The sequence below is a fragment of the Brachycentrus maculatus genome, unplaced genomic scaffold (genome assembly GCF_059751285.1).
Source record: "Brachycentrus maculatus isolate JH-2025_06_01 unplaced genomic scaffold, ASM5975128v1 h1tg001056l, whole genome shotgun sequence".
Taxonomy (NCBI): domain Eukaryota; kingdom Metazoa; phylum Arthropoda; class Insecta; order Trichoptera; family Brachycentridae; genus Brachycentrus; species Brachycentrus maculatus.
Window position 1 is genome coordinate 113,175 of NW_028281764.1, and position 56,826 is coordinate 170,000.

Here is a 56,826-nt window from a genome sequence, read left to right on the forward strand (position 1 = left end):
GAGTGAATTTAAGTATTGTATGATATTTAAATATTTTAAATATCATACAATACTTAAATTCACTCAAATTAAATTAATTTCTCATAAAATTATATCAAATCATGGTTATCAACTCCTGCCTTCTTTTATATATAACATAACAATTTGTATAGCCTCTCACCAGTCTGATGATGTCGGTAACGACGAAACCCGGTCGCTGGTCAAATAAAAAAGTGGAAAAGCTAAAAATATTGGTTTTAATCTAATAATAAATTATTCCAATACTACCGAGTTTTTTTGTGTTTGGGTGTGTGTGTGTGTGTGTGTGTGTGTGTGTGTGTGTGTGTGTGTGTTTGTGTGTGTGTGTGTGTGTTTGTGTGTGTGTGTGTGTGTGTGTATGTGTGTGAATTAATAAATTCTGAACAGCGTGAAATAGTCAAGTACGTACCTAGATAAAACGCAGTTATGTATGATGATAATGCCCAAATGGGTATATATACCATGTGTGGTTCTTCTCACTCGTAGTACGTAGTTCGAGGCACGATTAATGGCATTGACCCTAAACGCCTTTCAAAAATGCAATCGCCTACATACATAATAATTGAAGTATTATGTAAAATAATGCGGTTACTTATTGTGGGTTAGAGAAACATATCGTATTTAGGCACAGTAATTCATAAAACAGCCGCGCGAAAGGCCAGACGTGTCTCCACGCACATTTTTTTTAAATTACCTAAAGTCCCAGTGACTCTGAAATCTAGCTACGGCTTATGCAACACCGCTTATCATGACCCTACTCAGGCTTCAACTTTTTAAGTTTCATAGCCCATGCCTACTCGTGAGTGGATTTACTCTTTATGTTTAAAGTTACTAAAATTTCATGTAATTCATAAGTTGTTTTATTTTATACAGTTTTTAAAATGTACCACAAAGTACTGTATCTGCGAAAAAGATTTAAGATAATAATGTTGCGTTAAATTAGTTATATACAGTTATATTCAGCTATATGCACCATCAGCGGTAAATAAAAATTCTTCATCTTCTTCTTTTTATTATTTTTCTTGCCTTATTTGCACCCAATGGTACATAGGACACTGCTTCCCATGGACGTAGTGTTATCTTGATATTAACTTGCATGAAGGCAAGGTGATCAGTTCTGCTCTTCTTGTATTGTATTGTGTGTGTATATGTGTCTGTGTGTGGGTGTGTGTGTGTGTGTATGTATGTATGTTTGTGTGTGTGTATTATTTCAAGTATGGGTCTCACAAGTTTCTTTTCAGCGTTATTTCGCGTGGATCCTGGGATATTTGTTTATTTTCAATATGCTTCTTACCTTATGTTTTTCTCGTTTATTTCTTTTAAATATGCTTCTTGTGCCTATTTATTATACCTGTTTACTGTTTTTATATTTTGCCATGTATTAGTATTAGTTTTGGTTATTAAAAAAAAATCTTTTTTGTTCTTTATTATTTGTGTTCCAGTCTTGTTAACCTTAATCCCATGTCCCAAAATGAGAAATAGAAATTACTCGTCGGGAATACTATAAGTATATATGACTTATGTATGTAATATGTTTTGAAATAAATAAAATATTAAGGAATCCCGATTTACAATATACCATAATCCCAGAACAATTTTTTTGGATATTCTCAAATTTCGTTAAAGGTTGAAATAAAATCCATTTTACACAGTTAAATTTATTTTATTACAAACATCTTAAATTTGTATGTAGTTTCTAGTTGAAATATTTATAGTATGTACAATGGTTTAACCTATGACTAAAAAATAATCAACATTAAAATTATAATTAAATGGCCGGTACATGAACGAGTGACGTCACGAATGCATATGGCTGATCAACCAATATTTTCGAATTGCAACTTGGCGACCATAGATATAGTAAGAATTGCCATTAGAGGGATCTTACAAAGGTGCTTTATATTTAGCCGCTATGAAAACGAGTAATAATAACAATAACATCTTATGGCATAAAAAAATTATTGATTTATGTGCGACCGAAAACCGACGATGAACGGATCGTGCTATAGAGACAGATTCTCTGCCATATACATTCGTAAAAACATTTACCCGTTTATTTGAGCGAAAAAAGCTTATTCTGAAACATCTGTATAATAATAAATCCCTTACCGTACCCCAATGGTGCATAGGGCACTGTTTCATATAAACGCAGTGTTATCTCGATCGTTTACACATGAAGGAAAGGTGATCATCCCTCCACTTCAGGGACCAGTCCAGTGTAATATTGAATAAATATTAGAGTGAAAAAATCACTTATATTTATTAAACCCCCCTGGGAATCGAACCCGGGACCTCCAGGACGGTAGCCGAGCATGCTGACCATTACACTACGGAGGCGGACAAAAACATCTGTATAATTCAAATAATAATAGCACCAAATGATAGTAATATAATGATAGTATTATTTTTAATTCCCAACATTTTGAGTGTGTCCAAATACGAGTTCACAAAAGTGTTTGGACATACTCAAACTGTTGTGAGCAAAATAATAACTGGTCAAATTATAAACTGCAAAAAAAAATTCTTGTGTCCAGGCGTTTCCCAGTATGTAAAAATAATCCGGGTTCGGATCTTGCATACATTCTAATAAAAGGTCTCTGCTGAATAAAGGCTTTCTCAATCCAACATAGAAATATTTTAGCGGAGGGTGCGAGACAACAATAGTTTGAGAACCTGTGAGAAGTGATTTGACGATTTCGCACACTTTAAGACTTTTATGTATTAATTGTTAAATCAAACACAGATTTTTTGAGTCTATTAAGTTGTATTTTACTGTCGAAAAACCACATAGAAATTAACCGTTAGCACTCGAATGCCGCCATAGAAGCGGCATGCCTGATTTTGCCGTATTACTCGAGTGCCGTTGCTATGGCGCCAAGAAAATAAAGTCATAATACTCAATATTTTTCACAAGATTTTGAGTGTGTCCAAATACTTCTTCACATAATCTGGATTATCTCCAATTACAAGAGCTATTTTCATATTATTTTTTGACATCTCATCAAAGGTGAAGAAGAATATGGAAGTCTGGGCATTTACGGGGCTGACTACCGTCATAGGGTGGTAAAGTGATCACTACTTTACACACTTGTAACATTCACCAATTCTACCCATATTTGACAACCACGCTACTCAAATTCTTGAAAGTTCTATATATATGAACCAATTTTGAAACATTGTTCTTTGATCTCAATATTTTTAATGTATGGTATTTTTCTTTTCAATATAATTGAACCAGAATCATATAAGTTCAATGAAATACTAATAAGTCTCGGAATCCAATTGAGTTGGCGTTTGCACATATCAAATAACTTTCGAGTGCAAAGGGTTAATATTGTGAATTTCGTTTCGGATAGTTATGGCATTTTCAAACGAATGTCAATGTCATATTATATATATTTACATCGCATCAAAGATGAAGAAGAATATGGAATACTGGGCATTTACGGGGCTGACGACCGTCATAGGCTGGTTTAAGTGATCACTTTACACACGTGTAACATTCACAAATTCTACCCATTATTGACAACCACACTACTCAAATTCTTGGAAGTTCTATATATATGAACCAATTTTGAAACATTATTCTTGAATCACTAGAACTTTACTAGAGACATCTATTGGTAATATCGCTCACTCCTTTTAAGAACGTCATAAATCAAAAAACTTGATTTTTCAGGAGAACGTTTTTTAAGTTTAAAAATATAATACAATGTATTAAAAATAAATATCAAGCCACTCATTGAACTTTTTACTATGCAACACATGTTTTAAGGTTAAACCTGAAGGTTTTTACTCCATTTGAAAAATATTTAGTATGTTTAAAAAAATAATTAAACAATACCTTTTCTTCAAAATGCAAAAACAACACTTTCTGCCCTGTAGCGGGTAAATATTATTTTAAAAATATGCCACTTTTGCTGGGATATAGTATATTTTCTGGGCATTCCAAAAACGTGCACAACTGAAAATTGACGAATTTTGATTTATGACGTTCTTGAAAGGAGTGAGCGATATGTCAAAAAATAACATGAAAATGACTCCTGTAATTGGAGATAATCCAGATTTCGTGAACAAGTATTTGGACACACTCAAAATGTTGTAAAAGAATGTCAATGTGTTTGATGTAACAATTCATACATAAATAAAATGGACTTCTACAAATTAAACGTCAAATCAAGAAATAAATACACTTTATAGACTTTAAACTTTTTGGCTTGGCCGTACATATTTAAATTTCACTCAATCTTGAATTGCAAAATTTTTCAATCAACTTTCAGTGGTTTTACACCAGGTATATGAGTTACATCTGAAATATTCCCGTTCGTATATATGCCATTAACAGACAAGCCATTTGTAACTTTCCCGTTTGCGACTTTGTTGCTGGGAATTTTCTCTTCTACTGTTTTATTTCTTTTCGAAATGGCACTAAAAAGGTTGTTTATTGGATATTCTACGAATATTGCCAAGAAGAAGGCACCGATGAACGACATGAAAACCAATCCAAGTCCACTGAGTAGCTGAAAAAAATACAAAAATTAGAATGAAAATGAAATTGATTAGACAAATCTAACGTCATGGTTTTTGGAAAAGATTAATGCTGATATACAATAGGTGTAAAAACGGCGCCAGCTCGGTAATCCGAACGTAAAATGTGCAGTGGGCATTCGGATTACTAAATGTTTTGAGAAAAATGAGGCAGAAAAACGATATTTTGTAATATTTTAATTGAATTGTAATATTTTAAGTAAACATTTTATTTTTGAACATTGCATATCGCTGGAGTGAGAGAAAAAGGAGTGCCTTTCAACAACATCATATATCAAAAAACTTGATTTTTCAGGAGATCGTTTTTAAAGTTTCACACTTAATTAAACTTTTTACTGTGTAACAGATCTTTAAAGGTAAAACCTGAATGTTTTTTCTCCATTTGAAAGATATGTAGTATATTTCAAAAAATAATAAAACAATACCGTTTTTTCAAAATGCAAAAACAACACTTTCTGACCTGTAGCGGGTAAATATTAAGTTTTAAATATGCCGCTTTTGCTGGGATATACTACATTTTCTGCACAACTGAAAATTGTCGATTTTTGATTTATGACATTATTGAAAGGAGTGAGCGATATATGCATCATAAATTTTGTTGCACTTACCACTCCTTTCTCGTCGTAATACATATTCTTGTCTCGCATAGAGGTGAAGACAATCACCAGCAATGGGTTAACGAGATACACGCAGTATGTCAGGCGAGCCAGTGGTATCCATACGTCTTTGGACAATACTCTGCCCAAATTGCCTGGAAAAAAGACAAAGTATCACTCTGGCACACTTGAGGATAATAAGAGACAAAAGGCAGTCGATAATGAGCAGCACGTTGAGACAAAGGATTCAGAATTTGGACTGTGGATTTAGTTCGGAAGCTGCTTCTCGTATTGTGATTCTGAAAGCGACCGTATTTCAATGGCAAGCAATTTGTCTAGTTAATGTTTTTTTGCATACGATTTATTTTATATCATCACTCATACGTGAGTCCACATTCCAAAAAATTCAGGATGCTTTATTTCCTTCGACGATTAAGGTTTATGTATGGTATTTTTTTAATGAAGGAATATTTTATTTTAGGGCTATTTCAAGACACAGTACATAAATACGCGCACACACACTCCGCACATATGCGCACATACACACACATACATACAAGCATAAACACAACACATACGGACACACATTCACGCATAGACGCACACACCCATACACACACACACACACACACACACACACACACACACACACACATACACACTCTCACACATACACACTCACACACATACACACTCACACACATACACACTCACACACATACACACTCACACACATACACACTCACACACATACACACTCACACACATACACACTCACACACATACACACACACACACATACACACTCACGCGAGAAACACAAATGATCACTTAAACCAGCCAATGATAAGTCGTTAGCCCATATGCTCATCTAAATACACTTTTTCATCTATGATGAGGTATTTAAAAAAATCTTGATCAAGGAGTATGCAGTTTGTGAGTATGTGCGTGTATGTGTGAATATGTGTATATGTGTTGGTGTGTGTGCGTGTGCGTGCGTGCATGTGTATGTGTGTGTGTGTGTGCGTGCCTGCGCATGTGTGTCGTGTGTGTGTGTGTGCGCCTGCGCATCTGTGTCGTGTGTGTGTGTGTGTGCGCGCGCGCGCGCTCACACTTCAATGCGAAAAAAAAATCACCATGAATTGCAACAAAATTCAAACGTTTGAGGACACTCATTCTCTTGGGTCATATATTCACCGACATTCCGAGATAGGAAGACTGCGAGATCGATACGCGATAAGGTACACAAACAAACGTCCTTCATTCGATTCAGCGCTCTCTGACTATGCCTAAGCACAGATTGTGTGCGTATTGCATATTGTGTGCATATTGCATAAGTGCACATTTACCGGCGTTGTCGGTCAGGCAGGACACCATGAGCCAGACGGAGCCGAAGGACCACAGCACCCTGGAGGTGGAGAGGTAGAGCATGCTGAACTCCAGGCTGACGTTCCTGGTCGGCAGCGCGTACAGCGGCCAGCCCGTGCAGGCCAGATACAGCGACCAACCGCACCAAGCAAATAGCTGAAAAACAAAGCTAGGCTGTAATTCAAATATCACAAATTAAAACATGCAACCATCTGAAAGACTTAAAACAATAAAAATTATAAAAACAACTTATATAAATATATATATATATATATATATATATATATATATATATATATATATATATATATATATATATATATATATATATATATATATATATATGTATGTATAAATATATATATATATATATATATATATATATATATATATATATATATATATATATATATATATATATATATACATATATATATATATATATATATATATATATATATATATATATATATATATATATATATATATATATATATATATATATATATATATATATATGCAACACTGCGTTATATAACACTGCGTTTATATGATGCAGCGCCCTATGCACCATCGGGTGCGGATAAGGGTTTTTTTTATTTCATTTTAATTATTTTTTTACTTAGGAAATACCACTATTTCTTCAAATCTACTGCGAAACGTGTTTCGATGCATTCCGCATCCTTTGAATGATGCGGAATGCATCGCAGTAGATTTTAATAAATAGTGGTATTTACTAAGTAAAACATTAATTAAAAGTTGATAGATTTTACCACAAAGTGAGTGCCGAATCAATTAATGAAAAAAAATAAAAGTTGCGGGTAACAAATATCCCGCTTAAACGGAAGCTAGATATGGCAACGGATATTATTAGATTATGAGTGAGCGTTAGTAAAAAGGTCACCTTGTTTTTGGGTAATTTGTCCTTGTGGTGATAGTACAAGTAGGCGCTAAATATCCCTATAAGGTAAGGAGAAATTCTCATCCAAGGCGGACTGTAAAAAGTGTCCGACGTTTCGAAGACTGTGTGGTAACTGAAAAAATAAAAATTAGATATCATTTATTTCCTTTTTAATGTACATTACAACAGTTTTATATTATTTATTGATTCAGCATTAACTTTGTGGAATGACATGTTGATTTTTTTTTTAATGAAACACTTGAATATACCACTTTAATGATTTTTATTTATATATACGACTAGTTTCGAAAACAAACAGCTGTTTTCATTTATGTATTAATTTTAAATCAAACACAGATTTTTTGAGTCTACTAAGTTGTATTTTATTTACAAAAAACACATAAAAAATTATACTGTGACAATTGTTTCGCCTTGTTAGGGCATTATCAAACGAATGTGAAGATCAAATGGACTACGGTCCTTATGTAGCTATACAATTCTATGTGACAGTTTTAACATGTGCAGTAATAATTTATGGGAGACAACAGTCGCTAATGGGGGATGTAGGTATGTACCCTTATATTTGTTTTCTGGGAAGGGAAGAATTTATTGGCCATATTTTAGAGATTTTAATACAATTGTTGGTAATATTATTTTTAAGAATTTTTATATGTAGATGTAATTATTAGATTATCAATAACGCATCATGCAAGCGTTTACATAGAGAGAGATGATGTACAGTAATAGTCTATTTAAATACATTTAGCAATAGTGAAGACCTAAGGTTAGTTTGTTCATTAAGTAGTGGGGGATGTAGGTATGTACCCTTATATTATATAAATCTGTGTTTGATTTAAAATTAATACATAAATTAAAATGGAGTTCTACAAATTAAACGCCAAGTCAATAAATAAGCTGTTTTCATCTTCTGATAAAAAATAGAATTGACGATTTTTGATATATGACGTTGTTAAAAGGAGTGAGCGATATGTCAATGTTTTTACGAAGTTTAAAATAAAGTGAATATCACATTTATAATTAGTTCAAATTATGAGTCACTCACTATGGTTTGTAATCCAAGACTTGTACTATATAGGCTGTATACAATCCTGACGCTATACACAATCCGAGTGCAATAATTGCTGATGTTTTGAAGTAACTGAAAAAGAAAAATATTAAAACAAAAATCAAACTTGAAAGTCCACGATCCAACTCCGTATAAAAAGTTTCATTTTTTAATTCGGCAGTCACTTTGTGGTAAAATCTATCCATGTTTAATTCATGTTTTACCTAGTAAATACCACTATTTCTTAAAATCTACTGTGAGACGTGTGTCGCTGCATTCCGCATCATTTCCAAACACCAATTCTACCCATTATTGACAACCAAACTACTCAAACTCAAGTTCTATATTTATGAACCAATTCTGAAACATTGTTCTTGAATCACTAGAACTTCACTAGAGACATCTATTGGTGAGATGTAAAGAAGCTTTTTACTAAGCAGAAACTCTTATATTAGACTTATCCAGACTTCCATATTCTTCTTCATCTTTGATGAGATGTCAAAAAATAATATGAAAATAACTCCTGTAATTGGAGATAATCCAGATTTTGTGAACAAGTATTTGGACACACTCAAAATGTTGTAAGACGTGATTTGAGTGAAACTTAGAAGTCTGAAATCTGGATTACGAGGTTATATTATAACGTCTTGAATTCTCATAATGTCTTAAATTTCCGGTTCCTTGAAAATTTTTAAGTGTCATTAATATACTTTGTTCATTGGTAGACGTAGATTCTCTTTTTTTACAATCCAGATTCGGACCTCACATACTAATAATCACTCAAACCAACCTATGACGGTCGTCAGCCCCGTAAATTCCCGGACTTCCATATTCTTCTTCATCTTTGATGACATGTCAAAAAATTAGTAGTAGTAGTCAACTTAAAATGGGCCTACTATTTGGACATGTAGAGCAGACAGCTGGCCACGACGAAGAACTGCATGTCGTTGGACAGGTAGTAGCCCCAGGACATGCAGGTGATGGAGACGCCCGGGATGATGTTGTTGATGTACAGCACGTTGGTCCACCAGTACTTGGCGCAGAACTGGTCCAGCCTCTCCCGGTTCCAGAGCGCCGAGGACCTGTACACCCACTCTCCCGCCGTGTGGGATACGATGAGCATGTATACGTAGACCGGGGTCAACCTGCGAAATGTCGATAATCAAGTTTTCATTATTGTTTCGGCATTCACTTTGTGGTAAGACATTATGAAATTGTAAAATAAAATCACTTTTTTTACCACTTGAGTTTATTTTATTATAACGAGCAATATAAGTTGGCGAAAGAAGGATGAAAGTAGACTGAATGCAGTCGAAATGCGATCTCTCAGAAGAATGTGCGACAAAACGATGTATGATAGATGTGCGAATAGTGAAATAAGGAAGGAATGCAAAGCTGAGATAAGCATTATCGATAAAATTAAGAAAGGTGTGTTGAGATGGTCTGGACATGTAGAACGAATGAGTGAGGAAAGAACGGTAAAACAAATTTATGAGGCGAATGTCAGTGGGAAAAGAAGCAGAGGAAGACCGAGAAAAATATGGCACGATCAGGTATGCCAAATACTTGAAAGTGGTCAGGTTAGGAGTCGTAACAATCGGCGGGTATGTATGAGGAGATGCATGAACGTGGAAGAGGCGAAGAATGTTTGCAAGGACAGAGTGGTGTGGCGCTCTATTCTCTCTGCCTACCCCTGCGGAGAAGCGGCGTGATGGTTAGTTAGTCAGTTAGTTTTATTATAACGACTAGTTTCTACAATAGTTTACAATTTTATCAAATTTTCAGTGTTTTGATGGTTTGTCCCACTTTCATAGTTTTAAGTGTTTGCATTACTTGGGAATTATTTTTATATATTGGTATCTTTCAATAGTATAGATGAAAAAGAATATAGAAGTCTGTTTATTTACAAAGCTTACTAAAAACTAGTCGTTATAATAAAATATACTCAAGTGGTAAAAAACAAGCGTTATTCATTTACAATCTCAGCATGTGTGATTGCCGAAACAATAAAAAAACTTGGCTATTTATTACAACAAAAGTTTTCAGTGTTTTAAGGGTGTTTAAAGGAGGTTTTGTTTCCACTTGGGAGTTATTTATGATGTTATCTTATCGTCCGCCTTCGTAGTGTAATGGTCAGCACGTTCGGCTACCGTTCTGGAGGTTCCGGGTTCGATTCCCAAGGGGGTAAAATAAATATAAGTAACATTTTGACTGTGTCCAAATACTTGTTCACAAAATCTGGATTATCTCCAATTACAGGAGTTATCTTCATATTATTTTTGACATCTCATCAAAGATGAAGAAGAATATGGAAGTCTGGGCATTTCCGGGGCTGACGATCGTCATAGGCTGGTTTAAGTGATCACTTTACACACGCGTAACATTCACCAATTCTACCCATTATTGACAACCACACTACTTAAATACGTAAATGCCCAGACTTCCATTTTCTTCTTCATCTTTGATGACAAAAATAATATAAATATAAGTAATTTTTTCACTGTAATATTGATTCAATATTACCATGGACTGGTACCTGAAGCGGAGGGCTGATCACCTTTCCTTCATGTGTAAAACGATCATGATAACACTGCGTTTATAAGACACAGTGCCCTATGCACCATCGGGTGCAGATAAGGGTTTTAATATTATAATAATATCTGAAATTATCTTTGATGAAGAAGAATATGGAAATCCAAGTATTTACAGGGCTTACGATCTGTCAAAGTGTAATTTCTATATTAAGATGTCAATCTACGAGCTTAAAGATATTTTGAGAAATTTTAATTAATGCATATTAATAGCCATTATATCTCGATGTCCAGAAAGGTGAATGTTACACGTGTTTAAAGTGATTACTTTAACCAGCAAATACCAGGTCGTAAGTCCTGTAAATTTCAGGATTCCATATTCTCATTTTAATACACTTACTCGTCTTTTCTGTTCATTATCAATTCCATCTAGATTAAAATTATATATATTTTTTTTTAAATACCTTTTTATCCTTTTGTATACTCCATTCATGAAATCTTTTATCGTCTCTTGCAAAGGTGGTCTGCTTCTTTGGTTCTTGGGATTCTTAAAAAATGTGTAGCCTAATAGAAAACCACTGAAATCATTTTTAAAAAAATATTTTTAAAAATCTTTATAAAATTGTAAAACACGAATTGAAATGATTTTATAACATTTAATAAATTCACTGCGAATATATATTTATTGTTCACTTTTTGTAATCCCATTTTAAAACACATTGAGTATTTGAATTTACGTAATGTCTTATCTATATAAACACTTAACAATCTTCATAAGACAGTTTACAGATTCCCGATTTATACAAAATATCATCTTTTTCTTAAGATTTTTTATTTATTTTAGTACCTGATGGATTGGAGAAAATTACCTAAAATAAAAGTACTGAAGACGGGATAATCAATTAGCCCGTAACTAATAAATTGCTTTTTTTATTAAAACACCGTTTTTGTATTTTTTTTTTCTTTGACAGAAGTATATAATTTTGAAACGAAAAGACTTATTGAAATGTATGGTTAAAAAAATATATATTTGCCGAATTCCATTAAAAATTTTAGAAATTATTAAGAAAGATGAAATTAATAAAACTGAAACTTTGTTTTTAACCAATTTTCTAGTATTTTTTTCAGGGATGGATATGTACATGACGATGATGATGATAAGGTCAAAATCGGTCGGAGAAAAAAGTACTTAAATAAAATTTAAGTTTATTTTACAAAATGTTTATAAAATGTGCCACAAAGTATCTGTAAAAAACATTTGAGAAAAAATAATAAATAAAGTAGTTGGAAATACTAACCTCATGCAATAAAATGTGTCCACTACAAATGGTGCATTCTGGAAGGTCTGAGACGCTAAGTCATCATCCGTATAGTGAATTTTATGTCTTCCTTCATATTTATCCATACCATATATTGTCATGTGCCCATATACTATACATCCCATTAAAATTGTTCTAAAAAAAAAGAGATTTTAGTTTTGTAGGTAGGTACCAACAATAATTAGTGTGATTGCATTTTATATAATAAAATAACAACTCCGGGATTCGGATCTCACATTCAAATGAAAGACACAACATTTGGAGTGTGTCCAAATACTTGTTCACTAAATCTGGATTATCTCCAATTACAGGAGTTATTTTCATATTACTTTTTGACATGTCAAAAAATAATATGAAAACAACTCCTGTAATTGGAGATAATCCATATTTTGTGAACAAGTATTTGGACACACTCCAAAAGTTGTGAATAAATTATCTGGTCAAATTTTAAGCTTTAATAATAAAAATGAATATAGGTTCATATACATAGAACTTCCAAGAATTTGAGAAGTGTGGTTGTCAATAATGGGTAGAGTTTGGTGAATGTTACACGTGTGTAAAGTGATCACAAATACCAGCCTATGACGGTCTTCAGCCCTGTAAATGCCCAGACTTCCATATTCTTCTTCATCTTTGATGAGATGTCAAAAAATAATATAAAGATATTTAAGTTTTGTAGGTGCTAATATTTCTTAGTGTAATTGCATTTTATATAATATAATAAAATAGCAACTCGAGGATTCGGACCTCACATACAAATGAAAGAGTTTCTGCTCAACAAAAACCTTCTTTCATCTCACCATAGATGTCTCTATCAGATCGATCAGAACCTAAAATCTGTAAGTGCCAAAAGTCTACGTTATCAAAGGGTATGTACGACTAGATGTATGGATGGGAAGGAACCTAGGAGTGTATGTCAGGACAGAAGATTGTGGCGCTACATCCTGTCTGACTACCCCTGCGGGGAAATGGCTTGATGGTAGAAGTAGAAGTAGTATTTTCTATTACCTTATTCCATTCAGGGGAAGCAACATATCGTCATCATGTTTTACATCAAAAACCTTCCTCGCGTTTTTCCCCACACTGAACCCAAGTAGAATCTCTTTAGTAGTGTCGAAATTTGATTTTCCAATGTCGCTTTGAAGGAAGCCATTATTTTTATCGTAATATTGGCCTGAAAAGAAATAAAGAATAAAAATTGATTATATTTAAACCAGTTACGCCGCTTCCCCGCAAGGGTAGGCAGATAAAATGAATTGAAGTGTGATGTGTTGTGATGGTTTGGGCATTGTGAATCTAATGAGTGAAGAAAGGATGGTTAAACAAATTTATGAGTCAAATGTAGTTCGTAATATAAGCAGAGGAAAATCGGCTACCCTCAGTGGTAGGCAGAGAGAGCAGAACACCACACCAAGCTGTATTCGCTAACCATTTTTGGCTCTTCCACATTCATGCATCTCCTCATACATAACCGCCGATAATTCCGAACCTGACCACACCCAAAATACTTAATCATGGCAAGTTTCCTACTCTTGCTCCTACTACTAACTACATTCGCCTCATAAATTAGTTATACTGTTTCTTCACTCATTCGGTCCACATGCCCAAACCATCCATCTCAAAACACCTTTTTTAGTTTTATTGATAAAATTCATCTCATTCTTGCATTCATTCCTTATTCACCATCCGAGCATATATCATACAACGTTTTACCACACATTTGTCTGAAAGAACGCATTTTGACTAAACTTTTACCATTCTTTCTGCACTCATTCTATATACGTAGTTTTATCGACACTGTTTATCTCAACCTTTCATTCTTTCCTTATATAATTCGAGCATGTATTATACATCTTTTTACCGCACTGAGAGATCGCATTCCGACTGAATTCATCCTAATTTTGTCAACTCCATGCTTCACACATATCGTAATCGTACAGGAGAAAGTGACTTACTAACAAAACTTTAAAAGTTCAGAAGGGCCATTTAAGTCACTTTTGCTTGGCATGAAAATAAACATCAATGCAGTTAGTCATTTTTAACAAGTGAATATATTATACTTCCGAAAATCCATTGGGATTTTTTTCAAGGCAATATTATAAATTTACCGCAACCCAATGGTGCATAGGGCACTGCTTCATATAAACGCAGTGTTATCTCGATCGATTACACATGAAGGAAAGGTGATCAGCCCTCCACTTCAGGTACCAGTCCAGTGTAATATTGAATAAATATTAGAGTGCAAAAATCACTTGTATTTATTAAACCCCCTGGGAATCGAACCCGGGACCTCCAGAACGGTAGCCGAGCATGCTGACCATTACACTACGGAGGCGGACAATATTAAGCTAGTAATATATCAAAAATTCACTGATCACGTTTCTGTAAAAAAATGCACTTGGTCACTTTCTCCTGTATGACTACGATATATTGAGTTTGGTACCAAGACTCCGTTGTGTACCGCCAGTTTAGCTTTTGCTGTCAGGCTTATATTCTCTGTATCCAATTTCATCGAAATGATAGAGAGAAAATAAATTGCAAAATAATGATGGGAATGTAGTGTGAAATAAATTAATTTTAAATTCAATAACCGATTCGCGCAGACAATTTTAATATACTAATTTATGACCAAACCGCATTCCCACTTTGGAAAATATAGTAATCAAAATATAAATTAATATTCCATATTCTTCTTCATCTTTGATGAGATGTCAAAAAATAATATGGAAATAACTCCTGTAATTGGAGATAATCCAGATTTTGTGAACAAGTATGTGGACACACTCAAAATGTTGTAAATAAATTATCTGGTCAAATTATAAGCTTAATAATACAAATGAAAATGGTAGTTTCTGGCGTTTCTCATGTGTGTGATTATAATCCAGGATTCGGATCTCACATACTAATATAAGAGTTTCTGCTTAGTAAAAAGCTTCTTTACATCTCACCAATAGATGTCTCTAGTGAAGTTCTAGTGATTCATGAACAAGGGTTCTAAATTGGTTCACATATATAGAACTTCCAAGAATTTGAGTAGGGTGGTTGTTAATAATGGGTAGAATTGGTGAATGTTACACGTGTGTAAAGTGATCACTTAAACCAGCCGATGACGGTCGTTAGCCCCGTAAATGCTCAGAATTCTTCTTCTTCCATATTCTTCTTCATCTTTGATGAGATGTTAAAAAAAAATATATAAAAAATTGTGAGATAAATGCAGTTGGAAATAGAAATTCTAGGGGTAGGCAGAGAGAATAGAACCCCATACCAATCAGTCTTCACAAACAATCTACGTCTCTTCCACATTTATGCATATCCTCATACATACTATCAATTATTCAGACTCCTGACCTGACCAGTTCAAAAATCACTTATATTTATTTGACCCCCCCCACCCCTGGCAATCGAACCCGGGACCTCCAAAACGTTAGCCGAGCGTACTGACAATAACACTACGGAGGCGGACAATTTTTAAAGACAGTCTGAAACCCAAATGACTATATCCTCGTAATTCCACCATCAAGGCTTACAAAGAATCTAAGTCAACTATAGGATCAGCTGTGTTATTTTAAACATTTGAAAACCGGTTTTAGTGACAATCATTAAAGTTCTAGAAATCCATAGAAAACGTCATAATTACCATTTTGATTAGACACGTCTCCATTGGTGCTACCTTTGCCAATATTCGATTTCATCGTCTCTGGAGAATCTTCACTAATATTGGCGCTGTATACTGAGCCAATCAAAATCATCACGAACAAAGAAGCAGTCGTCATCCTAAAACAAAACGAAGACATTAGACATCAAACAATAATATATTGAAACTAATATAATTGATAGCATATATATATATATATATATATATATATATATATATATATATATATATATATATATATATATATATATATATATATATATATATATATATATATATATATATAAACAATCATATGTTACCGAGGAACATAAAACATGCTAAAGAAATATTAATGAAATGAAACATTTGAAGCGGAAAGCATTTGGGTTGGGAGAGAGGATATTTTGTTTTTTTTTCATTTCATTTATTTTTTATATGGTTAATGGATGTAGGTATGTATATGTGTTTATATTTATATGTTTGTTTTTGTTTATATATATATATATATATATATATATATATATATATATATATATATATATATATATATATATATATATATATATATATATATATATATATATATATATATATATATATATATATATATATATAAACTCGTTGATATTTTTCTTTTTATTGTCAGTTTTCATTTAGCTGGGACGCTTTCAAATGAATATAAGAATCTTACGAATTATTTAAAACTACCCTTAAAATTTTACCTGTTATTTTATTCACAACGTTTTGCATGTGTCCAAATGCTTATTCAAAAATTTAGGTTTCTTCACTGTGATATGTAAAAATAACTCAATAAAAAATCAACTGAAAATAATGTGTAGAAACTTTGTTCACAAATCTGAACAGAAACTGTTCAGATTTGTGAACAAAGTTTTGTACACACCCAAAATGTTGTGATCATATTGTCAAGTACTTTAATAAATATTTTGACAAATGTTTAATAACATCTTAACCAAATTAATACCATTACATAGAGAATTTAGAGAAGACCAGCAACCGAGTTTAATCTTAATCGACGTCACCAGTCTGATGATGTTGGTTACGATAAAACCCAGTTGCAGGTCAAATAAAATTCATGTGGAAAAAGTTACAGAGTTGATATGTTATCCTATAAAATGCAGCTCTACCAAGAAATGTCAGTACAAAACTAAAATCCAATAGATATTTTTTTGTGATAATTTTGGATCTTGACAATTTTCTTTGAACTCACCAAGGCCCAACCGTTTTTGTCATAAATAAAAAAAAGCAAAGACAAGGAGCACATTTTGGGAGCAAATGGGTTGGAACATTGAAGGGACACTTTATAGGTCTAAGGAACAAGATATTACACAAAGTAAATTATGAATGATAAGGATAGTGTTAAATTACAATACTACAAAGTTATCAATGCTTTTAATATCCTAAGGAACAAATACGCCAAAAATCAAAGGTATTAATTAATTTTATTCTGATTTCCATGTCTTACTTGCCTAGACTATGGGTAATAAAAATAAATATGTGGATTTAAATTAATCAAGGCCAACGGCACATTGAAATCCATATTTTCCTTATTTCATCATTATTGTGGGTTTTTTTGAAAGAATAAACTGCGAAGCCCATATTAAGATACAAACTTTATCCTTAACAAAAAAATATGTTTTAAATTTATGATATATTTAACTAATATTCTTCGTATCATTCATGGTTCACTTTTTGTAATACCACTTAAAATGTGAATGATAAATGATAAGGATAGTTTTATATTACCATATCACAAAGTTAACAATGCTTTTTATATAAAAAAAATAATAAACACCAAACTACTGGATTCATTTACAATCAATAGAAAGGGTACAACATAAGTTTCTGAAGTTTGTTAAGTTTAAAATAAATTCACCTGAGGATTATTTGTATTATAATCAATTGCTTTGTTTACTAAATTAAATAAAGTTGAGTGATAGGAGAAAACTATTTGATCTGATTAATGTATCCAAAATTTTAAATAATATTTCTATTTAATAATAAGTATAAGTCTGTCCCTTGTTATTGCAAATGATAAATATTTACGCCCCAACCAGAAACACGAGAAATCATCAGATATGTTATTGTTATAACAGACGGACAGTGTCTGGATTTAATACTTCTATACTCCGAATGCAAAACCTCGGCGATGATTTCGCGGACCATATCGATATCTGGAATACATCACTTCCTAAATATAAAGCGATAATAATTACAATATTTCAGGCTAATGCATAATTCCTTGATTTATGTCGCTCACTCCCTTCAAGAACGTCATAAATCAAAAATCGTCAATTTCCGGTTGTGCATGTTTTCGGAATGCCCAGAAAATGTACTGTATCCCAGTAAAACAAGCATATTTTTAACTAAATATTTACCCGCTACAGGGCAGAAAATGTTGTTTTTGCATTTTGAAGAAATGTTATTTTTGAATTATTTTTAAAAAAATACTAAACATTTTTCAAATGGAGAAAAAACCTTCAGGTTTTCCCTAAAAAGATCTGTTGCACAGTAAAAGGTTTAATAAGTGGCTTGATATTTATTTGAAATATATTGTGTTTTATTTTTAAACTTTAAAAACGTTCTCCTAAAAATCAAGCTTTTTGATTTATGACGTTCTTGAAAGAAGTGAGCGATATGTTAATCCTCTTTTAGATTAATATACTTTAAAAGAAAAACATATTATTTTATCATCAAGTATACAGCATGTAATGTATTATGTGCAAATTGGATACGGTCGTTAATAAAGGGAAAAAAATGTACAAGGCTGATTTAAATATTACATTCCCTTTCGTCGAATTTTCTTTTCGGGTTTAGTGCTTGCCCGTGCGTGTAGCAATATAACACCCCAACATAGTATTACAACATGTAATATAACATGTACAAATTGGCTACGGCCGTTATTAAAGGGAAAAAAATGTACAAGGCTGATATAAAATATTACATTCCCTTTCGTCGAATTTTCTTTTCGGGTTTAGTGCTTGCCCGTGCGTGTAGCAATATAACACCCAACATAGTATTACAACATGTTATATATCATGTACAAATTGGCTACGGCCGTTATTAAAGGGAAAAAATGTACATGGCTGATATACAATATTACATTCCCTTTCGTCGAATTTTATTTTCGGGTTTAGTGCTTGCCCATGCGTGTAGCAATATAACACCCAACATTTAAAGTATGTATTACAACATGTAATATATTTTGTAAAAATTGGCTACGGCTGTTAATAAAGGGAAAAAATTATTTTAACAACTGTCCGCCTCCGCAGTGTAATGGTTAGCACGCTCGGCTACAGTTCTGGAGGTCCCGGGTTCGATACCCAGGGGGGTCAAATAAATAATAGTGATTTTTTCACTCTAATATTTATTCAATATTACCATGGACTGGTACCTGAAGTGGAGGGCTGATCACCTTTCCTACATGTGTTAACGATCAATTTAATACTACGTTTATATTATGCAGTGCGCTATGCACCATTGGGGTGCGGATAAGGGTTTGAAGAAGAACTGTACCCAGCTACCTATTACTACGGCTCATTCTGGTTAAATGGAAAATAAAGATTTTTTTAAATGTTTTTCGCAGATTTGTAGCACATTTTATAAACTTTCTAAAATGAAAAAAAAATGTTTTAACCACGTTTTTATTGGTACACTTTATCCAACCGATTTCGACAAGAACCTTGTCATCATCAGGGTTTATGTACTAAATTATAAAACATTCAAATACTCATAATTAATTACCCTTCCCTTACCAAAAACTTCCACGCACTCCGTACACCATATGAAAATATGATTTAAAAATATGATATTTTTATATGGTGTACGGAGTGCGTGGAAGTTTTTGGTAAGGGAAGGGTAATTACATAACTATAAGTATTTAAATGTTTTAGAATTTGGTACATAAACCCTGATGATGACACGGTTCTTGTTGAAACCTGTTGGATAAAGTGTACCAATAAAAACGTGGTTAAAACAAAGTTTTTTTTTTTTTTTTAATTTTATAAAGAAAAAGAAAGAAGTAGCAAAGAAATTAAACTAAATAAAAACATGATACTCACAAAAAGATGGAGTGCTTCATTGACCATATCCAAGAAGTGTCATCGCTCGTCTTCTTCACAGCTTCCATCTTCAGGGTCATGTTGTATACGCGCTGATGAAGCAGTATCCCAGAGTCGAAGTATTCCTGCAGCAGACCAGATACTTCTGTCTCTTTGCACGATGATGGAAGGCATAGTCCCAAGGTCACGAGATCCTGAAGAACAGAAATCAGGACTATTCAATGACAATTATTTTTGTTTTATTTGGAAAAAACGAACACTTTCCATTCCTCACCATAACACATCATTCTTCAGAAATTCCTTCTCTGTCCAAGCAGCCAGACTATGGAATGAATGACATCTCCTTGTAAACAAATGCACCTTCTCTAATAACTTTTACGAAACTTCCAAAACATTACTTTTTATCTTTGGAATCCTAACTGTCCATCAAACTTCCTCCCTTAGTTTTTCCCTTTACCTCCTTCCCTAAACTCCCTTTTTCCTTTGCCTCCTTGTTATCATATTTTGTAATTTGTTTTTTTTTTAATGTCAATTTGTAATTTGTGTTTTTTCAAATGTTTAAGTACTATCTACCCTCTGATTGCAAACAGCTATATATGGTATCAAACGTTTTGATCAATATCACTAGTCTGTTTTTGGTTGGTTGGAAGATACTGCTTTTTAGCAATAAGCCCGCCAATGTACTTATTTCTTTTCCGTACATAAAGTTTAAATAAATAAATACCTTCAGAACAGAGCAGGAACAGCAAGTTATACTCATATAAAAGTTCTCAGCATTTCTTCTCCATGTTATAATGGATAAATTTCAACGTTACGTTTCACTCTCTCGCTGCTCGCTGATAGTGATGATTTTTATTAGTATATTCTTTATTGTTATTGTACATTTAAAAAAATATTTTTAACCCTTTCCGGTCCTATGTCAAATGTCATTCGACATCGACTTTATTCCGGTGAGTCCTTTATCGAATGTCATTCGACATTTTTACTTCATCAGCAAACATATTTTTTTTCATCTATAGATGTCTATAAAATGTAATAATAGGAGACAAGATTGTATACATTCAGAATATTTTTTTTTACCACATGTGTTGTTTTATTAAAAAAATGGATGTATTGTTTTACCCTGTAATGCTTTAAATCTATTGTGGACCTAGTGGAATTTTTAAAATATTTTTTATGGACCGGAAAAGGTTAAAGGTATAACCTTTTTAGTATAGCCGTAGGATACAATATTATAAAAAATAAATAAAATATGAGTATTACAAAACAAGCACATACTTATACTGATCCATTACCAAAATTCTACTACTACTACTACCATCACGCCGTTTCCCGCAGGGCTAGGCAGAGAGGATGGAACGTCACACTCTTCTGTCCTGACGTACACTCCAAGCTTCCTGAACATCCATATATTTTGTCATGCATGCCCTTCTACGACGTAGACTTTTGACACCACTAGATTTTAAATTCTGATTGATCTGATCCTGCCAAGTCTTTTTCGGCCGTCCTTGTCCTGTTCTCCCGCTCACATTGGCCAAATTTTCTCCTTCTTCTTACCCTTATCCGCACCCAATGGTGCATAGGGCACTGCATCGTATAGAAACAGTGTTATCTTAATCGTTAAATGTACGAAGGAAAGATGATCAGCCTTCCGCTTCAGGTACCAGTCCAGGGTCATATTAAATAAATATTAGACTGAAAAATCATCAATATTTACTTTGACTCTCTTGGGCATCGAACCCGGGACCTCCAGCATGGTAGCCTAAGCGGGCTGAACATTACACTACAGAGGCGGACCAAATATCTCTTCTTTCTTCTTTCCATTTGTAAAAATAACTGTAAGGGAAAAGGGTCACATTTGTGACAGTCGCACTTGAGGTGCCAAAGACCCGCATTCAGCTCGCGAGCCACAGTTTGACGACCACTGGTGTTACCAATTACAAAATTAGTTCCACCTCTCACCCCAATCTAATTTTTCAAATCCGTATTACACCACATATCGCTCACTCCTTTCAATAACGCCATATATAAAAAAACTTGATTTTTCAGGAGATCGTTTTTTTAAGTTTAAGAATGTAATGAAATATATTAAAAATAAATGTCAAGCCACTTTTTGAACTTTTTACTGTGCAACGGATCTTATAAGGTAAAACCTGGAGGCTTTTTCTTCATTTGAAAAATATTTAGTATATTTAAAAAAATTATTGAACAATACCTTTTCTTCAAAATGCAAAAACAACACTTTCTGCCCTGTAGCGGGTAAATATTAAGTTAAGAATATGCCGCTTTTGCTGGGATATAGTACATTTTCTGGAAATTCTGAAAACATGCATAGCTGAAAATGGACGATTTTTAATATATGACGTTGTTGAAAGGAGTGAGCGATATGTAATAAAAGGTAAGTATGAATATAATATTATATATAGACCGTATGAAAATTCGCTGGGTATACCGTTAGTACCAACCTACGATAAAGTAACTTTACGGTTACTCCATTAATACTTAATTTCTCCGAATTCACTAACCACGTAATAGATGCTAACCAATTTGAAATACCGAGTGACGTCGGACGTTTTTTTAAAGATGGAAATTGCATTTCTTATTTACTTTTCTTATTACGAGTATGTATAAAGTTTATAGATATCTACAACATTTTGTTAAGGGGATCCTACAGATTGAATTTCGCCGCGCGTTTCAAAACCAAAATTTAATCTGTTATATATCGATGTTAAATGGATAAGATTATCGATTAGTATCTCTAGACGCATTGATATTAAAATTGTATGGTACATACGTAAATAATTACTCCCATTATTTTTTTTCTGGATTAATATGCCGTTGTGTCGAAACTCCTATTCGCCAATGCTTGAACCTCAATTTAAAGCGCTTTTAGATGTAGCAAACGTCTTGTCCCAAAATTTTAATAAGGAGAGATATAGTGAGTTACTAAGAGTAAACAATAAACCTGAGAGTAGAACACTTCAATATTCAATTCAATTCTTCTTCTTCTCCTTCCTGCAAAATCTATTTTTTATACCATACCCTTACCCTTTTACACACACTCACACCCTTCCTCACACACACACTCCCACTCTTTTTTATTTTATTTTATTATCTCTTGTTGTATTTTTTTTTTTTTTTTTAAATATTTTATGGCACCTTACAAGGGCCCAGAGCAGCCGTGTTTGCGGAGAATCTTAGGCGTGCGGTGGTTTGACTTTGTGAGGAATGAAGAGATAAGGCGTAGGACGCAGCAAATCTTGGTCACAACTGTCGTCAAAAAAAGGCGATTCAGTTGGCTTGGCCATGTACTCCGCATGCCTCTTGAGAGCCTTAATCAAGCTTGCCTCTTTTACAAGGCATCAGGTTCGCGCCGCCCAGGACGACCACTGCTGACAATTCGTCGGCAGTTCTCGTCAGAACTTCGCGACGCGGATCTGACTTGGGAGGATGCAAGGGAGCTGGCAGCCGACAGAAAAGCCTGGAGACAGTTTGTGGACTCCATATGCTCCACCTAGGGAGCGGATATGGTTATTATTATTATTACTTGTTGTATTTGGTCGTTATTATAACATTAGTGTGGAATTGTGTAATTGGCTTTATTTTTATTAATATTATTTTTACAAAATTTAAGAATAAATAAATTTCAAAAATATTATGATTCGATCGGAAATAGATGGTATCATTCGGCCATGTCATACATGATTGGATGACTCATGATAGACAAATTACTAATCAATTAATTTTATATATAAAAAGTATTGTAAAATGTGCCCTCGACAAATTACTAATCAAATAATTTTATATCTAAAAAGTATTGTAAAATGTGCCCTCGACAAATTACTAATCAAATAATTTTATATCTAAAAAGTATTGTAAAATGTGCCCTCGACAAATTACTAATCAATTAATTTTATATCTAAAAAGTATTGTAAAATGTGCCCTCGACAAATTACTAATCAATTAATTTTATATCTAAAAAGTATTGTAAAATGTGCCCTCGACAAATTACTAATCAAATAATTTTATATCTAAAAATTATTGTAAAATGTGCCCTCGACAAATTACTAATCAATTAATTTTATATCTAAAAAGTATTGTAAAATGTGCCCTCGACAAATTACTAATCAATTAATTTTATATATAAAAAGTATTGTAAAATGTGCCCTCGACAAATTACTAATCAAATAATTTTATATCTAAAAAGTATTGTAAAATGTGCCCTCGACAAATTACTAATCAAATAATTTTATATCTAAAAAGTATTGTAAAATGTGCCCTCGACAAATTACTAATCAATTAATTTTATATCTAAAAAGTATTGTAAAATGTGCCCTCGACAAATTACTAATCAAATAATTTTATATCTAAAAAGTATTGTAAAATGTGCCCTCGACAAATTACTAATCAATTAATTTTATATCTAAAAAGTATTGTAAAATGTGCCCTCGACAAATTACTAATCAAATAATTTTATATCTAAAAAGTATTGTAAAATGTGCCCTCGACAAATTACTAATCAATTAATTTTATATCTAAAAAGTATTGTAAAATGTGCCCTCGACAAATTACTAATCAAATAATTTTATATCTAAAAAGTATTGTAAAATGTGCCCTCGACAAATTACTAATCAAATAATTTTATATCTAAAAAGTATTGTAAAATGTGCCCTCGACAAATTACTAATCAAATAATTTTATATCTAAAAAGTATTGTAAAATGTGCCCTCGACAAATTACTAATCAAATAATTTTATATCTAAAAAGTATTGTAAAATGTGCCCTCGACAAATTACTAATCAAATAATTTTATATCTAAAAAGTATTGTAAAATGTGCCCTCGACAAATTACTAATCAAATAATTTTATAATCTAAAAAGTATTGTAAAATGTGCTCTCGACACGGGAAAACCCGGTGAGGATACATTATTGTAAGTTTGAAATTGTAAATACTCATATGTGTACGATGAAAAATAAACTAATATTTCCGATTATACTAGATATAACAGTTCATCTGCCCAAACTGGGTGAACCAATCACGTCACATAACCGTAGAACAGTCATGAGCAACCTTTCTCAGGTCTGGGGCCAAATTCTGTCACCGATAACCGTCAATAGCCCGCAACTTAATATTCTTGAACCCCAGGTAACATTTAAGGAAATGGATTGTTTTTTTTTATATTATTTTTTGACATATCATCACAGATGAAGAAGAATATGGAAATCTGGGCATTTACGAGGCTGACGACCGTCATAGGCTGGTTAAAGTGATCACTTTCAATGAATGTTACACGTGTGTAAAGAGATCGCTTAAACCAGCTTATGATGGTCGTCAGCCCCGTAAATGCCTAGACTTTTTTATATTCTTCTTCTTCTTTGATGAGATGTCAAAAAATAATATGAAAATAACTCCTGTAATTGGAGATAATCCAGATTTTGTGAACAAGTATTTGGACACACTCAAAATGTTGATAATTTTTTCAATTTTTTCCAATTTTGTATGAAAAAATTAGATTTTCTTCGATATAAATATATTGTTTTTAAAAGAAAACAGATATTATAGATAAGTAGTTAAAAAAATTATTCCCATATATTTTTTAAATCGTGCGCAGTGATACGTCCGACTTCTCGAACAGCCGTTTGCTTACTGAATTATCCAGTTTGTGAGTTCCCCCTCAAACTTAATTCGTAAAATGTAACACAAAATATTGACGAAACTCATTTTTTCAAAGTATTTATAAAAATACTTTGAAAAAATTACATATACATATGTTTATGTAATTAAGGATAATCGCATGGAATTTTAGAGATTTTCATCTTTAATCCTCGTTCGAATTTTTGATTTAGTGTTTAATCCTCAAAAAAACTGTTAACGCGTAAGTATATGTCCTGTCAAAAATACAAATAAATTTTCCTGCAAATGCGCCTAAATTTGTATATTTGTATAAACTTCGCCGAGATGATTGAAGGCCCAATCAAAATAGCTCGGCGGGCCAGCGGTTGTCCATATATGCCTTAGAGTTTAAAAAACTCTTACGTCTATATCTCGTCTTGCGTCGCTTCGATTGAATCACCCGACCGTGGAACCATTTATTACGTAACTCGGGGTGTTACAATTTTACTAACGCGAAAGTGGCCATTGCGTATTCACATCAATAAACATAATATATAAAAATAAACACTACCGAGCCTCGAGGTAATTGCCCAAGGCTATGAAACTCTAATACTCCCATGCTCTCCTGATCAATCCTCATTTCAAGATCAGTTTTCTTAGCAAAAGACGCTACCGTTTATGAAAAATTGAGTCATTTATAAATTGAATCATCGAATCATGTTTGATGATGCAAATACAGCAAGCAAAAAAATATAATAATGCACTGAACTCCTTTTTCTCTGTGTCGTATATCTATGTATATACTCGTTTATATATGCATATAAATGAATTGCTGAATTTAGGATTTTTTTTTACTAGACGATTTCACTAAACTGTTTATTTTTATTTATATTAACTTATTACATACGTAAGTCACATACACCCGATGACTTATTTAACATTACAAGGTTTGTTGGATTGAATTCTACATTATTTATGTATATGTTAATACGTGACGCGTTTCGTCTTCTTAGGACGTTATCAAACACATTAGGAGTGTTAGATAATGTCCTAAGAAGACGAAACGCGTCACGTATTAACATATACATAAATTGATGTAGAATTCAATCCAACAAACCATGTTTTTACAACATTTTGAGTGTGTCCAAATACTTGTTCACAAAATCTGGATTATCTCCAATTACAGGAGTTATTTTCATATTATTTTGTAACATATCATCAAAGATGAAGAAGAATATGGAAGTCTAGGCATTTACGGGGCTGACGACCGTCATCTCACCAATAGATGTCTCTAATGAAGTTCTAATGATTCAAGAACAACGTTTCGGAATTGGTTCATATATATAGAACTTCCAAGAATTTGAGTAGTGTGGTTGTCAATAATGAGTAGAATTGGTGAATGTTACACGTGTGTAAAGTGATGACTTAAACCAGCCTATGACGGTCGTCAGGCCTGTAAATGCCCAGACTTCTATATTCTTCTTCATCTTTGATGAGGTGTCAAAAAATAATTTGATCATAATTTGATGATAATCTGACTCATCAGATCTCATTTGCACATTAAACCATGTATCATTAAGCCGAGGGCATGACGGATTATTTTAACTCGTTACCGTACTGTTTACAGTAATCTACATTACCGACTGGTGTCTGTATTTTTATAAATAAAATATGGCGGTACCGTTAAAACGTAAAACCTTAGATTTCAATCTGCAATATCACCCGAATATGAGTGCATCTACCAGCATGACAGATGTTATTCGATTTCAACTCTTTTGCAAATCGCACTTATCATTAAATATTATTCCGTTTGTTAATTGGAGGTTTTAATTTTTATCAATTAAGTCTTTACAGGCTGAAAATTTGCAAATTGGAGTAACGTATTTTAACCAGAAATTATCAAATATTTATTTTCATAAATTGATTCGGCAGTCCCTTTATTCATTTTTTATTTAAGTTTTACTTGGTAAATGCCACTATTTGTTAAAATTATTATGACTCGTGTTTCGATGCATTCAATATCATTTTTTAACGCAGTGTTTGATGTTGAATGCGTCGAAACGCGTATCACAATAGATTTTTAGAAAAAGTTCAATTTACCGAGTAAAATTTATGAACACGGTGTTTGATGTTGAATGCATCGAAATACGTATTACAATAGATTTTAAGAAAAACATGGTATCTACCAAGTAATATCTATAGTATTGATTTAATACACTTCGAAGTCTAAGAAAAAAAACTGATTTTAATAACGAAATTGGATACTAAAAATGTGTATAAAATTTTTAGTTTTAACTAAGAGGAAAAATTATACATTAAACACATATCCAATATTTTGAGTGAGTACAAATTTTGTTCACAAATTCTGGATTTCCTTTTTTGGATTGGATCTCAATACACGTGAAGAAGAATACGAAAATTTTACAACCTGTCATTGGCTGGAAATATAGCTTCCGAAATAACTGCAATACAACATCCGAAATTTAAGTGAATTTTATTTCACTCTAACTACGTGCGAGGCAGCAATTATAAGCTGCATACTTTCGATTCGATAAATATTATTGATAAAGTAAAATAAGTGTAAAATAAAATTGATGATTTAATGAGACCAATCAGGAATACTTAGAATTAGAATTTTTAATAAATTAATGAAAATAATAATAAAATCCTTATCCGCACCCCAATGGTGCAAAGGGCACTGTGTCTTATAAACGCAGTGTTATCATGATCGTTTTCCACATGAAGGAAAGGTGATCAGCCCTCCGCTTCAGGTCCATGGTAATATTGAATAAATATTACAGTGAAAAAATCACTTATATTTATTTTTACCCCCCTTGGGAATCGAACCCGGGACCTCCAGAACGGTAGCCGAGCGTGCTGACTATTACGCTACGGAGGCGGACAGCATTTAATATATTAATATCACGAATATTTATATTTCCTTCTGTGGGAATCGACCTGGGCCCTTCAGCTCGGTAGATAAACACGCTAACTATTACGCCACGGAGGCGGACAAAATTGCTAAACACAAAGTAATATTTACGTTATAAAGACAACACTAAGTGCGCTGTCTAAAATATCTAAGAAGTTATCAGCAATTTTACAATCTTATCATTTTGTTCAAGTGCTGTTGAATTTTAAATGTCATAACTTTCTCATACAAGTATCTTGAATAACCGTTCAAGTGTCTCGTTAAAGGTACCCATATCGGAGATGAAGAATAATAGAAAGGTCTTATTTTCACAGCATTTTGAGTGTCTCCATATACTTCACAAATCTGGGATTTCTCCACTCAAGAGCTATTTTTACATAGATGCTTGTTTTGAACTCATATGTTGTGGCATGAGATTGATTAATATATCTTCATCTATATTATTTATTGATTCGGCATTAACTTTGTGGAATGACATGATTATTTTATTAAAATTAAACACACGAGTAATCCACTTAATCGAGTTTTATTTTATTTACGACTAGTTTCGAAAACGACAATTGTTTTCATCTTCTGGTACAAATTAAAAGTAACGAATAAAAATATACTTAGGTGTACATATATATAGGTTAATAAATATAGGTAACTAACCACTCATTTGACTCTCATACACTTTATTATTACACTCTGCTACAAATAAAGGTCAAGTCATGGATAATTTAGAAAATTTAGAAATTCATAAAAATTTTAATTCAGATAAAACAATAATTAACAATATACTGTTTCAAAATACGTCACCATTATTATCAATGTTTCCTTTTACAAAAAAAAGTTGTTCCTTAACCCCCCTCCCTATATTTATTAACCTATATATGCACCTTAATATATTTTTATTCGTTAGTTTTAATTTGTACCAGAAGATGAAAACAATTGTCGTTTTCGAAACTAGTCGTAAATAAAATAAAACTCGATTAAATGGATTATTCAAGTATTTAATTTTAATAAAATATCTTCATCTATGATGCGATTTGAAAAAAAATGTACCCAGTCATAAATATTTATTATAATCAAAGGGACAATCCAATCTTGACATATAAACATTTAAAATTACAACATTTCGAGTGTGAATAAATACTTGTTCACAAAATCTGGATTATCTCCAATTACAGGAGTAATTTTCATATTATTTTTTGACATCTCATCAAAGATGAGTATTCTTATATTCTTCTTCATCTTTGATAAGATGTCAAAAAAAAGTATTTATTACTGCCGGTACGTGGAATATTGTGGATGAGTATCATCGTTGAACAACAAACTAGACAAAAATATCGAAATCTCCTAGTACACAACCGTGATACACGATTTACACACAACGAAGGTTTGATAGTCCCAAGAATTAACAATAAATATGGGAGTCGAACACTGCAATATATCGTTCCAGACATTTTTATTTGTTGCCAACGGATGTTAGAGGTCAAAATAAAATATGGAACAAAGGCAAAATAAAGGAATGGGTAAATGATCAAGAGTTCATTCTGGTATGGTTAAATCAGGTATGTCAAATACATAAAAGCGGCCGGGTCAAGAGTCGTAATAATCGTCGGGTATGTATGAAGAGATGCATGAATGTGGAAGAGGCGAAGAATGTTTGCAAAGACAGAGCAGTGAGGCGTTCGATTATCTCTGCCTACCCCTGTGGTGAAGTGGCGTGATGGTTAGTTAGTTAGTTAGTTAATTCTATTAAATTATAAAATAGTTTATATTTTCAATTCTTTTTACTCTTTTTGGTGTGTATATTAGATTAAAATGGATCAAAACAATTAAAAATGTATGTTAAAAGAACTCCACCGACAAGACACACAAGGCGGCTTGGTGGGTCTCTGCAAAAAAATATTTTAAATTTGTTTATTGGTCTTCAAATAGCCTTATACAATTTATGTAAATAAAAATAAATAAATAAATATATATAAATAAATTATAAATAATAAATAATAAACCCTTATCCGCATCCCAATGGTGCATAGGGCACTGCGTCATATAAACGCAGAGTTTACAAATAAAGGAAAGGTGATCGGCCCTCCGCTTCAGGTACCAGTCCAGGGCAATTTTTAATATTTATTACAGTGAAAAAAACGCTTATATTTATTTGACCCCTCTGGGAATCGAACCCGGGACCTCCAGAACGGTAGCCGAGCGTGCTGACAATGACATTTTTATTTTTTATTTATTTATATGTCCGCCTCCGTAGTGTAATGACACTACGGAGGCGGACATATAAATAAATAAAAAATAAAAATGTCGCCATGTAAAAATAACTCCCAACTGGAGGAAACCAAAAAAGTAATTGGACACACTCAAAATGTTGTGAATAAAACTAACCGCAAAAATTATATACTACATAAAAAACTTAAAATCACGTTTTTCAAGTATGTATGTAAAAATAATCCGGGGTTCAGATCTTGCATTCCAATAAAAGAGTCTCTGCTGGATAAAAGCTTTTAAAAATCCAACAAAGATGGCTGTTGTGAACTTGTATATACTGTCTCTTGAGATTGATCATTCTCGTATATGTATCTAGGAGTTCCGAAAATTTTAGTGTGGTTGTCGGTAATGGGTAAATGGTGAATGTTGCACGTTTGAAAGTGATCACTTAACCACCATATGGCAGGTCATACGCCCTGTCATATCCACGCTTTCGTAATCTTCTTCGTCTATGTTGAAAATTAGGCCTTAAATTCTATAAGCATTACCCATTTCAAACGCAATATTTTATTGCATGCATACTTCAAGACATTGAAATATTGAAATAGGATTGAAATAGGAAATAAACTGAATATAATTTAGATAGTAATAAATTGCGTAAAGTTATGTAAGCATTTGTCCGCCTACATAGTGTAATCGTAAGTGCGTTTAGCTACCGTGCCGGAAACCTCGGCTTCGATTCCTAGTAGGAGCAAAATAACGTTAGTTTCTTTCATCTAACATTTATTAAATATTACGCTGGATTCGTACCTAAAGCTGGTATCTAAGTTTTACGAGATTAATGTAGGAGTTCCAAAAAATTTAGTCAATCATGGGTAGAATGGTGAATGTTGCACGTGTGTAGAGTGATCACTTAAACCAGCATTCCCCAACCTTTTTTGGCTAGCGTACCACTTGGAGGTATATCGCGCTTAATTTTTGTATTTCGAGAAATTTGTTATTCCATCTGAATTATAAATTTTACAAAACTCAATTAATCTAAGTTTTAAAAAAAATACTAAAGTTTTTTTTTCCTGATAAAAATGAGGTAGTTATTTTAAGATAACATATCACAGTGTCCTTTTTTTTAAATAAAAGATAGTGAAGCTCATCTCTTGTCTAAATTCAAAACACGACAAGTTTTTTTGTAACTGCCAATTTTAGAAAAAAAATACACAGAATGAAATTAAATTATTTGTATAAAATAAATTAAATGCGCAGCAGATAATTTTTTTCCAAAAATTATTCTTCTCTATCTATTTTGAAATGTCAAAAAAGGCTTTAAAATCCCCCACTTAGGTCCGAGAATGTTAAAAAAAAAACAGATTCATAAACCGTTTTTCAATAACAATGTGTACCAATACAATTTTTCATTGTACAGTAAAACCTCAATATAACGGATAATCGTAGGGAGAGGGTGTCCGCTAAACCTGAAAGTCCGTTATATATATAAATAAGTTTAATAAAATATAAAAAAAACAAAAACATAGTTGTTTTTTCCACATGAATTTTATTTGACCAGCAACAAGGTTTCGTCGTAACCGACATCATCAAACTGCTCACCAGTCGGTACATCACCATTCTGATGATGTCAGTTACGGCGAAACCCGGTTGCTAGTTGGATGCAGTTCATGTGGAAAAAAACTACAAACATAGTTGTTATTTTATTGTAAAAAATGCAGTTCTACCAAGAAATGTCTATAAATAAGTTTTTTTTTATAAATTGAAAATAAAAGGTTTTTTAAAATATGAACACAGTGTTTATAAATAAATATTCAATACAAAACACAAACAAAATTATATTTGGGTCGTGTTTGATATCGACGCACTTGCTTTCGGTAATCCAGCTTTAAAAAGGGAATCAAGTTTTGTTTGCACTTTTGAAGTTTTGAGACAATTTGCGATTATCATGGCCGCTTAAAAATGTTAACATGCTGTGACATTTGAATTTAAGCATGCTTAATGTTCGTTAAATAGATGTCCGTTATATCGGGGTTTTACTGTATAATATAACACGTATATAATTTTTAAAGCGTTTTTACGAAACTACCACTTACGAAGTACGGATATGAAATAATTTCCAAATGATACCGCCCGCTTTACATATATAAAGAATTTAGTTTCGTTAATAATGTAACCAGTTGCCATTTCTTACACAGCAAACGGAGGCGCTTCGAGAAAAGAATTATAATTTTATTTATTATGTGGAACGAATGTTTATGAAGAAATAACGAAACTCGTTCAAGGCAAATGAGCTACTTCATAAAAAATAACTATAAGATCTAGTTCTTTTAGATATATTCCAATACGTCCGATTTATCTGATTTAAAATGTTAAAAGTAATTTCTGTGTGAAGTGTATATATAATATAAAATAATCCTACATAGCTGAAATACCGTACATTATTCTTATCAATAGCCCTCGATCAATTCATTTTTGAATCAGGTAACATTTAACTTACCAAAGTTTTTCTCCGAATTAAACATATGGATTTGAAAAGAAAAGAGTTTTTGAAAGCTGAGGAATCAAAAGAAATACATAAAAAAAAATTCAATATTTATTTTTTCATTTTAACTTCATGTACACAAAAAAATACACTGGCGGGCTTATTGCTAAGAAGCAATATCTTCTAATCAACCAAAAACAGACTAGTGATATTGGTCAAAACGTTTGATACCTTATATAGCTGTTGCAATCAGAGGTTAGATAGTGCTTAAACATTAAGTGTATAGAAGAGAATGCATGTATGTATACTGTTAAAAATAATTAAAAAAAAAATAAATATAATATATTCAAAAAAATATATTTGCGGACACAAGGATGGCTCCTCTCACAGCCGGTCGCGAACTGAAATTATATATTTGCGAGTATACCCTTAACCACTACTTACATCCAATGGTGCATAGGGCACCGCACCGTATATAAGCAGTGTCCTTAAAACGACATTTAGAAATTTATTCTTTGTTTAAATAAAATGATCATTTTAAGACATAAAAAGTGTTCTAAGTTGAAATAAAATTACAGTTTTAAAACGTTTAAAAGTTTGTTCTTAGTCAAAATAAAATGATAGTTTTAAGACATTTAAAAATATTTATTGTATACATGTATTTAAAATGTTTGTTATTACATGTATTTGACATTTCGCTCACTCCTTTCAAGAACGTCATAAATCAAAAATCGTCTATTTTCATTTGTGCATGTTTTCATAATTCCCAGAAAATGTACTATATCCCAGCAAAAGCAGCATATTTTTAACTTAATATTTACCCGCTACAGGGCAGAAAGTGTTGTGTTTGCATTTTGAAGAAAAGGTACTGTTTAATTATTTAAATATACTAAATATTTTTCAAATGGAGAACAAACCTTCAGGTTTTACCTAAAAAGATCTGTTGCACAGTAAAAAGTTTAATAAGTGGCTTGATATTTATTTTTAAAACATCGTATTATATTTTTAAACTTTAAAAACGTTATCCTGATAAATCAAGTTTTTTGATTTATGACGTTCTTGAAAGGAGTGAGCGATTTGCGTTAAGCAAAGAAAAGCCCTAAAGAATAACTAGAAGTGTAAATATAGGCCATAAGAGATGGCGTGTTATTTCAAACATTGACAACGATCGCGAAATTTCACAGACAACAAACAATGCTTTGAAGTTACGTCATAACATCATACAATGAACAAATAGGGTCAAGCAATTTTCGAATAAATGTTGGGTGTTATATTGCTACACGCACGGGCAAGCACTAAACCCGAAAAGAAAATTCGACGAAAGGGAATGTTATAATCTTTTTTTAAAACATGTTAGTAATATTAGTATATAACCACTCACCGAGATTTGTTTGTCTACCGTTTTCGAGACGTACCCGTCTCTTCGTCAGGACAATCACGACCACAGCATGCAAACAATACTACCCTTCACTACCATAGCACTATTTACACACTTAAAACTACACAAAATGTTTAACACATGTGATTTTGGTTGACCCGAAGACCAACATGCACTAGAGGTTTCCAAGTGACTCCAAGTGAAATCTAGCTACGGCTTATGCAACACCGCTTATCATGACCCTACTCAGGCTTCAATTTTTAAAGTTTCATAGCCTATGCCAACTCGTGAGTGGATTTACTCTCCATCTGACGGTTTCGAAACTAGTCGTAAATATAAATAAAACTCATTAAAGTGGTTTATTCAAGTGTTTAATTTTAATAAAATAATCATGTCGTTCCACAAAGTTAATGCCGAATCAATAATAATAAAAAAACTTAATAAATATCATTAAGTTTTTAATTCAATTTGCTTTGTCTTTTCTTTCTTTCATATTTAACCAGACCAATATGTAGATATATATATATATATATATATATATATATATATATATATATATATATATATATATATAAACATATATATATATATATATATATATATATATATATATATATATATATATATATATATATATATATATACATATAAAGCAATTTTACAGCTATCTAACGATATTACGCAGTTATCTTATTATAGATATACATTTTATATGTATACATATATGTATGTGTGTATGTTTTAAAATTAAAAATACAACCATTATGAAACATGCCTCTTTATTACGATATTTGATCGACGTCCAATCAAAATGGTTCCTCTTAATGATTTATTTATTACAGTTAAACCATTCTGCAACTTGTAATAAAGTACTTCTCCACACAGAGATGCAACTGCGAAGAATCCAATTTTTATAGCTGTTAATGATTTCCGACCTTAGTGCGCGAACGGCAGTAGTGGCGGTACGAGACCTCTTTGCATTTTTTGCGAACGAATCGCCAAGACCGTTATGCGATAACGATTCGACAGGGCCTTCGGATCTCGCAGAATGTGACTCGGCTCATCAAGTTCACGGCCACACTTGGGAAAGTATAGGTAGGGTTTATGGCCAAATAACATCTGGAAAATATTTAAAGATCTAGTACAGTGGTCGGCAAAATTATTAGACAAAAAGCCTGATTCGCACATAACATTTCAAGATTAACAATCTTGAGAGCCGAATATGTATGCAATTCTCTATTTTTCTTCTAACCCTTATTCTCACCCAATGGTGCATAGGGCACTACATCGTATTGAAGCAATGTTATCTTAATTGGTATCTACGAGGTGATCACTTCTGCGCTTCAAGGACCAGTCCATGGTAATATTTTTTTTTTGTTTTTTGAATTCTCATCAAAGATGAAGAAGAATATGGAAGTTTGGGCATTTACGGGGCTGACGACCGTCATAGGCTGGTTTAAGTGATCACTTTACACATGTGTAACATTCACCAATTCTACCCATTATTGACAACCACACTGCTCAAATTCTTGGAAGTTCTATATATATGAACTAATTTAGAAACCTTGTTCTTGAATCACTAGAACTTCACTAGAGACATCTATTGGTGAGATGTAAAGAAGCTTTTTTTTAAGCAGAAACTCTTATATTAGTATGTGAGATCACTATGACGGTCGTCAGCCCCGTAAATGCCCAGACTGCCATATTTTTCTTCATCTTTGATGAGATGTCAAAAAATTATATGAAAATAACTCCTGTAATTGGAGATAATCCAGATTTTGTGAACAAGTATTTGGACACACTCAAAATGTTGTAAATAAATATTAAGTGTAAAATCACAAATAATTATTTTCACCTACCCCCTGTGAATCGAATCCGGGACCTCCAGCACGGTAGCCTAACACGCTTACCATTACACCACGGAGGTGGATGCAATTCTAGTACACCTTTATTATAATTTAAGACATTTTTAATTTAACATTAGATTGGTAAATTGCATTTATCACTTTTTCTTAAAATCTATTGTGACACGTCTTCCGGTGCATTCCGCATCGTTTTCACGGTGTTTGAAGATGATGTGGAATACATCAAAACATGATTCAATATAGATTTTAAGAAAAAGTGGTATTTACCAAGTAAAACATAAATTAAAAATGGATAGATAATACCACAAAATGACTGCCAAATCAATTAATGAAATAATTCTAGACCTTTATTCGAGAATGCAAAGGTAGAGTAAAAATGACATTCTATTCTCTCTGCCTACCCATGCGAGGAAACAGCGTGATGGTAAATTAAAATTAAAATTAAAAAGTTTACAAAATTATTAGTCAAATTTCCTTACCTCACCCTCCCAGAAGACCATTTTCTGTATCTTGGAGTCATGTCTGAAGTTAGCCGCGTAATACGCTATCGGGAACGGAGGGGTGGTGTCCCGATAACTGACAGCCCTCGCGGGCTCGACCTCTATCCTCTTGGTAGACGTGTAGATCAGACATTGGGACTGCGACCCTAACCAGAACGTTCCTCCCCAATACAAGCCCGACTGAGGTACTCCAGATGCGTCCAGAACTAGAAGAAGATTGAAAAAAAAACAATAAAATTTATTAATAAGAGGTGATTTTTATTATGTAGAGATGCAATTAACCTTCCTATAACGCTATCGGAGGGGACGTTATAGACGAGATAGGTACCGCGTTATTGGAGAGGACGTTAAAGGGAAGTTAAGATATATTGTAGTGATTAGTCATATTTGCTTATTTTGTTTTTACCTTATGTTTTTTATATTTTCTCACATGTTATATTTTTTCATTTTTTATATTTTCTCATTTGTTTATTAAATATGCTCCTTACCTTATATTTTTCTCATTTATTAATTTTAAATATGCTTCTTGTGCCTATTTATTATACCTGTTAATTGTTTTTACATTTTGCCATGTATAAGTATTAGTTTTGGTTATTTAAAAAAAATATTTTTTGTTACTTTATTATTTGTGTTCCAGTCTTGTTAACTTTAATCCCATGTCCCAAAATGAGAAATACAGATTACTCATCGGGAATATTATATGTATATATGACTTATGTATGTAATATGTTTTGAAATAAAAATAAAATTAATGTTAAAATTAATTGCATTTCAATTTCAGTCATTTCCGCTAGTTCAAATGTAAAAATACAACTAAAAACATTAACTCCTTATAACATTCTCTAAGAGAAAGGGGTACCAATATCAAAGCTGTAGGAGGGTTTACTGTAATTCAAGGATTCGGATCTTGTATACGTCCAAATAAAGTCGTCCAAAAGCAGAAAATATTGAAAAAAGATAGAATATTGAATTCAACTATTTAAGGGTGAAAAATACTTGAATCTAAAGAAAACTTCATCTTCGAGATACCAATATGACTTTTCAATACCAAAATACAAAACCAAACAACTCCAACAGAACTTTAAATATATCGGAATCAAATACTTCAATGTCGAGAAAGTGAATTAGAGTAAAAAAAATATTTACTTCATTATATTCACAAATATATTTTTTAAAGTGTCTGTGCTAAAATAAAACATTCCTTATATCATTTTTTGAAGTCTGGGCATTTACGGGGCTGACGACCATATTCTTCTTCATGAGATGTCAAAAAATAATACGAAAATAACTCCTGTAATTGAAGATAATTCAGATTTCGTGAACAAGTATTTGGACACACTCAAAATGTTGTAAAACATTTCTCATTTAGATGGCTGTTGTGAACTCATAATATGTACAGTGTCATGAGATTGATATCTAGGAGTTTAATGATATGATATATATATATATATATATATATATATATATATATATATATATATATATATATATATATATATATATATATATATATATATATATATATATATATATATATATATATATATATATATATATATATATATATATATATATATATATATATATATATATATATATATATATATATATATATATATATATTTATATATATATATATATATATATATATTTATATATATATATATATATATATATATATATATATATATTTATATATATATATATATATATATATATATATATATATATATATATATATATATATATATATATATATATATATACATATATATATATATATATATACATATATATATACATATATATATATATATATATATATATATATATATATATATATATATATATATATATATATATATATATATATATATATATATATATATATATATATATATATATATATGACAGAGTGTATGATTATATTGCATACCCATGCAAAGGCAATGCCTATGTGGAATATTTTTTTTAATATCTTAAATAAATTTAAAATATTGCATGTACCATGAAATAACGAGGAGTGGGATGTAATAAAAAATATGTAAATAAATTTATCACTCATATTCTCTTGAGGAAAAAGAATCCTTAAACCCTCTACATCTACAATGTCATATAAATGTCACCTCAACAAATTTTGTGATACCAGTTTATACTTGTATGGTATTTATTAAAAAAATATTCTGAGGAAATTATGATCAAGTATTTTAAACATGTACAGGAGTCGGAATAATCGGCGGGTGTGTATGAAGAGATGCATAAATGAAGAAAAGCCGAAGATTGTTTGCAAAGACAGAGTGGTGTGGCGTTCAAATCTCTCTGTATACCCCTGTAAGTTAGGTAGTTTAAATACACAAAATTGTTTTCTTGTAATTCTGTGGGTGGATATTATAGTCAAGCAATAAAGAGTGAAAAAAACACTTTTATTTATTTTACCCCCCCCTGGGAATCGAACCCGGGACCTCCAGAACGGTAGCCGAGCGTGCTGGGCGTGCACTACGATAGGACAAAACTATGACATTTTAGGTATGAAATAAAGTTGAATATAAAAATATATGAAATAAAGATGATTCCATGAGATTATTTTCCCAGATCATTACGGTCACTCCTTTCAAGAACGTCATAAATCAAAAATCGTCAATTTTCAGTTGTGCATGTTTTCGGAATGCCCAGAAAATGTACTATATTCCAGCGAAAGCGGCATATTTTTAACTTAATATTTACCCGCTACAGGGCAGAAAGTGTTGTTTTTGCATTTTGAAGAAAAGTTATTGTTCAATTATTTTTTTAAATTTACTAAATATTTTTCAAATGGAGAAAAATCCTTCAGGTTTTACCTAAAAAGATCTGTTTCTCAGTAAAAACGTCCGTAAGTTGCTTGATATTAATTTTTAATACATTGTATTATACTTTTAAACTTTAAAAACGTTCTCCTGAAAAATCAAGTATTTTGATTTATGACGTTCTTGAAAGGAGTGAGCGATTTGTCGAACAGATAATTTATATACACATATATATACACTTTATAAAATAATACAAATTTGTATTTAACAACTTTTTACTGGTACATTTTTTTCTCCAACCCGTTTCAATAAGATGTACCAAAAAATGGTTAAAACAAAGTTGTTTTATTTTATAAATTAAAGATGATTTTTCTAGAAAAAGTATATTATCAGGATATAATTTCTAATACGAGATTTGTAGTCAAATTATCCGTGAATCCATCTTAGATAGTTCCGTTTCCAAATTCAATTTTCGCCCATTACTGACATCGTAAAATCATTCACGGATGAAAACATGAATATTTGATTATTCGAATGTGCAAAAATACGTTTATTATAATCAATAGTTTAAAAATCCTCACAATTTATATGCTATTAAAAAAAGTCATTTAGTATAAATTTATTCATTTTATAGAAATCCACCTTTTTAGTATTCAAATCATAAAATATTTTACATCAATATTAGCTGATTTTAAGTTCATCGAGAATGAAGGCCAACATGGTATTATCTAAGGAATAAAAGAAAAATCGGGCTGAGTTATGATGTTATTTATATATAAGTATATATATTATTTTTTGACATCTCATCAAAGATGAAGAAGAATATGGAAGTCTGGGCATTTACGGGGCTGACGACCGTCATAGGCTGGTTTAAGTGATCACTTTACACACGTGTAACATTCACTAATTCTACCCATTATTGACAACCACACTACTCAAATTCTTGGAAGTTCTATATATATGAACCAATTTAGAAACCTTGTTCTTGAAGCACTAGAACTTCACTAGAGACATCTATTGGTGAGATGTAAAGAAGCTCTTTACTTGTTCTTGAAGCACTAGAACTTCACTAGAGACATCTATTGGTGAGATGTAAAGAAGCTCTTTACTAAGCAGAAACTCTTATATGAGTATGTGAGGTCCAAATCCTGGATTTCAATCACACACATGAGAAACGCCAGAAAAAACCATTTTCATTTTTATTACTTAAGCTTATAATTTGACCAGACAATTTATTTACAACATTTTGAGTGTGTCCAAATACTTGTTCACAAAATCTGGATTATCTCCAATTACAGGAGCTATTTTCAAATTATTTTTAAGTAAAGTTATCACTTAAACCAGTCTATAACGGTCGTCAGCCCTGTAAATGCCCAGATTTCCATATTCTTCTTTATCTTTGAAATTAACAAATTCTTGAAAGTTCTATATATATGAATTCTATAATGTTTCTGAATTGGTTCATATATATAGAACTTCCAAGAATTTGAGTTGTGTGGTTGTCAATAATGGGTAGAATTGGTGAATGTTACACGCGTGTAAAGTGATCACTTAAACCATGTGTTGACGGTCGTCAGCCCTGTAAATGCCCAAATATCCATATTCTTCTTCATCTTTGATGAGATGTGAAAAAATAATAAACAATAAATATTGAGTATTAGTCCTTCTCCAAACACAATAGCTTAGCCTCCTTTTTGAGAGGAACAGCGTAACTAATATTAAGATATGTTAAGAGTAGAAATATCTAGCAAATGAATTAAGTTATAATATTTTCCTATAACTTCATTAAATAAATAAATAAAAAATACATAAAAAAAACTATGTCTCATACAATAAATATATTTATTGTAATTATTATCTATGATAGAATACTAATTGTAGATCAAACCTCCTCCCTTAATTTTTCCCTCTACCTAATTCCCTTAACTCCCTTTTTTTCTTGCCTTCCTTATTATCATCAATTTCTAATTCATGTTTTTTAATGTTCCAGTACCATCTACCCTCTGATTGCGAACAGCTACATATATATGGTATCAAACGTTTTGACCTATATCACTAGTCAGTTTTAAGTTGGTTTGAAGATATTGCTTTTCAGCAATAAGCCCGCCAATGTACTTATTTCTTTTCTGTACATAAAGTTTTTTTTTTTTTTTGACATCTCAACAAAGATGAAGAAGAATATGGAAGTCTGGTCTCCCATAATTGAAGATAATCCAGATTTGTGAACGAGTATTTGGTCACTCTCCAAACGTTAAAATAAAATATCTTCTTCTTCTTTTTCTTCTTCATATTGGTGTAGGCCTCGTGGCCTGTTTTTAAGAGGGATTAGCAGTGCGGAGTCTGGATGGTTCCATTCTCCTCACATGCGCATACCATTGTCTCCTTCGTTGCCTTCCCCATCTAACGACATCTTCGATCTCGCATATTTCCCTGATCCTAGCATTTCTTATTCTATCTCGAAGACTCTTGCCAGATATGTTCCTTAGAGTCTGTATTTCTGAAACTCTTAGCGTGTTTTTGTGACTTCGGTGTCCGCTCTGCTTTTGATCCCATATATAATGGTAGCATTTTTTATATTCATTTAAAATATTAACAAAATATCTCGCATAAGCAAAGCCTTTGCATGTGTACACAATATAATCATATCTCGAAGACTCTTGCCTGATATGCTTCTTAGAGTAAATAAAAAATAATAACATTTTAAGTGTGTCCAAATACTTGTTCACAAAATCTGGATTATCTCTAATTACAGAAGTTATTTTCATACTATATTATTTTTTTCTGTAATTGGAGATAATCCAGATTTTGTGAACAAGTATTTAGACACACTCAAAATGTTGTAAATAAATTATCTAGTCAAATTATAAGCTTAATAAAAAAAATGAAAATGGTATTTTCTGACGTTTCTCATGTGTGTGATTGTAATCCAGGATTCGGACCTCACTTACTAATATAAGAGTTTCTGCTTAGTAAAAAAGCTTCTTTACATCTCACCAATAGATGTCTCTAGTGAAGTTCTAGTAATTCTGGTTACAAGGAACAAGGTTTCTAAATTGATTCATATATATAGAACTTCCAAGAATTTGAGTAGTGTGGTTGTCAATAATGGGTAGAATTGGTGAATGTTACACGTGTGTAAAGTGATCACTTAAACCAGCCTTTGACGGTCGTCAGCCATGTAAATGCCCAGACTTCCATATTCTTCTTCATCTTTAATGAGATGTCAAAAAATAATATGAAAAAATAATAAAATAAGTAAGTGTACAAGTTCAATCACTTACGTTTTATAGCCCATCTGGTATTGTTATCGACTCCTTTGACAACATCCTTGAGTTCCTTATGGCACTGGGAGCTCCAATCTTTCTTCTTCGAAGCAGTTAAAGCCAATCCATAGAAAACAGACTGAGTTTCCAACCTCACTTCGTTCTCCGAAACACAACACGAAAAACAAAAACACAACAATAAAACAAACGAAGCACAATTTCTTGTCATTTTTGAAAAAAATAAATAAAAACACAATTGATTTTTATGTTTTAAGATTATCGATTGTTTTAAGTGTTAAAAAACATCATTTTTTTAGGTTTTTTTAATGGCACATTAATTGTCTAATTATTTGTTTACATAACTCTTTTATGATTGTTTATTTTTTAATGCTAATATTTTAAGGAATCACATTTTTTAGGAACACCCTGAAATATGAATTAATATAAATATGTATTTTATTAAAACATGTTTCAAAATAGTTAGAATAAAACTCTAGCAATGAAAAATAACGGCAAAATACACTTAATATATTTTGTTTATTAAATGCATTGTTAACTTTATGGTATGGTAATATAACACTCTCCTTATCATTCATCGTTCTTTGTGTAATACCACTTAAAAACATTACTTCATGACTAACGGTTTCTGAATAATCATTCCATCATCAGGTCAAATGTAGACACTAAAAAAACTAATCAAACAATTTTGAAACTAATTAAAATACGTAAAATACATACATCACAGTTTTTTGTGTACCTATATCAGTAATCAATTCCTGTATTTTTAACAAACTAACCATCACGCCGTTACCAAGGGTAGGCAGAGAGAATATAACAACACACCAACCTGTCGTTGCACACAATCTTCGCCTCTTCCAAATTTACGCATCTCCTCATACATACCCGCCAATTATTCTGACTCCTTTCCTGACCACGGCTATATTTTAAATACTTGATCATACCAAGTTTTCCTCGGTCTTTTTCTGCTCTTTTCCAACAACATTCGCCATTATTAAGCTTTATTAAGCAGAAACTCTTATATTAGTATGTGAGGTCCAAATCCTGGATTATAATCACACACATGAGAAACGCCAGAAAATAATTTATTTTTTTTTTAATAAAAAGCTTTTTTACATCTCACCAATAGATGTCTCTAGTGGAGTTCTAGTGATTCAAGAACAAGGTTTCTAAATTGGTTCATATATACAGAACTTCCAAGAATTTGAGTAGTGTGGTTGTCAATAATGGGTAGAATTGGTGAATGTTACACGTGTGTAAAGTGATCACTTAAACCAGCCTATGACGGTCGTCAGCCCCGTAAATGCCCAGACTTCCATATTCTTCTTCATCTTTGATGAGATGTCAAAAAATTATCTGAATGAAATTATTGAATCCCGATTAATATATGAAATGATATTTTCAAATCGCGATGAATATTCCTGTTACATATATTCCTTATTTCAAACTTTCACAAACACAATATTTTCTTATATTATCGTATTTTAAAACATGATTCACACTTTTTTAAGCATCACAGAAACACTCTCGTATTTCAAAGCGTGAATCATTTTTTATTCATATTTCTTGAACAACAATTAACTTTAAAATAACTTCACTGTTATATTGTTTGAATCGCGCGCTAAACAATGTCGTTTCGTTTTGTATTTTAATTATTTTTTTCTTTTATTTTCGTATTTTAAAACAAGATTCACACTTTTTCATAGGTAATCACAGATTTACTCGTATTTCATAGCGTGAATCACGCTTTGTTACTTTAATTTAGTTTTAGAATGTCTATCAAATGTGGAAAACATGAAAAAAAAAATACTAACAAAATGTAAAAAAAATTAAAATATGTATAATATATATAACAAAAAACTCCAAAAGGAAATAAATTGACAGAAAATAAGACAATCCTAAAGCAATGAAATTTGATGAAATAATATTTTCAAAAACTTATACAATGAATATTTCCGTTACATATATTCCTTGTTTTAAACTTTCACAAACATAAACACAATATTTTGTTATATTATCGTATTTTAAAACATGATTCACACTTTTTTAAGCACCACAGACACAATTTCGTATCTGAAAGCGTGAATCACGCTTTATTCATATTACTTGTACGTCAATTAACTTCAAATTAACTTCACTGTTATATTGTTTGAATCGCGCGCTAAACAATGTCGTTTCGTATGATACTTTGAAATATTTCGTGTTTCCCAATTCACAGTTACGCTAGACGTGGTACTCGCTCGACGCCCGGAGAGGTAGTAATGAAAATCAACTATCTCTGTTACAAATGTATGGTTGAAAAAATGGATCTTCAATGAATTTGGCTAAATGTGACGAAACAGGCTATTATCAACTCTTAACCCTTTATTGACTAAACATATTAATAATAAAATAAAACCCTTATCTGCACCCCAATGGTGCATAGGGCACTGCGTCATATAAACGCAGTGTTATCTTAATCGTTTACACATGAAGGAAAGGTGATCAGCCCTCCGCTTCAGGTACCAGTCCAGGGTAATATTGAATAAATATGACAGTGAAAAAATCACTTATATTTATTTTACCCCCCTTGGGAATCGAACCCGGGACCTCCAGAACGGTAGCCGAGCGTGCTGACCATTACACTACGGAGGCGGACAAAATATATTAACACATATTAAACTTATTTTTAACAATATTAACATGTTGTTGTCGGGTCACGTATAAAAACGTTTTTTCTTAACTGTGCGTAGGAAGCCAGTTTTTTTATTCGGTATCGTCCTATTTGTTGTTTACGGGGCACGTAAATATACGGGTTTGAATGTAAGCGTAAAATACCACACTACAACTAATGATTGAAGTGTAACTTCAAATTTAAACATTCTACATTATTCAGGTATCAGGTATCAGACGAATACACAGGTGTTTAGATACTCTAGAGCCATATTTTGTATTGATTTATACATGAGCAGACAGAGTCTATACTGAACCCTTTCGGAAAAGCGTAACCAGTGCAGCTGGTGAAGTAGTGGAAAGGGGTGACTGAATTTAGAAATTCCATAAAAAAATATAATTAATATTATTTTTCTTCTATACTTCTTTTTCTTAAAGATTGAGATAGACCTTAAGACTTTTATTTCCGATATTCTGGGTAGGATTTTGATTCTGATTCCGGCTCTTATCTCTACCGCATACGTCATAATTGGTCTTACCAATGTTAATAATTTCATTGATTTAATTGACAGTCATTTTGTGGTAATATCTTTTTATATTTAATTAAGATTTAATAAGATTTAATTGGCAAATACCACTGTTAATTTCACAATTATTTATTTTGTCCGCCTCCGTAGTGTAATGGCCAACGCGCTCGGCTACCGTACTGGAGGTCCCGGGTTCGATTCCTAGGGAGGGTCAAATAAATATAAGTGATTTTTTTACTCTAATATTTATTCAATATTACCCTGGACCTGAAGTGGAGGGCTGATCACCTTTCCTTCATGTTAATGATCAAAATAACACTGCGTTTATATGATGCAGTGCCCTATGCACCATCGGGGTGCGGATAAGGGTTTGAATGAATATTATATCAGGCACTGCTTTATTCACCCTACGGATGATATGTCGTTATAGTTGTCTCAACTTGTGATGAAATATCTACGGTTATTTTTATATTATACCATACCTAGATTTATATTATACCATACCTAGATTTATATTATACCATACATACCTAGATTTGTAAACTAAGATTAAGACACACTCCGAATATTTCATTTTCTTTTCACCTATGTTGAGATATCAATAAAATTAATGTTCATATAAATAACTCACAAGTTAAGTAAAATCGAGAATTTGTGAACGAAATTTTGGGCACTCAAAATAATGTGAATAATATATGGGGTCAGAAATTTCCATTCGGTTGCTAGAAGGTTAAATCTCAGAACCACGTGTCTGCGCACCTTGAAAGTGAAATGAGAGAGAGAGAAAAGGAGAGGGAGAGAAAGAGAGGAGGGATTGAAAGAATAATAAGTTAGTTAGCTGGCGTACAAAGCGTTACTCGTTATTCGTTAGTAGTTAGTCGCTAGTCGCCATGTCCGAATGAATAATACATGGCATATTGAATCAGAGGCGCCCATGCAGACGCTTTGCGCAACATTTAGAAGGTCAGCGGTCACCCCTTCCACCGCAATACATTGTAGATTTCGAAGATATAATTTATATACAACAACAAAAATGTGCGCTGATAAAAAATGAGTTAAGACATTTATTTTTTAAGGTTTTAAGGAGTTTTTAGAAGGGCCTCATATGAGCCTTATATGTATTTGAGAGATCATAATATGGGATTGTAACATTTTTTATCATAACGTTAATAAATGATATTTTATTTATTGTTTCGGCATTAACTTTGTGGTGAGACATGTTACAATGATTAAAGAAAACACTTCGTTTTTTACCACTTGAGTTTTATTATAGACTACATGTTTCAGAAGTTAAACTTCCATCATTCAGGTCTGTATAATAACTGTATAATAAGTTATTATACAGACCTGAATGATGGAAGTTAAACTTCTGAAACATGTAGTCTATAATAAAACTCAAGTGGTAAAAAACGAGGTGTTTTCTTTAATCATTAATAAATGATATTATAACTCATTATTTACAACCACACTACTATGAATTTGAGAAGTGTGGTTGTCAATAATGGGTAGAATTGGTGAATGTTACATGTGTGTAAAGTGATCACTTAAACTAGCCCATGACGGCCGTCAGCCCCGTAAATGCCCAGACTTCCATATACTTCTCCAACTTTGATGAGATGTCAAAAATTAATATGAAAAATCGCTCCTATAATTGGAGATAATCCAGATTTGTGAACAAGTATTGGGACACACTCAAAATGTTGTTAATAAATAATAATAAATATCATGTATAGGTAAAATAAAACGTACTCTATTATTCCAATATGAAAAATATTGCAGCGATATGACTTATGTTACAATTTACTGAAATATTCATAATAATAATATGGGTGAATGGAATCTCTGGGCATAATTTTTGCAATGTTTGTAAACATAACGAGTTTTTCTTCAACTGTCTTTATGGTGGTATTTTGATGAAGCACGTCTTAAAATAATTTACTGTATACAAATTAATGAGATGAGGATTTTTTTCAACAACTTTTAACCCTTCTTTAGCAATTTTTAACCCTTCGCACTGGAGTGCCGCTGTAGAGGCGGCATGATTTAAAAAAAATACTAATACATGGCAAATTATATAAACAATTAAAAGGTATAATAAATAGGCACAAGAAGCATATTTAAAAGAAATAAATGAGAAAAACACAAGGTAAGAAGCATATTTAAAATAAACAAATGAGAAAATATTAAAAATGCGAAAATATAACAAATGAGAAAATATAAAAAACGTAAGGTAAAAACAAAATAAGAAAATATGACTAAACACTACATGTATATCTTTCCATAGAGTACTTTTTAAGATCATTTATTTTGGATTCCCAAATGGGTTTTATTTTGTATACATATCGCTCACTCATTTCAAGAACGTCATAAATCAAGAATCGTAAATTTTTAGTTGTGCTTGTTTTCGGAATACCCAGAAAATCTACTATACCCCAGCAAAAGTGGCACATTTTGAACTAAATATTTACCCGCTACAGGGCACAAAGTGATGTTTTCGCATTTTGAAGAAAAGGTAGGTATTGTTAAATTCTTTTATATAATGGATAAAAATCCTTCAGGTTTTACCAAAAAAGATCTGTTGCACAGTAAAAAGTTCAATAAGTGGCTTGATATTTATTTTTAATACATTGTTTTATATTTTTAAACTTTAAAAACGTTCTCCTGAAAAATCAAGTTTTTTTTTATTTATGACGTTCTTGAAAGGAGTGAGCGATATGTCAGGAATGTTGTCGAATAAAAACATATTTTACCAATATTTTTTCAATAGAATTAAACCAGAATCATATTAAAAATTACAATTAAATCAGTCACGAAATTTGATTGAATTAGCGGTATGCACACATTGAAAAACTTTCAAGTAAAGGGGACCCTTTCCGGTCCATAAAAAAAATTTTAAAATTCCACCAGTTCCACAATAGATTTACAGCATTACAGGGTTAACAATACATCCAAGTTTTTTTTTAAATAAAATTACACTTGTGTTACAAATTTTATTTTTATTTGGAATGTATATATCTTGTCTCTTATTATTACATTTTACACTAAATACGAGTGAGAAAAAAATGTTTGCTTGTATTTTAACACTAAACCGATGAAGAAAAAATGTCGAATGACATTCGACATTGGACTCACCGGAATAAAGTCGATGTCGAATGACATTCGACATAGGACTCACCGGAATAATGTCGATGTCGAATGACATTCGACATAGGACTCACCGGAATAAAGTCGATGTCGAATGACATTCGACATAGGACTCACCGGAATAAAGTCGATGTCGAATGACATTCAACATAGGACCGGAAAGGGTTAAGTCTTGAGGGTTTAATTGAGGAGACAGTTAAACCAAACCTTTCTCTAGATATTTCTTTTTACAATATCTAATAGTGATATTTCCTGTTATTAGTTAGGACTACGTTCTATTACGTTCTTATGGAGTGGATGGACGCTCTTTGCGGCTCATACCGGACCTCCATATTACCACAGAAACCGGACTCCCCATTCTTGGACTTGAACATAATCAACACTATTTGGCAACGTCTCGGGTCAACACGTGGTTTCTGGGGGGCTATTCCCCGGTTACGCCGAGATGCAGAAATGTCGTAGGTATAATATTTTTTTTTTCAATTTATTTCAATTTATTTATTTATAATAAATTAACATACACTTTACAAACTTAAATTTCAATCGTATACATTAACAAAAATAGAAAATAAGCGAGAATACTATTGCTAAAGGTGTAGAAGAATCCCGCTTTGGAAAACTCCTTCAGACACATGGAACAGATCAATATCCAATGAGATATTGTTCAACATAGCGGTAAAACACTTGTATAATACAAAGTGTATTTTTATATTTATCCAACATAACTAAAAATGTCCGCCTCCGTAGCGTAATGGTCAGCACGCTCGGCTACCGTGTTGGAGGTCCCGGGCTGAATTTCCAGGGGAGAGGGTCAAATAAATATAAGTGATTTTTTTACTCAAGTATTTATTAAATATTACTCTGAATTATAATGCCTGATGCAGAGGGCCAATCATCTTTTCCTTCGTGTGTTAACTATTAAGATAACACTGCGTTTATAAGAAAAAGTGCGCTATCACCATTGAGAGCGGATAAGGGTTTTAATTATTAATAATAACAATAACTAAATATTAAATATTAATACGAAACCAAGTGTTATTTTTAAAACTAAACGATGTTTTTAAAAATAAAACACTAATAAATGTTTTTTTTTCAATTAAACTATATTACTTGTAGTAAAACACTTGCAAAATACAGTGTTTTTTTATCATTAAACGATACTATTCACAATAAGTAGTGTTTTTATGGATGCCTTACATTCAAAAGATTTTTTTTATCAATGAATTAAATCCTTGTTAAGTGTTATATCAAGTTTTATTTAGTGTTCTCGTAATTTAATATGTCCAAATTTTTAATTACGGTGTACTAAAATTGCAAACAAATTAAAGTCTCAAGAAAAAAATATCGTTGGAATGTGAAGAGTGATCACCTTGCCTTCATGTAAGTAACTATCGAGATAACACTGCACCCATACGATGCAGTGCCCTATGCACCATTGGGTACAGATAAGGATTACAAGAAGAACGTGCATATTTAACTCTTTGGCTAATAAATTTGACCACCACTGGTATAAGAGAACATGAGCGATACAGACATCATATAGGTGGCATTTGCTCTCCAGACAGCCTCTATACTGTTGATTGCGGCCTGCATATCCTAAACGTGATTCCAGTTTATTTTTTATGAAGACTGCAAATTTCCGTTATTTAAAATCCATGGTAGACGACTCCCGGGCAGACCACCAAAGAGATGGGTCGATAGCTGGGAATCGACATCGCAAGAGGCCAATCCCCCTTAAAAACAGGCCACAAGGCCTGCACCAAGATGGAGAAGAAGAAATTCCCAATTCACAGTTACGCTAGACTATCCCAAGTGCTTGAATGTCTCGACTCTTTCGACGAGCTGATTACTAAATGTCATTCGATGCTGGGCATTTTGGGTTTTTTTAACCTTTTTTAAACGTCGTGTGCGTGACGTAATTATTCAGCTCTCATCTCGATTTCTAAGCTACGACAAATTCCCTCTTCGCTCAAGAATACTCCCCCCCAAAAGCAGTATGTATAATCAAAATCTTTCGCCTACCATAAAATATATTCGCGTCCAAATCCTATTTCCTATTACATAAAAAAAACCACGTGTTACACTAACCCATCGTTAAATTATTATATATTAGATTTTTTTTCTTATATAGTAAAAACTAACTAACTGACTAACCATCACGCCGCTTCCCATCAGAGTAGGCAGAGAGAATAGAACGCCATACCACACCTCTGTCTTTGCATTCAACATTCTTCGCCTCTTCCACGTTCATGCATCTCCTCATACATACCCGCCGATTATTACGACTCCTAACCTGACCACTTTCAAGTATTTGGTATACCTGATCGTGCCATGTTTTTTTCGGTCTTCCTCTGCTCCTTTTTCTAATAACATTCGCCTCATAAATTTGTTGTACTGTTCTTTCCTCACTCATTCATTACTATATAGTAAAAAATAAATAAAGAAATAAACCCGCAAAGCTTCCGTTTTTTTCAGAGGCTTGTCTGCAAGTAGGATAGTAAGTTTAATAGGGAAGGTAGACGTGAAAATATATCACAAACACCCAGACCAATTGAAAATAATTTTTTCTCGAATTTATTTTGAAATTGGCGGGAATCGAACTTGCGACGCCAGTTTCGCAATCGAACGTCTACACAACTACACTATGACACCTGTCTAATTAACTAATTTACCATCTCGCTGCTTCTATAGTTCGTTTAAGAAAGATTTTATTGAGCAGGAACACTTTATTTAGAAGTATGTAAGATCCTAACCGGATTATTTTACGTACTGGAAGACGCCTGAAAACATGATTTAAAATTTTTAATGCGGCTTATAATTTAACAAGACAATTTTATTCACACTATTTTTGGGTATGTCCAAATTGTTGTTCATTTGAGTTAACAAAGATTAAGATATACCTCAAAATATCGTTTAAGTATTCGCATTTTTCATTATTGTGTATTTACACATTTTTTTTAAAGAATTTGATAGCTGTTTTTTTAATAATATTTTTTAGTTGCCTACAAAAATTCTTGTTGCCTATTATGTACAAGGATTTAAAGCAAATAAGGTTTATATGTCTTAAAAATTATAGTGATTGTTCATAGGACTTCACGTTCCGGCACCTTTTTTCACGGATACATTGTTTTTAATTTTCAAAATCAATTAGACGAAACAATGTTTGTAATTACGTAATTACAATCTATATTTATATTATTCGTAAAAATAATTTAATATGGTAGTAAAATGAATATTTAAATCATTTTTTTAAATAAAAAGCTTGAAATGAAGAGAGTTACGGGACCATTTTTATCATTTATATTTGAAACACTAACATTGTGATTTTCCATTTTATAATTAAAATGTTACTTTGTTTTAAAATCACTGTAAATATTTTATTTTAACTTATATATAATGTCTATCGGTTTCGAAGCTAACCGCTTCTTTATCAAGACAGATCAATACTTATTAATTAGTCAGTATTAATCAGTCTCGATAAAGAAGCGGTTACCTTCGAAACCGGTAGACATTATAATTAAGTTATAATAAAATATTTAAAGTGATTTTAAAACAAAGGGACCTTTTTTGTTTTAAAAAAAGGCCCTCTGAATAGTTAATAAATAATAAATAAATAAACGAAATGGTTGATCCCTAAAAACAATACAAAACATTTGGCAGCTGGTTAGGTTAACACACCAACATAGTACCTCGTTCCTACATTTTTATAATACTTGACCGGAAAGTAGGTACTTGCGCTCGGTACGGAATACGCAATGCCGTTTGCCCTGCGGCGCTATCCAGTCGCATAACCTTAGGGTACCTACCGGCTCACACGAGAGTAATAGTACTTAGGCACAATACTAAGTCATAATAAATTTATAGTACCACCTATTTTGCGGTGTTTTAAGAGGAAAAAAGAAAGTTTTACTTTAAGAGGAGATCGACTCTCGACACCGCGAGAGAGCACTTGAAAAACAGTTTTTTTTTTAAATTTTCTTCTTTATTTTTTAATTCTTTTACATTATGTAATATAATTTAAATAAATACAAGTACAAAAAATATATAAAATAATTCAAAAGAAGATCCCAAACCAAGAAGCTGTGTGTGGGTATACATTTTATATAGCTTATTTCTTTGTGATGTAATGGTAGTGTAATGGTCAGCACGCTCGGCCACCGTTCCGGAGGTCCCGGGTTCGATTCCCTAGGGGGGTAAAATAAATATAAGTGATTTTTTCACTGTCACATTTATTCAATATTACCCTGGACTGGTACCTGAAGCGGAGGGCTGATCACCTTTCCTTCACGTGTAAACGATCAAGATAACACTGCGTTTATATGACGCAGTGCCCTATGCACCATTGGGGTGCGGATAAGGGTTTTATTATATTATTATTATATTTCTTTGTTGAATAGAAATTACATATTAATTCACGGGTTATCCACGGTTTAATTCTTTTGCGTTTACTTTTTGGTATTGGTATTAATTGGCTGTTCTCAATGTGTTTATTCAATATTTCGTAAAATGTGTCAAGTGAAAGGCTAATATCGTTGTGTACAAACACATAATTCCACGTTTCATATTGCAGTGAATCAGTTAATATTTATTTTTTGACATCTCATCAAAGATGAAGAAGAATATGGAAGTCTGGGCATTTACGGGGCTGACGACCGTCATAGGCTGGTTTAAGTGATCACTTTACACACGTGTAACATTCACCCAATCTACCCATTATTGGCAACGACATTACTCAAATTCTTGGAAGTTCTATATATATGAACCAATTTTGAAACATTATTCTTGAATAACTAGAACTTCACTAGAGACATCTATTGGTGAGATGAAAAGAAGCTTTTTATTGAGCAGAAACTCTTTTATTAGTATGTGAGGTCCGAATCCTGGATTATAATCACACACATGAGAAACGCCAGAAAATATCATTTTCATTTTTATTATTTAAGCTTTTAATTTGACCAGATAATTCATTTACAACATAATTATTACTATATTATCACAATTATGAACGCTTCTTCTTCTTTTTCTTTCTGCCACTAAGCATTAAGCCCAGTAAATAAATACCCAGTTTTATTTATGTTGAGATGTCAAAATGTAAAAAAGACTTCCTAATTGGAGAAATCCAGATTTGGACACACTCAAAATGTATTGTTGTTATTGTTATCATGGTGTGTGATGGGTCAAAAATGTCAAAAAATGTTAAAACAACTCCTAAGGAGATACCCAGATTTTTTAGTATTTGGACAAGCTCAAAATGTTTTCAATAAAATTGAAAATAATGATTTCAGGCGTCTCCTAGTATGTAAAACAATCTGGTTAGGGAATATATAATTCAAACAATTTCAACTTTTCATTCCTCCTACAGAAAATTGTGCAGTATAAGTTTAGAAAAGTTTCCTTGAATTTTTATGCAGATACTTTGTGGCAGATAAGTATGCACAATTTTTTTAACCACTTTTTTGTACATTTTTTCTCAAACAAAATTAGAAAAATTTAACAACTGTGACTGCCCTCTTAAGCCATTAAAGGAATATCAAACCGCTATTGGGTATGCAGTGTATCATAGTGTCCGGTTGAGGAGAAAACGCGGTTTTTATTCATTTAGTCGAGTTTCTCGGATCTTTTATTAGTCGCGCAAATATCATCTGAATATAAAACCAATATGGTCTATATATTGTCGATCGTCTGAATACTTGATTTCCTGATCTCCTCGTAGTATTGATTTGCGTCAGATCGTATTAATTTTTATTTTCTCTTTTCTTTTCTAAATTTTTATTATATTTTTTTCCTACTACTACTACTACTACTACCATCACGCCGTTTCTCCGCAGGGGTAGGCAGAGAGGATGGAACGCCACACTCTTCTGTCCTGATATACACTCCTCGCCTCCTTCACATCCATACATCTAGTCATACATGCCCTCCGATTACGCAGACTTTTGACACCGCCAGATTTTAGGTTCTGATTGATCTGATCGTGCCAAGTCTTTTTCGGTCGTCCACGTTCTGTTTTCCCTCTCACATTCATACATATATTTTCTTAGTCATTCTCTCGCTATCCATTCGCTCCACATGTCCATACCACCGCAAAGAGCTCTTCCTAATCTTTTCAATTATTCCTCGTTCAGCCTTACATTCCTTTCTTATATCGTCGTTTTTAATTCTGTCATACAATGATTTTCCACACATTCGTCTGAGGGAGCGCATTTCAACAGCGTTCACTCTGCTTTCATCCTTCCTTTGCCAGTTCCATGTTTCGCTTCCATACATTAGTGTCGGTACTAGCACGCCGTTGTGAACCGCTAGCTTGGCTTCCATGGACATATTCTTATTCCCAATCACTCTGTTAAAAGCACCATTTATTCTATTCCCTGCATTCACTCTTCTCTCAATATCCTTATCCACTTTTCCATCCCTTGTGAACATGCTTCCTAGATATAAAAAATTTTGCACCTGTTCTAGGGATTCATTGTGCACGATAATCTTGCATTCTGTCAAATCTTTCTCTCTTTCAAACACCATGACCTTTGACTTACCTTCATTCATTGCCAGATCATTTTCCATACATACATCATACATTCTTGACAATATTAGTTGCAAGTCCTCCATATTTTTTCCTTATATTTCTAAAACAGTGACAACTAAACTTGTAGTATACAATGGAGTCCTGGTACCTACCTTAATGGTTCAAAGTATCCAATTTTCTAATGTTTCTTTCGTTTAAAGAAGGAATGCAAAAAATGCAAGGTATAAGATAAGCATTTTCGATAAAAATAAAGAAGGGTGTCGAGATGACATGAACATGTGGAACGAATGAGTGAATAAGGATAGTAAAAAAAAATTATAAGGCGAATTTGGCTGGTAATAAAAGCAGAGAAAGACCGGAGGAAAGTGTCGGGTTGTGGTCTCGTGGTTAGTATCGCGGACTCTTAAGTCACAGTTTCTCGGTTCGAATCTACCCTACCACAAATTTATACCCTTTTCTAATAATGAGCCTCTCAGGCTCACAGGAAAAGTACGAAATTCAAGTATTTTTGTAAGTAATAAACACACATTTTTTTCTCTTTTTAATAAAAAAAAACTTGGCATGATCACGTATTTGAAATACTTGAAAGTGGTCAGGTCAGTTGTCGGAATAATTGGCGGGTATGTATAAGGAGATGCATGAAACTGGAAGAGGCGAAGATTGTTGGCAAAGACAGAAAAGTGTGGCGTTCTATTCCTTCTGCCTACCCCTGTGAAGAAGCACTGAGAAGCAGGTAATATATATATATATATATATATATATATATATATATATATATATATATATATATATATATATATATATATATATATATATATATATATATATATTTATTTATTTTTATATATATATATATATATATATATATATTTATTTA

The 56,826-nt window shown here is 32.2% G+C and overlaps 1 protein-coding gene across 3 annotated transcripts; it reads right to left on the reverse strand.

Annotated features, from left to right (window-relative positions):
• Positions 1-3,843: 3,843 nt before the first annotated feature.
• Positions 3,844-45,346, reverse strand: LOC148299597 (nose resistant to fluoxetine protein 6-like). Of its 3 annotated transcripts, none has more exons than XM_088275899.1 (14): positions 45,210-45,346; positions 43,104-43,511; positions 37,019-37,245; positions 20,064-20,257; positions 15,985-16,121; positions 13,356-13,521; positions 12,327-12,482; positions 11,493-11,606; positions 9,394-9,642; positions 8,495-8,590; positions 7,435-7,564; positions 6,512-6,686; positions 5,175-5,317; positions 3,844-4,538 (listed from the first exon to the last, which is right to left on the reverse strand). In XM_088275899.1, the coding sequence occupies exons 2-14, from the start codon at positions 43,312-43,314 to the stop codon at positions 4,284-4,286; spliced, it is 2,253 nt and encodes a 750-aa protein (XP_088132025.1). In that variant the 5' UTR covers positions 43,315-43,511; positions 45,210-45,346; the 3' UTR covers positions 3,844-4,283. The 3 variants fall into 3 exon arrangements, with proteins under 3 accessions (XP_088132025.1, XP_088132026.1, XP_088132027.1); XM_088275900.1 differs by having other exon boundaries at positions 45,242-45,340; XM_088275901.1 differs by having other exon boundaries at positions 45,216-45,340.
• Positions 45,347-56,826: the final 11,480 nt, after the last annotated feature.

What these genes read in the sequence shown, in the direction of transcription:
- LOC148299597 (XM_088275899.1), bottom strand. Translation starts at nt 43,314, where the DNA reads ATGACAAGAAATTGTGCTTCGTTTGTTTTATTGTTGTGTTTTTGTTTT. An exon ending in GACACATTTTATTGCATGAG is followed by an intron (nt 11,607 to 12,326) that starts GTTAGTATTTCC and finishes AAATGATTTCAG; the next exon opens with TGGTTTTCTATTAGGCTACA. An exon ending in GTATACAAAAGGATAAAAAG is followed by an intron (nt 9,643 to 11,492) that starts GTATTTAAAAAA and finishes GACATTTCGCAG; the next exon opens with GTTGACCCCGGTCTACGTAT.